Raw genomic sequence first — 72089 nt, forward strand, 5'->3', positions numbered from 1 at the left:
GGGTCTTTGGCTGCAGCATGTGGGATCTTGGGTTGCAAAATGCAGGATCTAATTCCCTGACCAGGGATTGAACCTGGGCCCCCTGCATTGGGAGCATGGAGTCTTAACTGCTGGACCAGCAGAGAAGTCCCTAAACAAAATTTTTAATGGAGATAAAATGGATTCATAAAAACATTCAATTAATTCCAAAGGAGGAAGAAAAAGAGAAAAAAAGAACAAAAGAAATGCAAATCAAAACTACAATGGGGTATCACCTCAGAGTGGTCAGAATGGCCATGATAAAAAGTCTACAAAGAATAAATGCTGGAGAGGATGTGGAGAAAAAGGAACCTTCCTACACTGTTGGTAGGAATGTAAATTGGTAGAGTCACTATGGAGAATAGTATGGAGGTTCCTTTAAAGACTAAATATAGAGCTACCATATGATCCTGCAATCCCACTCCTGGGAATATATCCAGAGAAAACCATAATTTGAAAAGATACATTCACCCCAATGTTCATTGCAGCACTATTTACAATAGCCAGAACATGGAAGCAACCTAAATGTTTATCAACAGATGAATGAATAAACAAGATGTGGTATATTTATACAGTGGAATATTACTCAGCCCTAAAAAAGAATGATATAATGCCATTTGCAGCAACATGGATGGACCTAGAGATTATCATAGTAAGTGAAGTAAGCCAGACAGAAAGACAAATATCATATGATATTGCTTATATGTGGAATCTAAAAAAAAATAAAAATAAAAATGAACTTATATACAAAACAGAAATAGACCCACAGACATAGAAAACAAACTTATGGTTACCAAAGGGGAAAGTGGGGAGGAATAAATTAGGAGTTTGGGATTAACATATACGCACTACTATATATAAAATAGATAACGAACAAGGACCTACTGTATAACTCAGGGAACTGTACTCAATATTTTGTAATAAGCTGTAAGGAAAATGAATCCGAAAAAAATATATATGTATGTATAACTGAATCACTTTGCTGTACACTTGAAACTAACACAATGTTGTAAGTCAACTATACTTCAATTTTTAAAAAAAGAAACCTTAAAAAAAGATAAGAAATAAAAAAATTTAATTTGTACTGCTAAAAAAACAAAAAGAAGAAACAAAGAACAGAGGGGACAAATAAAAAACAAGTAGCAAGATTATATATTTAAACCCAATAATCACATTAAATATAAGTAGTCCAAATAAATGAATTAAAAGATTGTCAGACTGTATAAAGAGCAATTATTATCTATAAAAAGCTCACTTCAAATAGAAAAGATAGACAATTAAAAGAAAAAGAATGGAAAAAGATATATAGGCATACCTCATTTTATTACACTTCACAGATACTGCATTTTTTCCAAATTGAAAGTTTGTGGTAAACCCCACATCAAGCAAATCTATTGGCATCCTTTTTCCAACAGCATTTGCTCACTTCATGTCTCTGTCACATTTCGGTAATTCTCTCAGTATTTTAAGCTTTTTCATTATTATTGTTATATTTGTTATGGTGATCTGTGATCTTTTTTGTTTGTTTGTTTAACGCGGGCCTCACTGTTGTGGCCTCTCCCGTTGCGGAGCACAGGTTCCGGATGCACAGGCTCAGCGGCCATGGCTCACGGGCCCAGCCGCTCCGCGGCATGTGGGATCCTCCCGGACCGGGGCACGAACCCGCGTCCCCTGCATTGGCAGGCAGACTCTCAACCACTGCGCCACCAGGGAAGCCCGATCAGTGATCTTTGAAGTTGCTATTGTAATTGTTTTGGAGTGCCACAAAACATGCCCATGTGAGATGGCGAAATTAATTAATAAATGTTGTGTGTGTTCTGACTGCTCCACCCACCAGCCATTCCCCCATCTCTCTCCCTCTCCTTGGGCTCCCCTGTTCCCTGAGACACAGCAATATTGAAATTGTTAGGCTGATTAATAATCCTACAATGACCTCTAAGTGTTCAAGTGAATAAAAGAGTTGCACATCTCTCACTTTAAATCAAAAGCTAGAAATGATTAAGCCTAGTGAGGAAGGCATGTCGAAAGCTAGGCCTCTTGCACCAAACGGCCAAATAGCCAAGTTGTGGATGCAAAGTAAAAGTTCTTGAAGGAAATTGAAAGTGCTACTCCAGTGAACACACAAATGATAAGAAAGAGAAACAGCCTTATTGCTGATAGGGAGAAAGTTCTAGTGATCTGGATAGAAGATCAAACCAGCCACAACAGTCACTTCGGCCAAACTTAATTCAGAGCAAGGGCCTAATTCTTTTCAATTCTATGAAGGCTGAGAGAGGTGAGGAAGCTGCAGACGAAAAGCTTGAAGCTAGCAGAGTTTGGTTCATGAGGTTTAAGGAAAGAAGCTGTCTCTACAACATAAACATGCAAGGTGAGAGAGCAAGTGCTGATGCAGAAGCTGCTGCAAGTTATCCAGAAGATGGAGCTAAGATAATGAACGAAGGTGGCAACACTAAACAGATTCAATGTAGATGAAATAGCCTTCTGCTGGAAGAAGATGCCAGCTAGGACTTTCATAACTAGAGAGGAGAAGTCAATGCCTGGCTTCAAAGCTTCAAAAGACAGGCTGATTCTCTTGTTTAGGGCTAATGCAGCTGGTGAAGACATGAAGCCAATGCTCATTTACTATTCCAAAATCCCTAGGGCTTTTAAGAATTATGCTAAATCTATCGTGCCTGTGCTCTACAAATGAAGCAAAGGCTGGATGACAGCGTGTCCTTTTACAACATGATTTACTAAATATTTTAAGCCTACTGTTTGAGAGGTTTGAGAGAATTGACTTCAATTTTGGGCCTCTCACTGCTGAGGCCTCTCACGTTGCAGAGCACAGGCTCCGGACGTGCAGGCTCAGCGGCCATGGCTCACGGGCCCAGCCGCTCTGCGGCATGTGGGATCCTCCTGGACCGGGGCACGAACCCATGTCGCTTGCATCGGCAGGCGGACTCAACCACTGCGCCACCAGGGAAGCCCTTGAGTTCAATTTTGAAAGAAGTACTTCTGTGGGTAAAATGCTATCAAACAGCATTGCATGCTACAGAGAACTAGTTCCTGAAAGAGTCAATAGATGTGGCAAACTTCACTGTTGTCTTATTTTAAGAAATTGCGACAGCCACCCCAGCCTTCAGCAAAGACCACCCTGAACAGTCAGCATCCACCAACATTCAGGTGATACCCTCCACCGGCAAAAAGATTATGACTCTCTGAAGGCCCAGATAATGATTAGCATTTTTTGGCAATAAAGTATTTAAAAATTAAGATTGTACATTATTATTATTATTATATTTATTTATTTTTTGGCTGCATTGGGTCTTTGTTGCTGCACGCGGGCTATCTCTAGTTGCAGCGAGCGGGGGCCACTCTTCACTGCGGTGCGGGGCCTTCTCATTTGCAGTGGCTTCTTTTGTTGCGAAGCATGAGCTATAGGCGCGCGGGCTTCAGTAGTTGCAGAATGCAGGCTCTAGGGCATGTGGGCTTCAGTAGTTGTGGCACACGGGCTTAGCTGCTCCACGGCATGTGGGATCTTCCTGGATCAGGGATCAAACCCATGTCCCCTGCACTGGCAGGCAGATTCTTAACCACTGCGCCACCAGGGAAATCCCTATTATTTTAGACATATGCTATTACACACTTAACCGATTACAGTCTATAGTGTAAACATAACTTTTATATGCACTGGGAAACCAAAATATTTGTGTGACTTGCTTTATTATGTTCACTTTGTTGTGGCGGTCTGGAACTGATTCCACAGGCTTTCCAAGGTATGCCTGTATCATGCAAACACTAAGAAAGAGAAAGCTGGAGTTGTAAATCAACTATACCTCAATTTTAAAATTAATTAATTTTTTAAAAAGGAAATTAAAAATAAAGAGAAATCTGGTGTATCTACATTAATATAACAGTTAACATTAGAATAAGGAATGTCACAAAGGATAAAAAGGGACACTACTGATAAAGGGGTCGATTCATCAAGAACTATAACAATTCTAAGGATGTATGTACGTCACAACACAGGTGCTAGAAATGGAAAGAACTGAAAGGAGAAATTTAAAAATTCACAGTTGTAGTTAGAGACTTCAATTTTTTTTTTTTTTTTGCCACACCGCACGGCTTGTGGGATCTTAGTTCCCCAACCAGGGATCAAACGCGGGCCCTCGGCAATGGAAGTATGGAGTCTTAACCAGCGGATTGCCAAGGAATTCTCAAGACTTCAACATTTTAATTAATAGAACAACTACACAGAAAAATCAGTAAGGTTACAGAAGACCTGACCACCTTATCAATCAACTTGGTCTGACATTTACAGAAAAATCCATCCAATGATAAAATATATTCTTTTCGTTTAATATTTTACTTAGACTTTACTTATCAAAGTCTAATATTAATTAGAACCTTTACTACCTCCCAGATAATCAAAGAATCTTTGTATCCTTTAGCTCTTCTTAACCTTCTTCCATCTTTTCTTTGTTTTTAATATTTTTTTATTTTGGCTGCTCTGGGTCTTAGTTGAGGCACACACGATCTTCGTTGTGGCATACAGATTTCTTAGTTGTGGTATGCAGGCTTCTTAGTTGAGGCATGTGAACTCTTAGTTGCAGCATGCATACGGGATATAGTTCCCCAACCAGGGATCAAACCCCAGCCCCCTGCATTGGGAGCATGGAGTCTTACCCACTGGACCACCAGGGAAGTCCCATCCTTCTTCCATTTTATGTGCTATCCTTGAGGGTTTTAACTCCATATATATTTTAGACCTTATAGAACATTGTTATTGTTTTATAGTGATTATTTACCTTTCTGATGCATTTATATTTTCCATTGTTCTTTATTCTTTCCTGCATCTCTGAGATGCCATTTGGTATCATTTTCTTTTCGCTTAAAGAACACTCTTTAGTGTTTCCTTTTAGTGCCAGTTTGGTGATGACAAAAATCAATTTTCATTTCTTAGACACATAAGATGCTTTTAATGAACCATCATTCCTGAAAAATATTTTCATTAGGTATAGAGTTCTGTGATAGCAATCAGTTATTTTGTTTCAGCAGTTTAATTCTCTCTATTGTTTTTAGTTTCTTATTTCATTTAATCTTTTAGCAGTTTGCCTATGGTGTACCTAGGTGTGATTTTGCATTTATCTTGCTCAGGAATTATAGGGCTTCAGTCCCATTCGTTTCCCTTATGAGGCACTAATTATATGGATGTTAGATCTCTTCACCACATCCTGTTTCTTTCATATTTCTCATCCTTTTGTCTTGCTGTGCTTCAGTGTAACAATTTTCTTCTAACCTATCATCCACTTTTTGAAACTCCTTTTAACTGTCTATCCAGCATCTAAACCCATCCCCTGTATTCATAATTTATTGTATTTTTCAGTTCTAGAATTTCCATCTGATTCTTTTTTTTTTAATTTTAAGAGATCCTGTTTGGGAATTCCACATTTTGTTTGGGAATTACATAAAATTAAACATTTAAAGAATTTTGGTAATTCCCTGGTGGTCCAGTGGTTAAGGCTCGGTGCTTTCACTGCCATGGCCTGGGCTCAATCCCTGGTCGGGGAACTAAGATCCTGCAAGCTGCATGGTGTGGCCAAAAATAAATAAATAAAAGATCTTGTTTGGCAACTCAATTAGCTGTAATTTCTGTAATTTGTTTCTGTTGTCTTTTCTGTGGGTTTTTGGTCTGTCTCTTGGTATACTAGGTTATTTTTTAAAATTAATTAATTAATTTATGGCTGCATTGGGTCTTCGTTGCTGCGCACGCTTTCTCTAGTTGCAGTGAGTGGAAGCTACTCTTCGTCGCAGTGCGTGGGCTTCTCATTGTGGTGGCTTCTCTTGTTGCAGAGCACGGGCTCTAGGTGCTTGGGCTTCAGTAGTTGTGGCACATGGGCTTAGCTGCTCCACAGCATGTGGAATATTCCCGGAGCGGGGATCGAACGCGTGTCCCCTGCATTGGCAGAATTCTTAACCACTGTGCCACCAGGGAAGTCCCTAAAATAAATCATTTTAAAGTACATAATTCCGTGGCACTTTGTATATTCATAACGTTGTACAACCACCACATCTATCTAGTTCCAACTCATTTCCAACATCCCAAAAGAGAACTTGATATTCATTAAGCAGTCATTTCCTTTCCCTCAACTCAAAACAGCCTTGGCAACCACCAATCTGTTTCTATGAATTTACCTATTCTGGATATTTCATAGAAATGTAAACATACAATATATGAATTTCTACATCTGACTTTTTTCACACAGCATTATATTTTCAAGATTTATCCACACAGTAGCATGTATCAGTGCTTCATTCTTTTCTATGGCTGAGTAATAATCCATTATATGTATATAACGTATTTATCCATTCATATGTTGATGGACACTTGGATTGTTTATACCATTTAGCTCACAGTGCTAACATGAACATTTGTGTGGATAATTTTTTTCTTTTCTCTTGGGTAGATACCTAGGAGTAGAGTTGCTGGGTGAAATGGTGATTCTACATTTAACTTGTTTATGAACCACCAAACTTTTTAACCAGTGGCTGAACCACTTTACATTCCCACAGGCAATATATGAGGGTTCCCATTGAACAGCTTCACCGCGACTTGTCATTTTCTGTTTTTACTATAGCTATCCTTGTGGATGTAAAGTGATATCTCATTGTGGTTTTGATTTGCATTTTCCTGAAGACTACACTTGCTGCTTTCAAGATTCTGTCTTCAGTTTTAACAGTTTGTCTTGTGATCTCTTTGAGTTTATCCTGTTTGGATTTATTGAGCATCTTGGATGTGTAGATTTGAGTGTTTTAACAAATCTGAGAAGTTTTCAGCCATTATTTTGTCAAGTACTGTCTGCCTCTTTCTCTCTCTCCTATTCTTTTGGTACTCTTTTTGTAAATATTGGTGTGCTTCATTGTGCTCCACGTGTCTCTTAAGTTCTACTTTTTCCTTCATTCTTTTCCCTTTTTGCTTCTTCAATTGGACAATTTCAATTGACCTAGCTTCAAGTTCACTGGCTTTCTACTGCCTGATCATATCTATATTGGAAGCCTCTAGTTATTTTTTTCATTTATCTTACTTTTCAGCTCCAACTTTGTATGGTTCCTTTTTATGGTTTCTTCACGGATATCCTCTATTTGTTGAGACATTTTCCTACTGGATTCCTTTAGCTCTTTCAGCATATATGAGACAGTTGATTTAAAGTCCAAAGTTTGTGCTCCCTCGGGGATGGTTTATGTTCATTTCTTCTGTGAATGAGCCATACTTTCTTCGCATAATTCCTAGTTTTTGTTGAAAATGAACATTTGAATATTGTAATAGGGTAACTTTGGAAATCAGATTCTTCATGCTTCGGGGTTTGTTTTTGTTCCTTGCTGTGGGCTGTAGCAATTTATTTAGTGACTTTTCTAAACTATTCTTTTGTAAAGTCTCAATTCTTTGACTTACGTAGTCTCTAAAGACTTTTTTGCTTGTGTTCAGCTAGTGTGTTGACAGATTTTCTTGAATGCTAGTAGCCAAAAAATAAATATATAAAACAAGAATTAAAAGAAAAAAAAAAAATCCTCCCAGTCTTTGTAGGTTGGTTGTGTTGGAGCACTCCTTTAAGTGCTTAGCTAGGTCATTTTAAATCAGCTTAGCCTTCACTTCCTGCTTGTCCTGAGCCTAGAGTTCAGCCAGCAGTGAACACTTAGGTCTTCTCAGGTCTTTTCTAACCATGCAGCTTGGCCTAACTGATGGCTTTCTCAGCTCCCTAGTAAACACTGTTGTTTTTGAGTAGCCTAACTTCCCTAGGAAATTCTCTCCCAGTTTTTCCTCTCAGGCTTTAGGCACTCCTTTATTTACCTCAACTGTAATCCTTTGCCAAAGGTGGCAGCAGGTTGTTCATTTGCCTTACAATATTTCTGAGAAATACCTGCCATTTTTCCACCCTGAGTTCTGAGTTACATGAAACAAAGGAAAGTGCCTTGCTTCAGTCCTTCAGGTTGGCTTAGACAGGTTTCAACAAACAACTTTCTGAGATTAAGATCTCCTCTGCTCCTTCATGACCAGGGAACAGGGTCTCACTCTTTGAGAACGATGGGCTTCTGCATGTCTTCAAGACCACCACAGAGCTGGGAAGGGGAATGTAACAAGGGCAAGTAAAACACCAAAAAGCTTTCCTAGTTTTTAAGTTACTTTGTTCTTGATTCAACATTTGCTTCCAAGTTCTGACAAAATTGTTTCTGAATGTTTCTGCCTCTGAGGAGGAATGGGTCCTTGAAGCTACCTACTCTGTTTTTGCTGAGGGTTATTTTTTGAGTCCTTGACATTGTATATTAAAATTTACAGGGCTTCCCTGGTGGCGTGGTGGTTGGGAGTCCACCTGCCAATGCAAGGGGCGTGGGTCCATGCCCCGGACCGGAAGGATCCCATGTGCCACGGAGCGGCTGGGCCCGTGAGCCATGGCCGCTGGGCCTGCACGTCCAGAGGCTGTGCTCAGCAACGGGGGAGGCCACGACAGTGAGAGGCCCGCGTACAACAACAACAACAAAAATTTACAGAGCTAATTTAAGGCTCTGGATGTTAAAATTCTCCAGATTTATTTTTGCTTCTGTCAGGCCGTTCAACCAGTTGCATTAGCATTCCTAGATAACTTTAAAACTTAGGGAATGAGATGACTTAAAGCTGGACTTCAGGCCCTGTGAGGCCCAATCTGTTTTTCATTAATCTTACACTAAATCATAGCCCCTTCAAGTGCAACTGAAAGCCGGGATGTTTACCAAGGCCCTTCTTCCTTGCTGGTACTTCGGTAGAAGTTTATTTTAGGAATTTTAATACAACTGGCTTAACTCTGTAAACATACCCATTGTCAAATAAGAAATAATGAGACAAATAAGTTAATGTAGAAACCAAATTTATTAATCATGGATTTAATGAGGGTAGCTTATATTTTTAGATATTATCCATAGCTTATGTTGACATCTGATTTTGCAGAGAAATTATATGATCATTTTCATTAAGATAATTAGTACTCTGCAAGGCAAACTTAGTTCCCTGAAGTAGCAGATTTTCCAACTCTCCAACAGGGTTTGGTTTTACTTAGCTATCAGAATCAAATCTGAATTTATACACTTAAACTTGATGTGTGTAAAAAATTTATTCTTCACATATATTCCTTCTAAGTGCTCTGGTTCTTCATGCTGAAACATCCCAACTTCCAGAAATTTGGCTGCCAGATCAAAATTGTCAGGGCCCTTCTAATAAGGGTTAAGATTTCAAGAGCGAAAAATATATACACACATATTTTATTATATACAAAGAATAACAAAAAGTTTTACCAGGTAAACAAAAGAATATAAATGATAGTCATAATTAATAGCTTCAAAAAGCACTTAAACACTTTGACCTTTTGCACAAGATACAGGCTTCAAAATAGGGTCACATAGCCATTAATCAGAACTCCAGGTAGTTCTCTCATAATAGCAATCTATATTCTGGAGAAGATGGCTTTTTATGAACTCTGTGGGGACTAATGTGTTAGGCCTCATAAAGGAATGAAATGCTTTCATATCTAGGGGGAAACAAATTAAAATATTGAAGGAAGGGATACTTCTAGGGTTGTGTTTATTGTTGACAGCAGTTTTAGAGATAACCACAGCAAAGTGTAAAAGATTTCTAGGTAAAATTCTGGCTATCCCATAATAATAATGGATACCATTTTGTAGCTCTACAAATGGTTTGGTGACAAAAAAAGGGAGAAAGTTTGCTGAGAAGGCAGAATGAAACAGTCTAGGGAAGGAGGTAAGCAAATATAAACATAATTAAATCATACAAAGAAAAGAAAGGATATGGTCCTTCCTAAAACCATGCGCTGGTGATATTTACCTATATAAGTTCAAGCCTAAAAGAACACTGCAGCTTCTATATATCTGCTATTTAGTAATATACTAGAAAAATATTTTTCATTTGTTATGAAAGAGCTATTTTATATCAAAAGCTAGAAATACATATTTACTCAATGCAAATCCCAAATGAAACCCAACTTAATATACAGTAAACTACAGCAATGACAGAAAACATGGGTAGATAATAAATTCAACTAAATTTACAGTACTGCCTTGATATTTTCTACTCATTTTTAATCTATACACAAGGCTCAAGTTCTGGGGTTACACGTTTTATTTTTCATTTTTCTTAGAAAGTAAAATTACCAGTCCTCAAGTTAACTAAAAATTGTTCTGGGCTCGTAGAGGTAATCTGCTCTTCGTAACAGATTGCTCTATAGTTTCTTCTACTTTAGACCTCTCCAGCGGATTAATGCCTCTGTTTTCTTTATCTTTTCCATGTGATTTTTTATGCTGTGGATTTAAGGGGGAAAATTAAGTCAATATAAAGTAACATCTGATACATGTTAATCATATTCTATTTTCAAAGTTCTCTGGTTTATAGGCAAGAAATTAGGTGTGGAAAACTTCAGAAAACACTCAGCACAAATTTGAGCCAACAATTTGGCAAGTAGAAATGAATGCTTTCTTCATTTTATCACCAAGAGGGGGATGAAAGAAATATTAATTTTCTGTATGATTTTCCAAGGAATAATTACACATTTTACTGTAGGGCAATGGTTCTCAGTAGGGAGATTTTGCACCCCAGGGGACATTTGGTACTGTCTGGAGACATTTTTGGTTGTTACAACTAGGTGGTTGCTACTGGCTTCTAGTGGACAAAAGCCAGGGAAGCTGCTAAACGTAATACATAGGACAGGTCACCACAACAAAGAATTATCCAGCTCAAAATGTCAATAGTGTGGCTGCTAGAAATCTTGCTCTCGGGAAACAAAGATTTGTTATTGTACAAAAATGGTAATTCTGGGAATTCTCTGGTGGTCCAGTGGTGAGGAGTCCGTGCTGTCACTGTTGAGGGCCTGGGTTCAATCCCTGGTCAGGGAACTAAGATCCTACAAGAGGTGCAGTGTGGGTGAAAAAAAAAAAAAAAAAGGCAATTCTATTTTAAGCACAGAATCTGATATACAGGGTACCTCAAGGCACTTTTTATTTAAGTTGTATCTTATCTTTTAAAAAACTTATTTCATATTTCTCATTTGGAAATATTTCATTGGAATCCTTGTACTTGCCCTTAGAGAGGCTTTAAGTAAACTGACGACTTTCATTGTAGACCCACTCATCAATTCTTAGACAAATCATAAACCAACTTTAAAGTTTTTAACCCAGAAAATTTCCCCATATCAGACTGCTATCAGAGTAAAAATAATTTCTGGACTTCAGCTAAAGGTCTAAAATCCAATCCCAAGTCTTTTCTGGTACTATAGGAACTTCTTTGCCATAGCCGAACCACTAAGCCTGGCCTTCAAAACATCATAAACTTTAATAACGAAAGGATTTCCAAACAGGGATTAAGTAGTCACTGAGGTTCCCTTCTCTTAACTTTCCCCCTTTTCTTAACTTTATAAGATAGAAGAGAGGGTCAATAAATAGAAAGAAATATATCTAGAGTTTTCTAATAGTAAAGAATGAAGCAAAAGGTAGGAAGACTTTGGAGATAAAACTGCCTTGATGCAGACAGAGAGGAATTTAATAAAATCTGAACTAGAAGTTTTAACAGCTTAAATCAGGGATGGAGAATCTTTAGATCTTGGTGGAAAGACCTGCAGGTCTATTAAAGACAGGTACAAGCATATACATATCAGAAGCAGTGCTTCAACTATAAAATGTAGACATCAATGTCCTATGTAAGTAAGGAAATCCTTACCTCACAGACTGTCTAGGCTCATGACTTCAAATTAGTGGGAAAGATGTAGATAGTTTACAGTGCCATACTCCCAACAGTGATGAAAAGGTGATAGGAGAGGGCATGGGATTTAAACACACAAGATCAAGGCAGGAGGCTACGTGGGGGAATAGTGAATAGGAGAAAAGCCTCAAGTTGGAGAATCAGTCATTTAACAGAGAGGCATTCAGTCTCTCAATCTTTTAAACTTCTTAGCCTTCAAAGTCTGATCATAGACAGAGACAGGCTCCAGGACTTCCATGTCAAAGGTGGAGGGAAGAGAAAAATGACTGTTTTTAGTATCATTCTGAGTATGTAGGAAGCAGAAAAGGGATAAATATAACAGCAGAATATTACCAGCTAAGGATGGCATTAAGTCATATTTTGCCTTTATTTATCCTACCAAAAACCCCTAATCGATTATCATACTTGTGTAAATAATTTAAATCAGAAAAGTTAACAAGCCATCCCAAAGGAATGACTGAAATATTTTTTCTATTCCACCCACCAAGAGTAATGCCTTTATACTGAATAGCAAATGACTGACTTACATCAGATGTGGAAAGGTTATCTGATAGGATATAATCAGGTACCTGGAAAAACGGAACCCCACAACTTGATGAACAATCCAAACTAGTGTCTACAGATGGCTCTTGACTTAGAGGTTCTTCAACAGTGTGCACCAGAACTGCCTTTTCTTCATCCAAGTCCTAAAATAAGAAGCTGATGAGTGATTAAGTCCCAGGGCTTAAAAACCTTCACACAAGTAAAGGCAGTTTTCTTCTTTGAAAATAACACAATGTCCATTACATAAAAGTTAAACCTCAACAAAATCAGTAGGAAGTCTACAAAGTAATGAAAATAATTCCTATTATGTTTTCATATAGAGAAGTACCTATAATAAAATGTTAAATATGGTAATCTCAGAATAAAGAGATTACAGTTTATTTTTTACCTTCTTTGTTACTCTCCAATTTCCCAACTTTTCTATAATCACTATAGTTAAGGGCACAAATTGTGGAGGTAGGTTCTAATTCCAGCTCCATCCTTGTGACTTAGGACAAGGTAATTCTTAGTTTCCTCACCTTTTAAAATGGGGATAGTACTAGCATTCACCTTATAGAGTTATTGAGACAATTGAGTAAATATATATGTAAAGTGTTTAGAACAGTGTCGGGCACATAATCAGCATAACATAAACATTGTCTATTATAATTATCTCTAAGTCTAATCATAAAAAATGGCCCAATTAAAAGAAACAGGCTTAGCAGTCAACTATCCTTAATGAGACAGGGTAGGACTGAAGGGCAAAGAATAAAATTCTTCTCGTGAAGATGATGACATCAAGAGTTTATGGGAGGGACTTCCCTGGTGGTGCAGTGATAAGACTCCACACTCCCAATGCAGGGGGCCCGGGTTCGACCCCTCGTCAGGGAACTAGATCCCACACGCATGCCGCATCTAGGGAGCCCACGAGCCGCAACTAAGGAGGCTGCCTGCCGCAGCTAAGACCTGGCACAACCTAAATAAATAAATTAATTTTTTTTTTTTTTAAAGAGTTCATGGGAGAGTTCTAAAATTATGATGCCTAAAATAAATTTTACCTGACTGGTCTCTTCTTTGTTGTTTTCTGAACAGTTTAGCATCATTAACAGCTCAGGCTGTTTCCTTTTCAACTGATCAAGGAGCTGTTCACGTGGCTGGGTTCTCACCAGTGCTGATGGGTATAAATAATTTTTCCTCTGTGGTGTCATACCTTTAGTAGACATAATATAAGTGGTAAAAATTGAAGTGTGGGATATGAGTAAGGTATTTTCTTTAATGCTAGAACTTATACCTCCCAATAAGTCTTTGTCTTCCAAAAACAGAACCATTGCCACATATGAGAATCAGTCTTGCTATCTGTCAGGCATATGTTGCTTAAAATATTTCCTAACTTGACAACTGATCTTAAATAGACTCAACCATTTTCAAGATTCCACCTACACCAAAACATGAAATTTTCCATCTCTGAGCACGTATAGATGTATTGTGGGCTCTAAAACGATTCAGAGTGCTCTGAGGAATGGCAGCATGATCAGTTTGACAGGGATAATCATTTCACTAAATTTGGTGGTAGCTAAATATTAACCAGTTACATTTCTTTATAGTAACTCATGCTCTCATAATTTACACAGGCACTTGCCTTTTCACTTAATATTTATATTCCTAATTTCATTGAAAAGTGGACAATAAATATCAAGAGTCTTGGGGAAAAAAAACTGACATCCTTTAGTGCCATCCTCTTTTATAATTGCTAAAAAAAAAAAAAAAGCTTTGAAGTGTAATTTACACACCACAAAATTCACTCAGTGATTTTTACTAAACTTACAGGGTGTGCAACCCCTACCACAATCTAATGAATAACTCAATTATTCATCCTGTGTGAAACAGTTTGTTACACCTTCTTTCATGAAGGCATCCCTGAATCATTATAGCCTACACTGATCCTTGCCATCTCTGACCTCCCAAAACGGTAATTCCTAAATGCCAATCTAACAGTCATGACAAAATGAGAAGTACACATAAGAAAATGCGCAATGTGGTAAGCTCTGCATTAAACTAGATTTATTTAATTACATTCCTCCACTATTTTTGGTATTAAAATGTCCTTTTATAAACAGTGCTAGATAGATGGTTGTTTTTCTTTTTATTTGCTTTTAAAATGTGCTCTCTTAACCAAAGCCAGTTCCTGAATGTTTGTAAACTTTTACTGAATTATGATGCCCAAGTGTTTGGGCGTATATGTCATATGCATCATTTAATGCTTGATCAAAGCTATTTTGGGGTTCTAATTTTTCCATATTTGAGTTGATCAGAGTGAGATGGCAAATTCCTATCAGGCAATGGCAGGACCTTGTTTTTCTGAACATCTAGCACTGTATACAGTTGAATTCAACTTCAAAAAATTTAACAATTCCATTTCCCTTTTAAAGTACCTGTTGGGATATCCAGTTTCAGATCCTGCTGCAGAAAGCAATTAAGCTTAGTCAAACCAATTTTTACGGTTTTATTAAGTTCTTGACTTTGTGTCATTAATTCTTCTTCATCAATAGTTATCTGACCAAGAAGAATGTTATGCTGGTTCTCATTAGCTGCTTTATGTCCAATTAATTTTTCAGTAATCTCTGAACTTGAAGCCTCACAATCTTGTTGTACAACCTGTAAATGATGCAAATGAGACTTCATTATTAAAATCAAAGTTGTCAGTGCTTTATGCAATATTTAACTTCTCCTTACCTTGAAATTTTCCATAATAAAAGTTTTAGAAACTGCAAAAGTAGAAATAATAATAATAACCCCTTTATATTCACTCCCCAGCCTCAACATTTATTACTACATGGGATATAGATCAAACAAGATTGGCCACTTACTCCTGCTCTGCACCAGGATTATTTTGAAGCAAACCTTATATCATTTCATCCATTTACTTCAGCATACTTCTCTAAGAGTTAAGAGCTTCTTAAGACCACTCTCACTTCTAAAAAATTTAACATTGATTTCTTTATATCAAATGTCTAGTCAGTGTTCAAATTTCACCAATTGTCTGTTTTTCAGACTTGTTTTGTTTGAATCAGAATTCATCATTATATTTGGCTGATATGTCTTAATTGACTATATAATTTATCATCCAAACTGAGATATTCTCAGAGTAAAAAGGGCCATTAATAGTAATAACCCCAGTGCAATAGATATAAACAAGGACTATCCCAGGAAAACCGGGGCTTAAGGCCCTCTAGTCTTAACTCCTTCTTGATATAAGTTATCCTTCCTCATACTTTTCTCCTTGAAAAAAATTTTCATTGAAGAAACCAGGTCTTTGTGCTCTACTGAATATCTCAATTTCTGGATTTTGTCAATTGCATCTCTAAGCTGTTATTTTCACATGTTCATCTGTCCTCTGTATTTTCTACAAATTAGTTAGATCTAAAGGCTAAATAAGGTTTTAACTTTTGGGCAAGAATATTTCATAGGTGGTACTGAAAGCACATAATGCCTGGTCGTGTCTCTCACATTAGGATTAATCAGTGTGGGGAACCCCCTGGTGGTCCAGTGGTTATAGGACTCCACGCTTTCACTACCGAGGCCCTGGGTTCAATCCCTGGTCGGGGAAATAAAATCCCAAAAAAGAAGACTAATCTGTGTGTTAGAGTGCGGTCACCCTCTTAATTATAAACATCTCCTTCAGCTTTTGATCAAATGGTGTAAGCAGTCATTAATGTCCACAGGGATTATTTCACTAAGGGTTGCAAAATTGTGATAACCTAATTCTGTCATTTCTTCTGCATTTTATTAGCTGGGATTCTTCTTTGAAACAGTTTTCTTCATCCATTACCCTGTTGAACCAAGACAGAGTTCTTTCAGGAAAGACAGATGGATGCTCAATTGTTTCCCTTTATTTACCACTTCTCAGAATCATTTCTTGCTTCCCTAGCGTGATCCAAAGGAGATTAATGAAATTTTTATGAATTCATCAATTTTAACATATTTGACACATCTTAATCTATTGTAGCAATTACTCTTTTTGATGCTCAAATTGTACCACCTTTAAACAGGGGAGTGTCATCAAGTTGGCTCCTAAGTCTTTCTGACACAGCCCCACTAATCTTTAACAGCTTCCTCACTTTCTGGTATGACAAGATCTGTAGGCTCATCTGGTACACTTCCTGCTCCAAACCTGAAATTACCTATTTCTCCACTAGTCATGGTTCCTTTTAGTGAAAATAGCTTATATAGCTTAAAATACTTAAATTCTTTTACCTAATTCCTGAGAATATTAGTGTAATCATTTTATTGCACAGAAGAAAAACCAAGCCACAAAGGGCTCATGCAAGTGTTAAGTTCAAGCAAACCCACAAATCTATCAGATATCTTCTGAGTAACCAGAACAATATCCAAAATAATTAAAGCAATAACAGGTTTGAATGTACCTGGAAAAAAGTAAAAAGCATACATAGGTGAAAAGTATTATATATCAAAAGATGGGGTGCTCTTAACTGAAGGAACTAACAAGTCAAAAACCACAGATAGATATAGGACAGATCAGATAAATGTTAAATAATTTGAAGATCTAGGAAACATATGTGAAACAAGATCATATATAAGCATACCAACTGTTACACTTAAAATTTTAAGTCATTAATTATATTTTAGGGGCTTCCCTGGTGGCGCAGTGGTTAAGAATCCGCCTGCCAGTGCAGGGGACACGGGTTTGAGCCCTGGGCCGGGAAGATCCCACATGTCGTGGAGCAACTAAGCCCTTGCGCCACAACTACTGAGCCTGCACTCTAGAGTCCGTGAGCCACAACTAGTGAAGCTCGCGCTCCACAACAAGAGACACCACCACAATGAGAAGCCTGCGCACCGCAACGAAGAGTAGCCCCCGCTCGCTGCAACTAGAGAAAGCCTGCGTGCAGCATCGAAGACCCAATGCAGCAAAACAAAAACAAAAACATTATACTTTAATATATCATGTGTTTTGAAACCAATTCTTAGCCAAGAATATTTAATTTTCTGATAATCACTATTCTCCCCAAAGGAGGTTCCAGTTATAAAGTTATTACCTTCAATAAATTCTGAAGTTCCTCTTCCCTTTTATTTAAGCAAGATACCCACTGTTCAGAAAAATAAAGTGTGCTTGTGTTCAGAGCCTCACATCTCTGTTCAGTCTCTTGAGATATTATTTCAAGGTTGCTACTGAGTTTATCACAGTGTTTCTCAGACTCTTCAACCAGTTTTGTACCTTCCTGGTTAAAATGTCTGAGTTCCGCTGACAAGTCATCAAAATCAGCACCAAATTTTTCACTGTGAGAAATTGTTTTGCTGATTATATCTTTAGATTTCCTATAGGAAAAGAGAATAACACTGTTAACTTGAAAAACTAAGACTCAAAGGATACATAACTTGCCCAAGATCACACAGCTCAAAAATGGCACATTCAAACCTAAGCAGTCTAATTCCAGAGCCCAAGCCCTTAATTGTCTTTTCACAGCAGACTGACATCACATCTACAACTAAATGACCTTTGAAAATATCTCTTTTCTTATAAAACTTTTTCCAGATATGACACTTTACTTTGTACCTCTTAGAATATTAACTATATGGCTATTAAAATGAACTCTGCCCATGTGTTTTACTCCTCCTACTAGATTATGGTACTTAAGGACACCTCCTACAGCCTCTAGCCTCTAGTTTAGTCCCTAAACTGTCCACAATCAGTTAGTTATTCTGTTCTTACGCAGTTTTGCCTTGCCTATGATACAAAATAAATCATAAAAATTATAAATATTATAAAACAAAGTCAACTATAAAGGTACCTAATAATTAAAAGAAAATTATATTGGGGTGAGACAAACTATACATATAGCACACATAGTACAATGTAACATAACCCTAATATAAAACTAACATCAAAATATACATTTAAAATTCATTGATGGGGCTTCCCTGGTGGCACAGTGGTTGAGAGTCTGCCTGCCGATGCAGGGAACATGGGTCCATGCCCTGGTCCAGGAAGATCCCACATGCCACGGAGCGGCTGGGCCCGTGAGCCATGGCCGCTGAGCCTGCGCATCCAGAGCCTGTGCTCCGCAATGGGAGAGGCCACAACAGAGAGAGGCACACGTACCGCAAAAAAAAAAATTCATTGATGGCTTCCTTCTCTCAGTAAAGTTCCCTGTAATAGCATTCAAAGTCATCTCACAGGAGCAGAGTTAAACTTTGGGGAATGAAGGTTACCTTCTACTACCACTAGATGGTACACCATGTGAGCAAATCACATGAGGAAGCAAATGTGCTGAAAGCTGAAGTTCAACTACAAATTAAGTGAAAATAATTGAAAAAGGAAAAGAAAATTAAGTGATAAGCTTGGAGGCTATCAACACAAATCTATCCCCTCAAGGAATCAAAACCCACTAGGAATAAAAGAAACACTTTCTAGATTAAGAATCTAGAAAGAAGAATTCAGAGTGGAAACATGATATAATGAATAGGACCAACAACAGGATTGAAAAACAGATGATAGGAGTTAGGTAGTAGGATAGGTGATAGCCAGAATTCTAGAGCAGAATCATTCAGTAGAAATATAATGTAAGCCACATATGTAATTTAAAAATTTCTAGAAGCCATACTGAAAAAGAAAATAATCAGAGTAACAATGTATTGGGTAAATATAGCATATGTAGAAGTAAAATACATGAAAACAATGCATAAGAGACAGGAAGGAGGAATTGGGAATATACTGTTAAGGTCCTTCCATTACACATGAAACAGCAAATTATTTGAAGGTGGATTAAAATTATTTTAAAATATATATTATTAATCCTAGAAAAAACAGTTTAAAAAAGTAATTCTAAAAGTATAAATGATAAGTCAATGGGAGAGATAAAATGAAAACATAAAAATGCTCAACTTAAATTAGGAAAGGAAAAAAGGAAACAAAGCACAAACGATGCAACAAATAGAAAACAAAATGGTACACTTTAAGCCAACTATATCAATACTTTAAATGAGAATGGTCTAAACACACAGATAAAAGCCATACATCGTGAAATTCGATAAAAGATCAAGACCCAATTATACGTTGTCTATAAGAAATCCACTTTAAATATAAAGACTTACGCCAAGGGACTTCTCTGGTGGCACAGTGGTTAAGAATCCGCCTGCCAATGCAGGAGACATGGGTTTGAGCCCTGGTCTGGGAGGATCCCACATGCCAGAAAGCAACTAAGCCCATGCACCACAACTACTGAGCCTGTGCTCTAGAGCCCGCGAGCCAAAACTACTGAAGCCCTTGCACCTAGAGCCCCTGCTCCGCAACAAGAGAAGCCACCGCAGTGAGAAGCCCCTGCTCACTGCAACTGGAGAAAACCTGTGTGCAGCAACAAAGACACAACACAGCCAAAAATTAAAAAATAATAATAAAAAAAGACTTACGCCAAAATTAAAGGAATGGAGAAAGCTATATTATGCAAGTAGCAATCAAGGGAAAACTGAAATTTTTGTATTAATTTCAGACAAAGTAGATTTCAGAATAAGGAAAATTATCAAGGATAAAAAGGGACATTACATAATGATAAAAGGGTCAATTATCAGAGATGTATCAACCCTAATGTGTATAGATCTAACAACAAAGCATCACTTATATGACGCAAAAACTGACAGAATTGAAATGAGAAATAGAGAAATCTACAATTATAGTGGGAGATCTCAACACCCCTCTATTAGTAATTGATAGAATAAGTAAACAGAAACTCAGTAAGGATACAGGTGACCTGAACAGCACTACCAATTAACTTGACCTAACTGATGTGTTTAGAACACTTCATCCATCAAAAGCAGAATACATATTTTTCACATATGCGTAGCATAGGAACGAAGCATGCCAGAATAAAACTGCTAATGTTCTGAAAATTAAATTGTTATTGGAACCACAGCCCAAAAAAGTGGCCCAGGACCTGCTTATTTAAAAAAGACTTAAATAGGATTCTGAACCTCCTAACATAATAGTCAAAATGTTCATACAATTAAAAACCATTCCAGAAAATCACAACTTGAATGAATAAAGATAACAGGTACCAACACTGAGAAATTGCAGGGGAAGGAACATGCCCAAACTTATTCTATGAGGCCACCATCACCCTGATACCAAAACCAGACAAAGATACTACAAAAAAAAGAAAATTACAGACCAATATCACTGATGAATATAGATGCAAAAATCCTCAACAAAATACTAGCAAACAGAATCCAACAACACATTAAAAGGATCATACACCATGATCAAGTGGGATTTATCCCAAGGATGCAAGGATTCTTCAATATACGCAAACCAATCAATGTGATACACCATATTAACAAACTGAAGAATAAAAACCATATGATCATCTCAATAGATGCAGAAAAAGCTTTTGACAAAATTCAACACCCATTTATGATAAAAACTCTCCAGAGAGTGGGCATAGAGGGAACTTACCTCAACATAATAAAGGCCATATATGACAATACCACAGCAAACACCATTCTCAATGGTGAAAAACTGAAAGCATTTCCTCTAAGATGTGGAACAAGACAAGAAGTCCACTCTCACCACTATTATTCAACATAGTTTTGGAAGTCCTAGCCTCGGAAATCAGAGAAGAGAAGGAATACAAATTGTAAAAGAAGAAGTAACACTGTCACTGTTTGCAGATGACATGATACTATACATAGAGAATCCTAAAAACGCCACCAGAAAACTACTAGAGTTAATCAATGAATTTGGTAAAGGTGCAGGATACAAAATTAATGCACAGAAATCTCTTGCATTCCTATACACTAATGATGAAAAATATGAAAGAGAAATTTAGGAAACACTCCCATTTACCACTGCAGCAAAAAGAATAAAATACCTAGGAATAAAACTACCTAGGGAGACAAAAGACCTGTATGCATAAAACTATAAGACACTGATGAAAGAAATTAAAGATGATACAAACAGATGGAGAGATATATCATGTTTTTGAACTGGAAGAATCAATATTGTTAAAATGACTCTACTACCCAAAGCAATCTACAGATTCAATGCAATCCCTATCAAATTACCAATGGCACTTTTTACAGAACTAGAACAAAAAATCTTAAAATTTGTACGGAGACACAAAAGACCCTGAATAGCCAAAGCAGTCCTGAGGGGAAAAAAATGGAGCAGGAGGAATCAGACTCCCTGACTTCAGACTATACAACAAAGCTACAGTAATCAAGACAATACAGTACTGGCACAAAACAGAAACAGAGCTCAATGGAACAAGATAGAAAGCCCAGAGATAAACCCACGCACCTTTGGTCAACTAATCTATGACAAAGGAGGCAAGGATATACAATGGAGAAAAGACAGTCTCTTCAATAAGTGGTGCTGGGAAAACTGGACAGCTACATGTAAAAGAATGAAATTAGAACACTCCCTAACACCATACACAAAAATAAACTCAAAATGGACTCAAGACCTAAATGTAAGACCGGACACTATAAAACTCTTAGAGGAAAACATAGGAAGAACACTCTCTGACATAAATCACAGCAAGATCTTTTTTGATCCACCTCCTAGAGTAATGGAAATAAGAACAAAAATAAAGAAATGGGACCTAATGAAACGTCAATGCTTTTGCACAGCCAAGGAAACCATAAACAAGACGAAAAGACAACCCTCAGAATGGGAGAAAATATTTGCAAATGAATCAATGGACAAAGGATTAATCTGCAATATATATAAACAGGTCATGCAGCTCAATATTAAAAAACAACCCAATCCAAAATTGGTCAGAAGACCTAAATAGACATTTCTCAAAGAAGACTTACAGATGGCCAAGAAGCACATGAAAAGCTACTCAACATCATTAATTACTAGAGAAATGCAAATCAAAACTACAATGAGGTATCACCTCACACCAGTTAGAATGGGCATCATCAGAAAACTTACAAACAACAAATGCTGGAGAGGGTGTGGACAAAAGGGAACCCTCTTGCACTGTTGGTGGGAATATAAATTGATACAGCCACTATGGAGAACAGTATGGAGGTTCCTTAAAAAACTAAAAATAGAATTACCATATGATCCAGCAATCCCACTACTGGGCATATACCCAGAGAAAACCATAATTCAAAAAGACTTATGCACCCCAATATTCATTGCAGCACTATTTACAATAGCCAGGTCATGGAAGCAACCTAAATGCCCATCGACAGACAAATGGATAAAGAAGTTGTGGTACACGTATACAATGGAATATTACTCAGCCATAGAAAGGAATGAAATTGGGTCATTTGTTAAGACGTGGATGGATCTAGAGACTGTCATACAGAGTGTAGTAAGTCAGAAAGAGAAAAACAAATATCGTATATTAATGCATGTATGTAGAACCTAGAAAAATGGTACAGATGAACTGGTTTGCTGGGCAGAAGTTGAGACACAGATGTAGAGAACAAATGTATGGACACCAAGGGGGGAAAGCCATGGGGGGTTGGGGATGGTGGTGTGATGAATTGGGCGATTTGCATTGAAATGTATACACTGAGATGTGTATAAAATTGATGACTAATAAGAACCTGCTGTATGAAAAATTAAATAAAATAAAAATTAAAAAAAAAAAAAAACGCACATCGAAAGGAAATTCCCTTGCGGTCCAGTGGTTAAGATTCCATGCTCTCACTGCCAAGGGCCTGGGTTCAATCCATGGTTGGGAAACTAAGATCCCACAGCCTGCGAGGTACAGCCAAAAAAAAAAAGAAAACACATCTAAAAATAAATAAGAAAGAATCTTAACAAAGAAATAGAAGAGATTTAAGAAAAAAGAAGCAAATGAAAATTATAAACTGAAAAAACCAGTAACTGAAATAAAACACCTCACTGAATGGGTTCAATATTAGGTTAGAGATGACAAAGGAAGGGTCAGTGGACATAAAGACAAAGATAGATTACAGGATTTACTCAATCAATCAACGAAGAGAAAATAGACTAGTATCTATAGCCTCAGAGACCTATGGGACCATAATAAAAGATCTAACATTTGTGTCATCATAGTTCTAGAAGCAGAGGAGAAAAATATAGGGCTGAAAAAATGTTCAAAGAAATAATGAAGGGAGTTCCCTGGTGGTCCAGTGGTTAGGACTCAGCGCTTTCACTGCTGTGGCCCGGGTTAAATCCCTGGTTAGGGAACTAAGATCCCACAAGCCAAGCAGTGCCACCAAAAAACAAACAGGAAAACAATTCTTGGTTTAAAAAAAAAAAAGAAAAGAAAGAATGGATGAAAATTTACAAGTTTGGTGAAAGGCATAAGTCTACATATTCAAGAAGCTGAGCAAACCCATATTGGATTAACACAAAGAAATACATAAGAAGACACAATACAGGGGCTTCCCTGGTGGCGCAGTGGTTGAGAGTCTGCCTGCCGAGGCAGGGGACATGGGTTCCTGCCCCAGTCTGGGAAGATTCCACATGCCGTGGAGTGGCTGGGCCCATGAGCCATGGCTGCTGAGCCTGCGTGTCTGGAGCCTGTGCTCCGCAACAGGAGAGGCCACAACAGTGAGAGGCCTGTGTACCGCAAAAAAAAAAAAAAAGACACAATATAATCAAACTTCTAAAAACTAAGGACAAAGAAAAAATGTTGAAAGCAGCTACAGAGAAACTGCCTATAGGTGAACAATCATTTGAATGACATGGATCCAAATGACTGGATTTCTCATCTCATGGAGAACAAAAGGAAATGAAACAACATATTCCACGTGCTGAAAGAAAAGACCTGTCAACCCGGAATTCTTTAGCCAGTGAAAATATTTTTCAGGAATAAAAGGAAAGTCAAGATATTCTCAGACAGAGGAAAATGGCATTTGTGGCCAGCAGACCTGTTTGGAACTTCAGAAAGGAACAATTTAATGGGCAAAAATAGGGGTAAATATCAGAATACCCTTATCCTCATTAGTTTAGAATATCTATAGGCAAAAAACTGAATCTTGACAAACCCCATACCTTATACAAAAAATTAAAAATAGATCATGTCTTTAAATCTTACATAAAACTATAAAATTTCTAAAAGAAAACATAAGGCTGATTGGAATATATGATAAGGATGTGAGACAGGCAAGCAATGAGGCTATAAAGCAACACTAAACACTAGTGCAGGAATCAGTTTTCCTTAAAAACTTTTTCTTAGAAATCCAGATAGCAAATATTTTAGGTTTACAGGTATATAGTCTTTGACGTAACCTTTGCAGTGCAAAGGCAGTCAAAGATAGCTAAAGGCAACACATAAACAAATAGATTGAGTAAACCAACATGACTGTGTCCAATAAAATTACTTGAAGTAGCAGACATCCGACTCAGCAGCCATAGTTTGCCAAATGCTACTCTAATTAGTCAGTATATATTTCATCATGGATATGGGTTAGAAATTGTGAAATTACTTAATGTGTATGCTAAAATTGAGCAAATAGGTAGATATATTGTGGATGAGAGCCAGGTTTCTGTCTGAAAAGGGAGCACAAATACAGAAAAGAAAGATATTTAAGTGCACATATATATACACATTCACACATGTATTTCTAGCTATGTCCACCTTGGGAGCCTTAGAAGAAATGACACCACAGTAGCAATAAGAACACCTAGTGCCCAGATCTTGGTTTATATTAATATGATTTCAGAGCTGGGGCTGAGAAAGTACAAGATACCTGGAATATCTTGCTATATCAGAAAGTAAGAAAATGCTCAAAAAGGACAGATCATATCAAAAGGACACAGGAGACAAGTTGAAGAGGCTCTCACTAGTCAAAACTGGGATAATTTGAACATCAGAATAAATAATAGTGGACTATACCCAGAGGATAAAAGAATGCATGAGCACATGCTAACATAAATAATGAATAAGAATAAATGGCAGGAGGCTTCCCTGGTGGTGCAGTGGTTGAGAATCCACCTGCCAATGCAGGGGACACAGGTTCAAGCCCTGGTCTGGGAAGATCCCACATGCCATGGAGCAACTAAGCCCGTGCACTACAGCTACTGAGCCTGCGCTCTAGAGCCCGCAAGCTGTAGCTACTGAGCCCATGTGCCACAACTACTGAAGCGAGCGCCTAGAGCCTGTGCTCCGCAACAAGAGAAGCCACTGCAATGAGAAGCCCACGCATTGCAAGGAAGAGTAGCCCCCGCTCGCTGCAACTAGAGAAAGCCTGCATGCAGCAACAAAGACCCAACACAGTCAAAAATAAATAAATTTATTTTAAAAAAAAAGAATAAATGGCAGGAAAAAGGGAAAATTCTTCCTCTCAGTAGAATGCCAACTAACAAATGTTGAAGGAATGATGGGATTAGAAAAAAAGATCATTTGATAACCACTATCATAACTGTTTCAGAAATACATATCAATAGATTCTAAGAGGAACAGGATACTTATATAGTTTCAAAGTATCTCCCCTTATGTTCTTTATTAATTGCAAAGGAAATCTAGAGGACAACATTACAACCAAATTACCAAAGTTAAACCTCTTGATATCTGAGATGCACTAAGAACATACCACCTTTGTGGTTTTCTTGACAACTGCAACTAATCATGAAAGCCAACCCCAACTGAGGGACATTGTACTAAATAAATATTCTATGCTCTTTGAAAAAGAAAAGGCTATAAAAGACAAAAACTAAGGAACTAAAAAAAAAAAAAAAGAAAAAAAAAACTAAGGAACTGCTCCAGATTAAAGGAGACTCAAGAGACATGACAATTAAATGCAATGTGTGATCCTGAATTAAATCCTGGACCAGGAGGAAAATCTTTTTCGTTTCTTATAAAGAACATTAGTGAGAGAACTGGCAAAATTTGAATTAGGTCTGTATATTAGATAACAGTAGTTCTCAATATTAATTTTCTAATTTAAAATAACTGTTATAATAGATAACTAATAAGGACCTACTATATAGTACAGGGAACTCTACTCAATATTCTGTAATAACCTGCATGGGAAAAGAATCTAAAAAAGAATAGATACACGCATATGTATAAATGATTCACTTTGCTGTACACCTGAAGCTAACACAACATTGTAAATCAACAATACTCCAAAAAAATTTTAAAATAAAAAAATTTTTTTTAAATAAAATAATTATTATATAAGATAGTAGCTTATGTTTTTAGGATACACACTGAAGTATTTGGGGGAAAGTGGAGATTATAAAGACTGCAACTTATTCAGAAAAGATATATTAAAAAAAATTTAAAACATCTTACTGCTCTGTATTTTCTTGAACACTGCTAAGTGGTTTCCACATGTTTTCACACTTTTCTTCCAAAGCACAGAATCTCTCCTTCCAAAGATTGATTAACTGGCAAAGTTCCTGTAAGAAAGGTGTGGGGAAGGAAAAGACTGAAATTATAACAGTTAAACTTTTTTTCTATACTGATATAGAGTATTTTCCCATAGGTGAGAATCATAAAAATTCCTGACAAGAGATCTTTAACTCCATCTCTCTCACATACAGGAGATTTGTGGAAGTGATATTAAAAGGATAGTAATATTACAGGTATTTTTTTAAAAAGTAAATAATTAGCAAACTGTCATATTTTAACTATAAGTAACAAGTTACTTTCCAAATACCTAAAAACTAACCAAATACACCAAAACGTCACATTGTGTTTGAGAACCACTTTGACAGATATACATAGTTGCTTCTGAACTGATAACACTACTAGAAGACAAAGTAATGCTGAAAATCTAATGGGTCAAGAAGTCCAAAAATATTATCAGTTAATAGAGCTGAAACATTTTACAGAACTTAGTTGGATCATATTAATAAAATGTAAATAGAGGGAATTCCCTGACAAGTTCAGTGTTGGGACTCTGTGCTTTCACTGCCAAGGGTGCGGGTTCAATCCCTGGTTGGGGAACTAAGACCCCGCAAGCCTCGAGGTGTGGCCAAATAAATAAATAAATAGAGCTTCACCTTTTCTCATACTTGGGATCTTTAAACACATTTCTGAATAACACATCAGCTGACAATATACATCTAACACTTTGATTATGAATAGAGTGTCAGTATTTTTACTAATCTCAAAGTAGAGGGAAATGCAGGTATTTTCAGATTTATCTACAAGTAACCAGGTGTTCAGAGTTTACATCATTGGTTTGTGAGCACTAACCTCAAGTTCTAGAATATCTCAGAAATAGCTCAGTTAGTAAACTTGCTTCCTTTAAGCCAGGGAAGTCAAACCACTCATGCTAAAATACTTTTCACGGCATAGGTGGGTTTTTTTCTAATTTTTTTTTAAATATTAGGATGTTTTTAAGAGCACTTTTTTTTTTTTTTGGTTGTGTCGGGTCTTAGTTGCGGCATGTAGAATCTTCGTTGAGGTATGCAGGATCTTTCATTGCGGCGTGTGGACTCTTCCTTGCAGCATGCAGGCTTCTCTCTAGTTGTGGTGCAACAGCTCCAGAGCATGTGGGCTCTGTAGCTTGTGGCATGCAGGCTCCCTAGTTAAGGTGCATGAGCTCAGTAGTTGCAGTGCACGGGCTTAGTTGCCCCGCAGCATGCAGGATCCCAGGTCCCTGACCAGGGATTGAACCCGCATCCCCCGCATTGTAAGGTGGATTCTTTACCACTGCACCACCAGGGAAGTCCCGTTTTGTTTGTTTTTAAACAGTTGCTTGCCAATTTTAAACATTTCAAAACAGCTAATTAATAAAAAGCTGATCTACATACCTAAAAAGATCTAGGCAGGTTTAAGGTAAACTTGTTGCAATTTCAAACAGCAAGAATACGTTCTAGAAACATATAGAAGAGCCCCTCAAAAATAGATGCCTTTCAGGCAGTATCATCACCACTATGGCTATAAGGGGATCTAACTATTGTAAGATGCTCTTGCGGCCTCAGTTCCCTCATTAGAAAACTAGGCTAGTAATAGAACCTGTATCTATATTGGTGGGAGGAATAAACACATAGTGAGTTGCTCAATAAATGTTAACTATCATTTTTACTAATTTCCAATATTAACCTTTTGTCTGAAAAGGTTCATGCTTATCAATTAGGGAAACAAATAATCTTATTTTAAAGTTGCTATCTTTTTTTTTTCATTCCATTCAAGAGGGTTTTGTTTCATTGTTTCTTCGGCCGTGCTGTGCAGCCTGCGGGATCTTAGTTTCCCCACCAGGGAATGAACCGGGCCATGGCAGTGAAAGCACCGAGTCCTAACCACTGGAATGCCAGAGAATTCCCTCAAGAGGGTATTAAATCATTTATTGATTACACATGATAATGGATGATACACAAGCTTCATTCCCATCTAGAACTTTATCCGGTACCATAATTCAATTTAGATATATTGCATAGGATGTGCCAACAATCATATAACCAAAAAACTCCTTTGCTTGGGTGACCCTTTTTTTTTTTTTTTTTTTTTTGCGGTACGCGGGCCTCTCACTGTTGTGGCCTCTCCCATTGCAGAGCACAGGCTCCCGACGCGCAGGCTCAGCGGCCATGGCTCACGGGCCCAGCCGCTCCACGGCAGGTGGGATCTTCCCAGACCAGGGCACGAACCCGTGTCCCGTGCATCAGCAGGCGGACTCTCAACCACTGTGCCACCAGGGAAGCCCTGGGTGACCCTTTAAACTGTGAACTCCAGGTCACAACACAGTAACTGTCTGTTCAACTACACCAAGGTTTCTGAAGACAATGTCTTCTCCACACAAGCAGGTTGTAAATAAATTTGGAACCTGGCATCACCATGAAGAAATTCTAACTTCACACTGTTGGTGTAGTTTATCAAGATGGCTTCAGAGTAGACTAACTTCATACAGCACATTTTAAAAGACATGTTTAGGGCTTCCCTGGTGGCGCAGTGGTTGGGAATCTGCCTGCCGATGCAGAGGACGCGGGTTCGTGCCCCGGTCCGGGAGGATCGCACATGCCGCGGAGCGGCTGGGCCCGTGAGCCATGGCTGCTGACCCTGCGCGTCCGGATCCTGTGCTCCGCGATGGAAGAGGCCACAACAGTGAGAGGCCCGCGTACCACTAAAAAAAAAAAAAAAAAGACATGTTTATTCAGTGTCATGATCAGACTATTACATTTAGCAACCAACAGCATGGGTGCAAAAAAAAATCTACATTAAAACGCTCTGTTGGAATGCTTTACACTTTCCACAGAACAGAAACTAAAACAGCCTGTTATACAATTAGTCACAAATGCACAGTCCTTGAGCTTTTTTTGCCCATATACGAGTATTGTCTAAAACATGTCTTCTTTGTAGCAGCTAGGCCCTGCCACCACTGTGCTTCACTGAATTCACAAATCTGTTGACCCCGTAGCTTCCCTGTCACTTCCCTGGCTCTCCTCTCCTGCTAAGCTTTGTTTCCTGGCAGTAATTACAACCTCCTGCCACTGCCATAGCTCCTGCTGCTGCTGGAACAGCCATAGCCACCTTGGTTTCATGGTTTGGCGAAGTACTGACTTCCATCACCATAGGGGCCAGCACTTCTGCCTCCAAAGTTTCCTCCTTTTATGGGTTCAAAATTTGAAGATTGTTGTAACTGCCAAAATCGTTGTAGCCTCCGCCACCTCCAAAAGTGCTCCCATCATTACCAAATCCTTTATAGCCATCCCCACTGCCACCATAGCCACCACCATCGCGGCTGCCACCAAAGCCAGCTCAACCACTGAAGTTTCCTCCATGACCAAAGCTGTCATTCCCACAAAAACCCCCTCCACGACCACCACCAAAGCTTCCAGAACCACTTCGACCTCTTTGGCTAGATGAGGCACTAGCCATCTCTAGCTGAGATAGGGCTTTCCTTACTTCACAGTTGTGGCCATTCAGTATGGTATTTCTGAATGACAATCCTGTCTACGGAGTCATGGTCATCAAAGGTTACGAAAGCAAAGCCTCTCTTTTTGCCACTGCCTTGGTCAATCATGATTTCAATCACTTTCGTACTGTTCAAAATAATCTCTTAGGTGATGTTCTTCAGTGTCTTCTTTAATGCCACCAACAAAAATCTTTTTCACAGTTAAGTGGGCACCAGGTCTTTGAGAATCTTCTCTTGAGACGGCCCTCTTTGGTTCCCCAACTCTTCCATCCACCTTGTGTGGCCTTGCCTTCATGGCCACACCCACCTCTTCCACAGTGGCATACATGACAACCCGAAAGCCTCTGGAGTGCCTGGTGCTTGGATCCCTCATTACCACACAGTCTGTGCACACTCCCGACTGCTCACAATGGCTCCTCAGGCACTCATCGGTTGTTTCAAAGTCAAGCCTCCGATGAAGAGCTTCCGCAGCTGTTCGGGCTCTTCGGGTGACTCTGACTTAGACATGAGGGCCCTGGAGAGGGGAGACTTTAACAATGCTTGTTCGGCGGTGTCCAGGGACAGAAAGCTAAAGTTGCTTTAATTCTTATCTAAAAACCTTAGGTGTATTTCCCTTCTCATTTCAGGTGACATGGATATGAATTCCCTTTCCCTCACTTTCCAAAACAAAGAATTCTTTACTGGTCACTAAACCATGTCAACAGTTTCACTGACCAAAGAGTTCTGTCATGTAGTAATAGCCTCATTTAACAGAACTTCAGAATTTATAACTAAGGGCTTAAGAATACCAGAAATTATTTTCCATATATCTGATATTTATAGATTATGACTTGCCTGGCTTGAAGGTTTGGTTTTGATTTAAAGCATCATATACTGAGGAATAGTTTACATGGAGCAAGTCATAAATTACATTTATCAATAAAAATTAAGAATCGTATCAGGGCTTTCCTGGTGGCGCAGTGGTTGAGAGTCCGCCTGCCGATGCAGGGGACACGGGTTCGTGCCCTGATCCGGGAAGATCCCACATGCCGCGGAGCGGCTGGGCCCGTGAGCCATGGCCACTGAGCCTGCGTGTCCGGAGCCTGTGCTCCGCAACGGGAGAGGCCGCGACAGTGAGAGGCCTGCGTACCGCCAAAAAAAAAAAAAACAAAAAAGAATTGTATCAATTTACTACAATTTAAATGCCTGATACTGATGAGACAAAAATAGTAGAAGAAAGCAGGGAATAGTTTGCGAAAGAGAGTAACTATCCATGTTACAGTAAAAACAACAACAACAAAAATTATCAAGTTAAAATGTAGATACATGTTCATTTTAAATGCTATGACCATTTTCTTCTAACTGTACCCCTGATGGTATATTTCTGCAGTTCATCTTTCTTCTTGATGTGAGGAAAGGACTATTATGTTTTATTGTGCTTTAGCATAGGGCTCTACATGTAGCAAATCATCAAATATTAACTGATCAAGAGAAATACTCTCAATTATTTCACATTAATTACTGTTGTAAGCAAAAGTGGCTATGGTATTTTCAGGATTCTAATTTAGTTATATAGCTTTGAGTCTGTAACAGGGATTATCAAGTTAAAGATCATAATACTTTCTTTTTACACTCCTTAAATCACCTAAATAAGATACCTGTGAATGGATTTTCTTTATTGTCTTCAGGTCTTCAGTTAAGTTTTCACAAAGCTTCTGTGTTTCAGCCAAGGAAGAAACTGTATCTTCTTTTAGTTCATGTAGATTGCTACACAGTGTACTGAGAAGGCCATCCATTTCCTTCTTCTGATCTTCTATCTTTGAAGAAAAAAAAAAATTAATTTCGTGGAGACCTTCCAGATGGCGGAGGAGTAAGATGTGGAGATCACCTTCCTCCCCACAAATACATCAGAAATACATCTACATGTGGAACAACTCCTACAGAACACCTAATGAACGCTGGCACAAGACCTCAGACTTCCCAAAAGTTGTGCGGCTGACAGGGTCTTGGTGCTCCGGCTGGGTGTCAGGCCTGTGCCTCTAAGGTGGGAGAGCCAACTTCAGGACATTGGTCCACCAGAGACCTCCCGGCTCCATGTAATACCAAATGGTGAAAGCTCTCCCAGAGATCTCCATCTCAACGCTAAGAAAGACCCAGGTCCACTCAACGACCAGCAAGCTACAGTGCTGGACTCTCTATGTCAAACAACTAGCAAGACAGGAACACAACCCCACTCATTAGCAGAGAGGCTGCCTAAAATCATAATAAGGTCACAAACACCCCAAAACACACCACCAAACGTGGTCCTACCCACCAGAAAGACAAGATCCAGCCTCATCCACCAGAACACAGGCACCAGTCCCCTCCACCAGGAAGCCTACACAACCCACTGAACCAATCTTAGCCACTGGGGGCAGACACCAAAACCAATGGGAAATACAAACTTGCAGCCTGCAAAAAGCAGACCCCAAACACAGTAAGTTAAGCAAAATGAGAAGACAGAGAAACACACAGCAGATGGAGGAGCAAGGTAAAAACCCACCAGACCAAACAAATGAAGAGGAAGTAGCCAGTATACCTGAAAAAGAATTCAGAATAATGATAGTAAAGAAGATCCAAAATCTTGGAAATAGAATGGAGACAATACAAGAAACGTTTAACAAGGACCCAGAAGAACTAAAAAGCAAACAAATAATGATGAACAACACAATAAATGAAATTTCACAATAAATGAAATTAAAAATTCTCTACAAGGAATCAGTAGCAGAATAACTGAGGCAGAAGAACAGATAAGTGACCTGGAAGATAAAATAGTGGGAATAACTACCGCAGAGCAGAAAAAAGAATGAAAAGAACTGAGAACAGTCTCAGAGACCTCTGGGACAACACTAAACACACCAACATTTGAATCATAGGGGTCCCAGAAGAAGAAGAGAAAAAGAAAGGGGCTGAGAAAATATCTGTAGAGATTACAGCTGAAAACTTCCCTAATACAGGAAGGAAATAGTCAGTCAAGTCCAGGAAGCACAGAAAGTCCCATACAGAATAAATCCAAGGAGAAACATGCCAAGCCACATATTAATCAAATGATCAAAAATTAAATACAAAGAAAAAATATTAAAAGCAGCAAGGGAAAAACAACAAATAACATACAAGGGAATCTCCATAAGGTTAACAGCCGATCTTTCAGCAGAAACTCTGCAAGCCCAAAGGGAGTTGCAGGACATATTTAAAGTGATGAAAGGGAAAAACCTACAACTAAGAATACTCTACCCAGCAAGGATCTCATTCAGATTCAACAGAGAAATTAAAACCTTTTCAGACACGCAAAAGCTAAGAGAATTCAGCACCACCAAACCAGCTTTACAACAAATGCTAAAGGAACTTCCCAAGGCAGGAAAAACAAGAGAAGGAAAAGACCTACAATAACAAACCCAGGACAATTAAGAAAATGATAATAGGAACATACATATCCATAACTACCTTAAATGTAAATGGATTAAATGCTCCAACCAAAAGGCACAGACTGGCTGAATGGATACAAAAACAAGACCTGCATATATGCTGTCTACAAGAGACCCACTTCAGACCTAGGGACACATACAGACTGAAAGTGAGGGGATGGAAAAAAGATATTCCATGCAAATGGAAATTAAATGAAAGCTGGATAGCAATTCTCATATCAGACAAAATAGACTTTAAAATAAAGACTATTTACAAGAGACAAAGAAGGACACTACATAATGATCAAGGGATGAATCCAAGAAGATAAAACAATTGTAAATATTTATGCACCCAACATAGAGCACCTCAATACATAAGGCAAATGCTAACAGCCATAAAAGGGGAAATCGACAGTAACACAACCATAGTAGGGGACTTTAACACCACTTTCACCAATGGACAGATCATCCAAGATGAAAATAAATAAGGAAACACAAGTTTTAAATGATACATTAAACAAGATGGACTTAATTGATATTTATAGGACATTCCATCCAAAACAACAGAATACACTTTCTTCTCAAGTGCTCATGGAACATTCTCCAGGATAGATCATATCTTGGGTCACCTCACACCAGTCAGAATGGCCATCATCAAAAATCTACAGACAACAAATGCTGGAGAGGGTGTGGAGAAAAGGGAACCCTCTGGCACTGTTGGTGGGAATGTAAATTGATACAGCCACTATGGAGAACAGTATGGAGGTTCCTTAAAAAACTAAAAATAGAACTACCATATGACCCAGCAATCCCACTACTGGGCATATAACCTGAGAAAACCATAATTCAAAAAGAGTCATGTACCACAATGTTCACTGCAGCTCTATTTACAATAGCCAGGACATGGAAGCAACCTAAGTGTCCATCGACAGATGAATGGATAAAGATGTGGCACATATATACAATGGAATATTACTCAGTCATAAAAAGAAACGAAATTGAGTTATTTGTAGTGAGGTGGATGGACCTGGAGTCTATCATACAGAGTGAAGTAAGTCAGAAAGAGAAAAACAAATACCATATGCTAACACATATATATGGAATCTAAAAAAAAAGAAAAAAAATGGTTCTGAAGGACCTAGGGGCAGGACAGGAATAAAGACGCAGACATAGAGAACGGACTTGAGGACATGGGGAGTGGGAAGGGTAAGCTGGGACGAAGTGAGAGAGTGGCATGGACATATATACACTACCAAATGTAAAGAGATAGCTAGCGGGAAGCAACCACATAGCACAGGGAGATCAGCTTGGTGCTTTGTGTCCACCTAGAGGGGTGGGATAGGGAGGGTGGGAGGGAGACGCAAGAGGGAGGAGATATGGGGATATATGTATACATGTAGCTGATTCACTTTGTTATATAGCAGAGACTAACACACCATTGTAAAGCAATTATACTCCAATAAAGATGTTAAAAAAATTAATTTCTTTTCTTAAGTTAAAAATGTTTTAAATTCATTTATTTATTTTTATTTTTTTGAATACATACAAAATAGAAAAGGTAGAAAACAGTATGCAGAGAATAGTCCCTTTCCCCTTTAGTCCCTAGAACCCCACCCAGTCCCACTCCCACCTCTGAGAGATGATTGTTACCGTTTCTAAACACTTTCAGAGGTTTTTTATTATCCATGTTGAGGCATTTATGCATACATATATGGGCATACATTCATATGTATATCTTCCTTACCCACCATATGATAGACCGCTATATATGTTACTATGTGAAGTTAGATATTTATCTTGAAGATCATTCCCTCTCATTTTTCTTCGCCATGATTCTGCTGACCGCATCAATGGCAGAGAGCATCCTATCTCCTCCCTCTTCCAGATTCCTTCTCACAACCCATGGGTTTTGCATGTAGACATCTCTCTAGATGTGGCCACAGACAGAGTTTCTTTCTTAAACAACAATTTGAGATAATAAGAATATTTGTTACCTTATTAGCCAGTATCAATGAAGTCTTGAAAATATGCTTTAGTTGACTATTGATTTCCAGTATAGATACCACAGTGGGTGATAAAACTGTTTCCAGTGAACTGAGGAGGTCACTCTTAAGTACATTCTGGTTTTGAAAATAAACAAACAACTCTTTAAAAAGAATATTTTCACTTCCATAAATCTGGCTGGTTAAATCATAATATCTTAAATACTGTGTTAACTAAACATATGCATATTAAAATCCTAAGTATCCATTCTCAATTCTGTATACCCTACAGAGCCTATTTATTACTAGAGTTTATATTCATCATAAATCACTTAATCCTGCATACAGTAATTACAAAAATTGTCGCTTGATGTACAATAGATTTTTAACAGTCTACTGCAACAGAAGTCAAGAATTCAGATGAGGGGAAAGTGACAGTCATTTGGTAAGATTTCAGCATTGCAAACAAGGGAAGCAAAAAAAAACACCTACAACTATATTTTAACGAAATAAATTTCAAACAAGTTTAGATTACTAAGTCAAAAATGCTGAAACCAAATAGTCTTCAAAAGTAGGCTTTGGGCTGGAGGTATTTAAATTTGAAGACCTGACGAGTTGTATCCTATTGTATCAGAAGAACTTGTCAAGGTTCTTGTTCTTGTCAAGTTACATAGAAAAGTTGAGAAAGTACTGTAGATTGGGAATTTTTATAAAAAGAAGAAAAAAATTCAGAACAAAGCTCCTTTTACTAGGGCAAGCATGAGGAACTATAACAGAAATAATTAGTAAATACTTAAAAGGGTACTGGTTTTCTTTTGAAAGAAGAGCGAGCATACTAATTTCAACTCATTCTGTGGGAGCAGCAATCATCTCTTCAGACTCAAGCTTGCTTATAGCTTGATAGGAAGTCATCAATAAATACAGACTACCATTTAGCAAATGAATCAATTTCCAAAAAGTTAGTACCAACAGAGTATCTTTTAACTTTGTTAAATTTGGGTGACTGAAGAAATCTACCAAATGTCATAAGCACTGAATTTAGGCAGTGTCAGTGAACATTTGAACTTGGAAAATGTTCAACAAATGTTAAACTCAAAAAGGGAGGCAGCGAGCCTGTACAAAGAAAAAAGAGTGAGATGACTAAGAACTTCCTATGATACAATTACAAAATAAAGGGTATATACAAATCAAGTATGGAAAAGGTAAACAACATTGTGCAATTAGATGGCTGGCTTCTATAGAATTATGAAAAACAGCCTCACAGTTAAAGGCCAGAAGGGCTTGATCACACATATCTGACCCCACAAATTATTATATACGTTCTCCAAATTCTGTAAGTCATTTTTCTTGCACATTTTTCTGAATTTCTGTAGTTTTAAAATTAACTACCTAATATCTCCTGGTTGGGTCAGAGTAACATTAGCATGACTATTCCAGGACCCTTGAGGAAAAGATGAATGACCAATTTCTGAGCCAGCTGACAAGTCATGGGTCCCTTGAATTCACGTGAAGCTAAACCTACTCTTTCTAGTTATTAAAAGGCTTACTAACTCCTACTCTTTATGTTACAGGATGTAAGTGAAAGAAGTTTCAAAAGTTGTGTTGTATATATACGTTTGGAAATTAATCTTTCTGGGAGAAAAAACAGTGAAGAGATTTGCCTTTAGAAATATAAACCTACTCTCTTAAAGTGATATGTTTACCATTGTGTCTAGTAAAGCTTAAGATGAAAGAATAGCAGTTAACATTGGTTTTGAAGACTTATCAAATGTAACCCTTCAAAAATAAGAGATTTACTAACAATCAATTTCTGAAGTACAGTTTTACTTTCTGCTCCTAATGATTGTTCTTTTAATATCATATTAGAAATCTGAGAAACAAGTGTAGACACATTTTCTGGAATAGATGTGAGAGATCCAAGTGCTGTTGTAGTAATCGTGTCTAATGCAGAGACACTGGAAGACAGCAGGTTACCTATACCAAAAAGAAAAAGAAGATTTAAACTCGGCAATAAATATATTTAAATACAAATACAACCTTCAAAGAGGTTGGAAAAATTATATCCTTGTTGTGGAAATTTGTAATAACAAATAAGCTTAAAATAACTGGCTCACTACATAAGCATGGAATTATTGTAAATATAAATTAAATACGTTCCTGCAGTACTCAGTAAGCACTTGGCACATCTGTAGATGTATCAGACCCAAAACTGTAACGCAGTGTAAATCAAGAGTTAGAATATTCTAAAAACTAATCTCTAATTGAAGGTAATACACAGTATTACTGCAGATAAAAGAGGTTAAAGAAGAGAAATAGAAATCAATAAACAAAATTTTTAGTGGTTAGCTTAGAGTGACTAGATCTAGGTGATTTTTACAATTTTTTACATTTCTGCACCTTCCAACTTTTCTATAGTGAAGACAATACTTTAATAATAAACAAATAGGGGACTTCCCTAGTGGCGCAGTGGTTAAGAATCCGCCTGCCAATGCAGGGAACACAGGTTCGAGCCCTGGTCTGGGAAGATCCCACATGCCAGGGAGCAACTCAGCCTGTGCACCACAACTACTGAGCCTGCACTCTAGAGCCCGCGAGCCAGAACTACTGAGCCTGCGAGCCACAACTACTGAGCCCGTGTGCCACAACTACTGAAGCCCAGGAGCCTAGAGCCCATGCTCCGCAATAAGAAAAGCCATCGCAATGAGAAGCCCACACACAGCAATGAAGAGTAGCCCCGGCTCGCCGCAACTAGAGAAAGCCCGTGCGCAGCAATGAAGACCCAACATAGCCATACATACATACATACATACATACATACATACATAAATTTAAAATAATTAATAATAAACGAATGGATACTTACTTTCCTAAATGAAGATAACAACAATGGTTATGGTTAAAAATAATACCCATATATTCTGACAACATAGCAAACATTCAAAATACACATTCTCAAAAGAAAAAAAAAGTTGGAGAATGTTTATGCACAGAAAATTTCAATAAGGAAACCCAAGATATGTAACAAGGTATGTAATGAGTTTTATAGAAAAAACTCAACTAACATTTGTTTTAATTCAAAGGCATTAATCCCGTCTGAATAAATAGTGTGCATTGGAGGGGACTACTGACACTGTCACCTGAGTTTTTATGATATTTAATTATCAGTTTTGAAATTAGTCTCACACTAAACACACAAAGATTAGAATTAGAAATGCCTGAACTTACCAAACAAGGTTTTATGAACTTCTAGCATGGCCTTTTGTTTTGTGCTGCCATCCTTAATTAATTCTTCCATACTATCAAACAGACTATTCAGGTTTTTGCCAAAAATATTCTGAGCTTCTGCATTGTGCTGATCAACTGCCTTCTTACGATCCAGTTTAGAATGGAGACCAGATACATCTTTTGTAGTTTCTTCAACTGTGTTAAGCAACTATATATGATTTTTAAAAATAAGTGTTGATAAGATGGATATGACAAAAGCAGTCTAATGAAAATATCTGTGCTTCATAAGGATTTTTCCTGATAAGAACTAGTAAATTTTATATATTGTATCAGAAGAAATTTTAAACTTACGCTAATTTATCTAGGAATGTTTATTTCCCCTCCCCTAGCCATCTAGACAAGGAAAACTGATTTTGCCAATCTATTTTAGTAATTATGCTCCCTCACAAATTTTTTCCCCCATTATATGTTACTAATTCCTAGGAAACGTACACCTAATAAAAAATTGAATACTCATTAGAAGATACTAAATTCTTGAAGACTGATTAATCTCAACCATGACCACAGGTAAAGCATTACAACACCATTATTCTAAACATCCACGAAGTACATTAAAGTCATGTTCTATTTTCAAAACTTTAGGAATAGTTTTTTCTTAAATTAGCATCTCTAGTGAAGAAAATTTAGACGAAATAGTAACATAATGTTTCTTAAATGGATGGAAGTATCATTTGGGGTGAATAAATAGAATTTCACAATTAACGCTTAAGCTAAGAGTTACTTCTACCCATTCTTTAATTTCTTTAATGCAAGTACAAATTAAAACAAAGGACAAACCCTGCTGGCAGTATCATGAAGTTTCTCCTCAGTACTTTCTAAAGCTGACGTGAAATATTCTTCTTCAACAAGCTGTAATTTAGTTTCTTGTAAATGTCTTTGAGTGGTTTCAAGTTCCTGTGTCTTATTTTGCAGGTCAGATTTACACTGGTCAAGTTCATTTTTATTATCCATAAACAATTCTGTAACCTATAACACATTAAACATTTTTTTTTTAAGAATTAAAAAATGCAGAACTGGTTGTTGAGATACCTGGCTAGTTCGTAATATAATATTAGAAGAACCAAACAAATTATTTCCATGTAAAAGTCGTAACAAGTTACTAGGTAGGTTAGAACATTTTATATGGCATCTGGTTTCTTCCTATAAATTCATTAAAAACAAGTAACAGGGTAGTTCCCTGGCAGTCCAGTGGTTAGGACTCTGCGCTTCCAGTGCAGGGGGCACAGGTTTGATCCCTGGTTAGGGAACTAAGATCCCACAAGCCATGCAACAAACAAACAAACAAAAAACAAGTAATAGGTCTAATGGAGTGGTGTTAATTCTTCAGATTCCTTCCAACACTGCCAGTGTGAGGGTGGCACTGAAGGGTCAGGTCTTTCTACCTTAGTTATTTAACATCTGGTTTCTCCCAACATCTGCATTTCTTCAGCTGATAAACATGTTGATGAAAATGTCTCAGCATTCACTATTTAGCTTTAACATTAAATTGTACAATTCAGTTAATTTCTTAAAATGTTGCATTAATGTAAGTGTCAAAATAGTCAGTTTCTTCATTATCATTGATGATAGTAAAAATATTGTGATACAACTTACTTTTAGTTTAAAGGTCAGCAAGAAAAAAAATCTTAAAGAAAAAATATCAGGTCCCTCACCTTCTGAAATTGTCCTTTAATATTTGCTTTTTGCATGACATTCAATACAGTTTTGAATGCTTACCCTACTTAGCTCTTCCTCAACAGCAGCAATTTTTTCAAGCAATTCTACAATTTGTTCTTCTTGAACAGTTAGTTTTCCACTCATGGCTCTAAAATAAAATTTAAAAGGAGTTTGACAGTTAATATTTTTTCCTAATTCTTATAAAATTTATTCTAACACAATTGAGGCAGTTACATATAATCTCTACCATTTATCACTATCATGACAACGATGCCTAAGTGTCAAGAGATAGATACTAAGTGCAGAAAACAAATGTATTCTTTGTCCTTGGTTTATAAATAGACTTTTTCTTGTTTTCTCCATTTTGAAACTGAGAATTCCTACCTATGAGGGGGAAAAAACATGTGTGTATATATAATTTGAGAAGCTACAAAGATGACAGAAGATTATAACCCACATAAAAAAAAGTAGAGGTGGGACATACAGCTAGGTGTCTATCAGGAATCAGGAATATGAAGTATAAACAAGACACACAGAATCCAGGAGAGGCTTGTGATGTGAAGGCATCAAGTGTCACAGGAGGAAGGGGTGAGATAAGGGGCGAAAACCTGGGAAACTAAAGTATGTATATAGAGCAATTACACTCCCCTGTTCCCAGCACCCATACCCCAATACACACCCCACTGTCACATACCACTGTCACACCACCACAAAAGTCCTCATGAGATAAACGATTATTCTCTAAAGCACAGTTCCTCAGCCTTAGCACTACTGACATTTTGGACCAGACAATTCTGGTCTGCTTTAACGGGGCTCTCTGATTTTTTGAGCATTAGCAAGTTTCAGAAGTCAGTGCTATCTTTTGCCTTCTTCTAGTTCCCTCATAACTACCAATCATTTTCTATTCCGAACTGTGCTTAAATGGCAAAGAATTTTAAGAATGTAGATTTCCTCAAATTATTAGCTAGAGATATTGTTAATTAAAGGAAAAGACAGAACTGAAGTATAAGAGGAGAGTTAATTCTAACAGTCTTTTGATAACTATATTAGTTCTTTATTGGAAATAGCTCTTTAAAGTAGAATGGGATATTTGAAATGCTTTTCCTATACTGAATATACAAGAGGGATGCAACATTGTTATTTAATGAATTATATAGTTTTGATAAATAATTTTTAATTGAAGTATTATTGACTTACAATATTATATTAGTTTCAGGTGTACAACATAGTGATTTGATATTTTTATACATCACAAAATGGTCACCACAATAAGTCTAGTTACCATCTGTCATCATATAAATTACAATATTATTGACTATATTCCCTATGCTTTACATTACATCCCTGTGACTGACTTATATAACTGGAATTTTGTACCCCTTAATCCCCTTCACCTCTTTTGCCCACTCCCTCACCACCCTCCTCACTAGGAACCACCAATTTGTCCTTTGTATCTATGAGTCTGTTTCTGTTTTATTACGTTTGTTCATTTGTTTGGTTTTTTAGGTTCAACATATAAGTGAAATCATAAATTTGTTTGTCTCTGACTCATTTCACTTAGCATAATACCCTCTAGATCTATCCATGCTGACATTAATGGCAAGATTTCATTCTTTTTCATGGCTGTGTAGTATTTCATTATTTATGTATCACACCTTCTTTATTCATCTGTCAATGGACACTTAGGTTGGTTCCACATCTTAACTATTATAAATGGTGCTGCAATGAACATATGGGAACATATATCTTTTCAAATTAGTATACTACCTCTCCCAGGCTTAAAGGCATGGATGGCCTTGTATAGACACATCCCCTGCGCAGACAGCATGTGCTGGCTGGCTATGGCAGGCCAGCTGGAGTGGGCAGAGGCTGGAGGGAATGATATAGTTTTGATATAGTTTTAAAAGGTCTATTAAACTTGGGATAAATCTTTAAATGTTGGCTGCAGCTTTTGTGATCTTTCTCTGACTTATGGTATAATAATTCTAAGAGTTTTTTCAGAATTAACTTTATTTCAGACCATGCCTCATGCCTATTACGAGTAAACACTGTCCTTAAAATAATGGGATGGACAAACTAAAGTTATTTCTTAATCTAAACTACATCAAAGAGATGAACAGAAGATAAGAAAATTAAGTCTGCGGTGTCCAATGTTTGACTACTAACGGCAAAAGATACCATATTAGCAAATCAAGAGACAAAACCACTTGTAGATATCCACTGGTTGCCTACTAAGCACCTATTTCCAGCATCCAGATTTCCTCTGGGGAATTACTCTCCCCTGACTGCACAGCAGCCAACCTGTATGGGGGGTGGGTGGGGGGCCTAATCCATCCCTAAATCCAGGGAATAAGCCTGACTGGCTCAAGACAATCAGGGAAATTCAACTCCTTTGCCTTTGTATTGGTTCATACAAGGACATAACTGAGGACTAAACTAATCAACAAGTGATGTTCCCCTGGCCAGTTTTGATGGTTAAAGGACAGGCAGCTTCTCATCCACATGAGAATGAATGAGAGAAGGTAGCTGTTCTGCTGCTGACCATCTCCCCTGATGAACAGAGCCAGCCCTAGAAGAAAGTTACCACTCAGGACAGGAAACAGGATCCTTGAGTTACTGGACTAAATGTCCTTGCTGTTTTAAGTCAGTTTAAGTTGGGTTTTCTAGCATTCTGATACCAAACTTAAAATATAAAATGTTTTTATTGAATAAGATATAACATATAAAAAATATTAAAATGATAGAAATAGAGACACCTGTAAAGTGAACACTTGAAAAAAAATAATGCAGCACTAGTGTGTATGGTAGAGGAGTATATCTGAAAACCAGAGAAACAGAAAAAAGACAACATTTTAAAATATCAAGTTTAAGAATTAAGTGCAAATTTACAAAAGATTTTTGTAAAAATGTTTTTGCCAACTGGGTATGGGCCATGAAAGGAACAAACAAAACTAAAGTCACATAGGAAGAATGAAAGGAGAATTATTGTTTAATACCCTACAACACACAATATAAATTTGAGCATTTGTAAAACTAACATATGAACAACAATCAGGAGGATATAGCACATTATGGTAATTGAAAATAAATGGAAAAAATGAGTTTATTAAATGATTTATATACCATTAGAATGATCATGTAATATAACATCTATAAAAGAGTAAAAGGTTATATTAAAATGCTTTTGGTTATTATCAAAAATGCCCTGTGAAAGTCACCCTCCTTAGTATCAAGGATAAACGTATTCAGGAATTTTCAAGTTATAATCCTTAGCATCCCACTCGCCTTCTGCCTCTGTTATTATTGTTGTTTCTACATAAAGCTTCAGTAGAAACTTTCCTTGAAACAAACTACTCCAGGGTTAAAAAGTGAACAGAGGGACTTCCCTGGTGGTCCAGTGGTTAAGAATCCGCCTTTCAATGCAGGGGATGCGGGTTCAAGCCCTGGTCAGGGAACTAAGATTCCACATGCTGAGGGGCAACTAAGCCCGCATGCCACAACTACTGAGCCTGTGTGCCACAACTAGGAGAAGCCCATGTGCCACAACTAAGATCCTGCATGCCGCAACAAAGACCCGACGCAGCCAAATAAATAAATAAGTATTTTAAAAAAAAAGTGAACAGATTAGTGGTTGCCAGGGGTTAGGGATCATTGGGGAAGAAGGGTTAATGAATATGACTACAGAGGGGTAGCAAGAGCAAGATGTTTGTAATGATAGGATAAATCTGCATCTTAACTGTAGAACTATAGCAAATCTACAAATGCGATAAAATGAGGTAGAATTATACACACACATTGTACTAGTGTCAGTTTCCCAGTTTTGATACTGTACAAACAGTTACTTAAGATGTGGGAAACTGGGTGAAAAATACATAGGACCTCTGTACTCTTCTTACAACTTCATATGAATCTGTCATTATCTAAAAATAAAGTTACATAAAAAGAGTTTTAAACTGTTTCATAACTACTTGTTAATGTCAAAATGAAAAGAAGCATCTATAGGAGGCACTTCAAACAGCCTATTACCAGAAAATGCTTACTTTTAGAAATTAATTCCCATAGCCAAGGGCTTACCTGAAATTTTCTTCAGAAATGTACACTCCATTTTTTTCACGGGCTGCAGCAAGATCTCGTTTCAGACGTTCTATCTCTTCTGTATACTCCTATGCAAGAAGAATGTCATGTCAGTGTAACACTTCAGTTTGGGGAAGATATGCAATAAATAAAACAAAGTTAGCCCTCCTATGTCTTTTAAAGCATAAAAATGTATGATAAAAAGTCACAACCATACTTTTCATTCAGTATTAATCTGTTTAGAATAAAGTGTTTCAACAGCTTCCAAAACTCCTTTAAATGCACTCATTATAAAAATACAGGCTTCTGAAGAAAAAACACAACCTCCAGTACCCAGGTTGGTCTCTAAATAGTATCTCACATTAAAAGGAATCAGGATTTCTTAGAGAATTGTCTGACTCTAGGACTGGGGCAAGAAACATTCAGGATGAACCTACAACATCTTGTCAAACAAAATAGGAAGAAAGCCAAAGAAGCCTAGGCTAGTGAAAAGGACTCAAGAACCCACTTAAGAGGTACCCACTGACCAAAGGCGGGACAGTTTGAACATCAGTGAGGATATTATAACTACAATTGTAGTTAATATAACTACAATTGGTAAGCACAAATATTTTAAGTCCATGAGTTTATAATGATATTAAGAAAGCTGGGAAACCAACTCATTACTCTCAAAACTGTCAAAGGAAATGAATCAAGCATTTGTCCTGCCTTTCCTATAAGAATTATACCCTTGGGTAGCTGAGGGAAAGTTCCTCTTTATAGAGGTAGTCCAGCAATCAACTAAGAAAGAATAATTGAATTAGAAAATTATCATTTTGCGATCGTTAAAGAACTAATGGATCAAGTCACTTGAATATAATCAATTCCCCTCAAAAAGAGAAAGAACCACGTTCTGTGCTTCCTAGTGGGAGAACATACCACCACCTATGAACTAGTTTGGCCAAAAATATATAAATAAATAAAACCTGAATCTATCAAGCCTCAAAATCCAACTACCAATTTATAGAAAATATGAAGAATAGAACATGTCAAGATAGTACAGGAAACTTCTACAGGACAATACAGATACTTCCACAAATACATTATATGAGGGAAAGTAGATGGAAGAAGAACCAATGTATTGAAACCTAAAGATAGATCAAAAAGTTGCAAAGGGTAAACCTTAATTAGATCCTAAAACAAACTATTAAAAATATACACTGAAACAATTGAAAATTTTAAAATGACCGAATATTTTATCATCTTAAAGAATTACTGTTAAATATTTTAGATTTAATAATAACATTAGGGTTCAAAATTTCAAGTGTCTAAATAAAATTAATGCCTGGCATTTTTATAACAATGAATATAAAATCACTGTAGTTTTCCTCAGGTCCTGACAATTTTGAGGCTCTTTATGAAAAAAGAGGTTTTCTCAAATAAACTTCCTTTAAACTGATTCCAAGAGGTATTACACTGCTGTACACCTGAAATTAACACAACATTGTAAAATCAACTATACTCCAATAAAAATTTTTTTTAAAAAGCTACAGTAATTAAAACTGTATATTAGTGGAGGGACAGACATAAATCAATGGAACAGAATAGAAAGCCCAGACATGTGCCCACACAAATATAGCCAACTGATTTTTCACAATGGTGCAAAATCAGTTTAATGGAGAAAACATAGCTTTTTCAACAAAGAATGCTAAAGCCATCCAGACACCCCACAGGTGAAAAAAAATGTACCTTGATCTAAGTCTTACGCCTTATACAAAAATCAACTCAAAATGGATCATGAAATTAAATGTGAGATGTAGAAATACAAAACCTTCATTTAAAAAAAAAAAAAAAGGAAAAAATCTTCAGGATCTAGAGGTAGGCAAAGAGTTCTTGCAATTGACACCAAAAACACAATGCATAAAAGAAAAAAATTGACAAATTAGACCACATCGAAATTATAAACACTTGCTCTGCAAAAGCCCATAAGAAGAGGATGAGAAGACAAGTACAGCCTGGGGGATAATAATTGCAAACCACGTTTGTGACAAAGGACTAGTATGTAGAATATATTAAAAACTTTCAAACCACCACAACAACAAATAGTCCAATTAGAAAATGGGCCTAAAAACATGAACAGACATTTTACCAAAGAGGGTAACAAACAGCAAATAAGGACATGAAAAGACGTTCAACATCATTAGCCAGTACAGAAATGTAAGTTAAAACCACAGTGAGATATTATTTATTACCTATCATACGCATCAGAATGATTAAAATAAAAAATAGTTACAACACCAAATGCTGGTAAGGATGTGGAGAAACTAGATGACTCATACATTGCTAGTGGGAATGTAAAATGGTATAGCCGCTCTGGAAAACAGCTTGGCAGTTCCTTAAAAACTTATCATTCAATTACCATACAACACAACAATTATACTCTTGGGCAATCATCCCAGAAAAATGAAAATTTATGTGTACACAAATTACTGTAAACAAATGATCAAAGCAGTTTTATTTATAATTGTGAAAAATTGAAATCAGCCCATATGTCTTTCAACAGGTGAATCTGACAACTGTATGTATGGTATACACATACCATGGAATATTCCTCAGCACTAAAAAGAAAAATCTATTGATATGCACAAGTCAGGTGAACCTCCAGGGAATTATGTTGAGTGAAAAAAAGGCAATCCCAAAAGTTTGCATACTATACGATTCCATTCAATAACACTTTTGAAATGGCAAAGGTTTAGAAATAGAGTACAGATAGTGGATAGCAGAGATTAGGGACGGGAGGTGAAAGTGGGAAGGAAAAGATTATAAAAGGGCAATGAGGAATCCTTATTATGACGGAACTGTTCAGTATCTTGACTGTGGTGGTGGCTCCATGAACCTACACATGTGACAAAATTGTATAGCATTAACTAAACACACACACGTGAATACAAGGAAAATTGGGGAATAAGATCAGTGAGTTGTTATTAATGTCAATATCCCTATGGTGATTTTTTACTATATTGTTTGATAAAATGTACAAAGGATCTCTCTGTATTATTTCTTCCAACTGCATGTGAATCTACAGTTACCTCAATAAATCTTCAATTAAATAAAAAAAAAAAAACTATTACCAAGAAAAGGAAAAGACAAGCCAGACTGGGAGGAAATATTTACAAATCTCATAAAGGGTTTGTATCAAGAAGATATGAACAACTCTTTACAACTTAATAAAAAGACAACCCAATTAAAAATTGGGCAAAGGATTTAGTAGACATTTCACATAAAAGATATACAAATGCATAATAAACATGTGAAGATGCTCAATATCATTATTCATTAGGGAACTGCTAATTAAAACTTCCTTGAAGCACCATTATATACTTAAATTTTGCTGACTTGATAGAGCTGGTAAAGTCAACATATTAGCATTAGAAAAAACATTTTAACACATAGGGTATTTAGTTCAAATCATTAGATGAAAAGCCTTACCATAGGCAATTTAATAAATTTTTTTAACAATTATCTACTTCAGCTCCTCATTTTCACATTTGTCAAACAAGATTACATTACTCCACAAAAATTCACAAATACCTTAATCAGAGCTTTTTTGGTGAGTTTCTGGTTAACTTCAGGCTTATTGAGTATGTTCTTTGCTCTGTGAGCATATTCCAATGTACTCAGAGTTTCCTGTGATGAAAAGAAAAGGCCAATTACTGAAAATACTAATTTTCAACAAGAGAAGCCACCGCAATGAGAAGCCCACGCACCGCAACAAAGAGGACTCCGGGCTCACCACAACTAGAGAAAGCCCGCATGCAGCAAAGAAGACCCAACGCAGCCAAAACTAAATAAATAAAATTAATTTAAAAAATGTTTAGACTTAGATTTTGGTGATAGTTGCACAGCTCTGTGAATACAGTACAATCACTGAATTATATACTTTTAATGGGTGAATTTTATGGTATGTGAATTATATCCCAATAAAGATATTTTTTTAAATGAAAGGGGAGTTAGAGACCTTATAAAAGCTTTTCCTGATTCCATTTAAAGCACATAACCCAATACAAGATTTTACAAGATTTTACCATCTTGGTTTTCCTACCTGTTCCCACACATCCAACCCCATCTTCAGTGCTCTCTAAGCAGCCTCTAAAACAGCAGCGTTCACTTAACCCACTTCTAAGTCCTGAATTAGACCATCCACTGCTAATGACCACAGCAATTTTCTTTGAAGACTGTGTGGAAAAATGCAATTAAGTAACTAGTGTGGTTTTTTTTTTAAATTGGGGTATAATTGCTTTATAAAGTTGTGTTAGTTTCTGCTGTACAGCAAAGTGAATCAGCTATATGTATACATATATCCCCTCTTTTTTGGATTTCCTTCCCATTTAGGTCACCAGAGAGCACTGAGTGGAGTTCCCTGTGCCTTACAGTAGTTCTCATTAGTTATCTATTTTATACACAGTAGTGTATATATGTCAATCCCAATTCATCCCACCCACCCCCCTTAAGTAACTATTTATTTTATTTTATTTTTTTTAATTTTTGGCTGCATTGGGTCTTCGTTGCTGTGCGTGGGCTTTCTCTAGTTGCGGCAAGCGGGGGTTATTGTTCGTTGCAGTGTGTGAGCTTCTCATTGCGGTGCCTTCCCTTGTTGCGGGGCACGGGCTCTAGGGTGCGCAGGCTTCATTAGTTGTGGCACGCAGGCTCAGTAGTTGTGGCTCACAGGCTGTAGAGCACAGGGTCAGTAGTTGTGGCACACAGGCTTAGTTGGTCCGCGACATATGGGATCTTCCCAGACCAGGGCTCGAACCCATGTCCCCTGCATTGGCAGGCGGATTCTTAACCAGCATGCCCAGGAAGTCCCAGTAAGCAGTTTTTTAAGATTAAAAATTGCCAGAAAGGAGAAAGACAATTTTTCCAGTGGTGTCCTCCTCTACATGTCCACATGCAATGCTCAGATTCTTTTTACTGTAGTATAGAATGAATGAAGCCAATTGATGAACTTTAAAAATATGTGATATTAAATAAGAATTATAGCTACTACACTTCCGGATACCTTTCAAAGAGCTTACCTCAAGATTGAGAGATGCAGGAGAAACTGTTGCAATTATAGATGTTCTTGTACGTCCCCCAAGAGAGTCCTGGAGGATTCTAGTTAGTTTAGATTCTCGATAAGGAACATGAGGTGTTCTTTCTACAAGAGCAGTAATAACCCTTCCCAAAGTCAACAGGGATTGATTGATATTTCCAGCTTCCCGAGCTCTCTTGTCAACTGCTCCAGAACGTCCAATATTTTCACTTCCTGCAAGATCAACCTTAAATTTAAAAAATAAAAGTAAGTTCTCAGTCTATTGGATTTGGAATAGAAGACTTTCATTCTCATATTGTACACAAATATATTAAATAGCCAGTAATTTTTCTATAATTAACAATCCACTACAAACCTAAAAACCCAGTGACTAAAAAAATATTGTCTATAAATACAAACCTTCAAGCTGCTTTATGAGGTGATAAAGAATGAAACATTGGACTAGAACTACCATCTGACCTAGCAATCCCACTTCTGGGTATGTATCCAAAGGAAATGAAATCACGATCTCAAAGAAATATCAGCACTCCCACGTTCATTGCATTATTCACAATAACCAAGGTATGAAACAGCCTTAGTAACCATTGATGAATGAACAGATAAAGAAGATGTGATGTGATACACACATACACACTTGAATATTATTCAGCCATGAGAAAGGATATCCTGCCACGCTGTACATTTTAAATACTTAATTTTATTTGGCAATTATGCCTCAATAAAACTAGAAAAAAAAACCCAGAAAGAATGAAACAGTGGTTATTAAGGTTGATGCTTACCAAGTTCAACTTTCCAATTTTAACAAGCTCCTCTCCATCAGTTGTAGTTTCTTTCATATGTATGGTAACAGAGAAAACTGAGTGGGAACGACTAGAAAACAAGACCAAGTTGCCCAGTCATTATACAGAACATTATTTGCTTTCTATAAAATATTGAAAACAGCAAAGAAAGATCTAAATCCACCAGGGTAGAAAAAGATAGTATCAGAGAAGATACCAATAAGATTTTGGAAGACAGTGGATGAATAGAATGCTAGGTTTTTGTTTTCTTCTACCTGCCCCCCGCAGGGGAGATCCCAAAAGGGAAGGATTGCAATCGATCTTTCTATTTATAAGAACCACTTGAGGGGCTTCCGTGGTGGCGCAGTGGTTAAGAATCCGCCTGCCAATGCAGGGGACACGGGTTTGAGCCCTGGTCTAGGAAAATTCCACATGCTGCAGAGCAACTAAGCCCGTGCACCACAACTACTGAGCCTGCGCTCTAGAGCCCGAGAGCCACAACTACTGAGCCCGCGCGCCTAGAGCCTGTGCTCCGCAATAAGAGAAGCCGCTGCAATGAGAAGCCCGCACACCGCAACGAAGAGTAGCCCCCGCCGCAACTAGAGAAAAGCCCACGCACAGCAATGAAGACCCAACGCAGCCAAAAATAAAAAATTTTTTTTAAAAAAGAACCACTTGAAATATGTCATTACCATAAATTCAAACAGCACCAGGCAAGCCATCTGATTACTCCCCTTCAAAGCCAATTGTTCTAAAAGTACATTGCTCTGCTTTGAGAATGTCATCAAAGATAGGTAGCTCCTTCCACTGAACAGCAGAAATTAGTAAACAGTATTTACCAAAACACTACAAGATAATCACTGCTAGACTATAAAGTTTTCCAAAGTCTGTCTTATGCTGTATATTGACATTCAACTTTTATCTGAGAGATATCAAAATCATATAGACAACCAAAGACGTCATTCCTTTCTGCATCAATGACATTTGGCATATGGTAATTTTTAATTTCCTCATTTGTACTTTTCACGTTACTTGGAAAATTTTACAATAAGAATCATTTTTACAAAATTATTTGAATTATTTTATATAACAGAAAAGAGGAAGGGCACATGGAAAAATATAAACTATAGATTTGAATTATAATATGCATCTCATGTTCTCCTACCATAATTTACCCATTCCTAATTGAAGATTATGGAATTAATGCAATTAAACACAAAAGTCAACTCTGATTTTGGAAAAGTGAATTATGTTTTCCTTCTCTTTATCACATACATTCATAAGAAGAGATCTTTATTCCAGTCTATGTACGAAAAAGGGAATCCTTAATTATTCGAATTTACAGAATAGGAATTTTATATTTCAGAGAAAAGTATTTAGAGAAAAGAAATTTTGTTAAGTTCATTCCTCCAAATTCTAAATAAAGTTATAAACCAATCATTTAATGAAAATGGAAATTTCATTCTATGATTGGTTTATAACTTAAGTTTTTAAATGGAAAGCTATTATAGGAAAATTTAATTAAAATTGTAATAGCACACATAATTCCATGATCTTAATTACTTTCATCTTATGCTATTTTTCTTCTTTCTTTAAATGCATACATATTTTTACAGAGTTGCAATTATAATCGTTATAGCATATTGTAGAAATGTCCAACTATAAGAGAGCAAAGAAACGAGAGCCCTAAAAGTCATTTTGTAGCTCAGGGAAAATGATATTCAGATAAGTTTAACTACCTGAAGAAACATAGTTAACTGCAGAACTGGAACTAAACACAAATATCTAACTCCTAATCCATAGCTCTTTCAATTACATTCTGATGTTTCCTTCAAAGACTAGCAGAAAAAAAAATCACCTCTGACTTAGTGAACTGCATTTGGAGAGTTTGGGATGCATCCTATAAGGGGTACTATCAAATATGCCCCTTTCTCCTCTTAAAAGCCAGTGTTAGTGACCATTTGTCTTCCTACATTAAAATGAAGCCATTTGAAAAAAAAAAAAAAATCACGTTGCACAACCTAAATATATAAAAAATTTGTCATTTATACCTCAATAAAGCTGGAAAAAAATAAAATAAAGTCATTTGATTTTCCTCTAATCCTTACTCAAATCAGGGGTTTTCAAACTGTGTTCTCAGTATACTGAGAAGCTCCAGAAAAGTGCTCAGGGCAAACCTTCCTAAGGCTGAGGAGGTCAGCCTCTGAGCATCCTACTGCCAAATCAACTACAGCAGCCACATTTTAATCTGGGCTCCCATGCATAATTTCATTTGGGAAAAGAAATCTTCTCCTTTAAAAGACTTAATACTTCTGCTCAAGTTCAACTTGTCTTTGTTCTCCTTTCAACATTCTCCCAACATTGGTGCTCTCCCTATAAATCTCAAGCCAATTACTAAGGCATGCAATCTAGCATACAATCTAGACGTGTGACTCACATACCTTAACTCACCCCACTGTGATTCCCCAAGTTCATAATTCTTCTTAAAAAGGAAATGGAGCGGTGGGGGAAACAATGGCTTTCTCACCTAGAGTAGGCATTCATCAAAGTTGCTGCAGTTGTCCTTTTTGCTGCCCCCTTCTCCAAAATTTGATAGACTTCATCCTTGTTGTGTACTGTAATTTCTTCTAAACCTTTGATTATCACTCCCCTCTGACAAAATATCAAAAAAGCATCCATTAGATTGGTTTTAAAAAAAAAATATATATATATATATAGACTTCCCAAAGTATCACACATTAACATTTGGAGTCATTTCATTCTCAAAAACTGAAGTTACCTTGTTACGGGGATCATCAAACATCTGTAGTCTCTCAGAAACGTCAGAAGATGGATTAAGGAGATCAAAAAGCTCTTCATTATAGATTTCCAACAGTGACACTTTGACTGAAAATTCAGTACCATTATCAGTAAGTTTCTCAAAAATCTGATGAAGAGTACGTGGAATTATACCAGCCAAAGGATCCTGAAATTGTAACATTAATAAAGACTTTAAAGAATGCCAGTTACTGCAATAGTTAAAACACATATAACAAGGGCCTCCTTTATAGTATATTTAAACATAAGTATGTCAAAACAGGTTTAAAAACAAAACTAACCTGTTGGAGAAGCCAAGCCATTTACAACAGTCTGTTTAATAGTAATTATTCTTCCTTACACCTTCCACAAATCTGTCATTCCTGTCAGCCACTTTATGCCTGAGCATTACACAGAAACCAATTGAACCAAGCTACTTATAAAGCCAATTTCAATAATCCTTTCCAAATTTTCTCATGAGAACATAACACCATCATTTTAATCAGAAGTGGTTCATCTAACAGTATATTCTCTAATTCTGACTAACTTTATGATACTAACTCCCGCACTGCAAGGTTTTCCCCTTCAAGCCCTACTCACATTCCACTTTCCCACAATAGTCTGCTCCAACTATTCTCTCCGAAACAGACCGTTCTCTTAACACTTAACTGTGCCATATGTATTGCTCCTCTCTCTCCCAATAAGAATGTATGTTTCTTAAACAAAAGCCATACCATATACTTTAATTTTACTGTAGTAGTAGTTTATCCTAAATTCATGTTTGACATGGGTACTCTGATCTTTTCCATTTCAAGACAGGCCTTCAACCAAGTTTTATTTGGATATACTTCAGCCACTTTAGAGACAGAAGTCTGTTATAAACAATAAATACCTCCTCCCAAGTATATTCTTCATTAGGTGACCTTTCACCTTCCATTGTAAAGGTTTTTCCAGTGCCAGTTTGGCCATATCTGTGAAAATTAACAAAAGTGTTAAACAAAAGAATGAATACATGCATCTAAACCTTTTCATCAATTTGAAAAATAGTGTTTCACTCACGCAAAAATAGTGCAGTTATAGCCCATAATAACTTCATCCAGAATTGGACAAACGACACTTCGATAAACGTCAATTTGTTTAGTAGATGCTCCAAAAACCTATCCAAAAAAAAAAGGCATTTCTTAAAAAAAAAAACACTTCAGAATTACTTTAATAATTTTGTTTTTAATATATTAACTTATTCAGCCCACTAGAAACCATTTGACAACTTAAAGGATAAACTGAAATTTGTAACTATACACTAGAACCTACAGAAAATATGTGTACTAGGATAACTTTACATTAGTGAATAATAAAGAAGTAGAAGCATTTTAGGAAGTAAGTACCATATCAAAAGTATATGTTTTCCTTGAACTTTTGTCGGCCAATCCTCCAGTTCGTACACTAACTTCTTTCCGTATGTGATCACATTCTACTACAGAATGGGCATTAACTTTCCGCTCTGCCAAATTAAATGGTCTGTAAAAAGAAACACAGAAGGTTATTCAAGAACTCTTAGTTATCTGGTTATTGATGACATTTTTGTTAATACCTCAGACAAGAACAATGTGAAGCTTTAACTACACTGTTGGTGACAGAGATTAAATGAGGAGTAAATGACACTGCTAAGGCAGACAGCAGAATTTTAAGGGTTTCAATTCCCAGAAATAAAATTAGTTTTTTAAAAAGTTTTGAAAGACATGTACAATTTTGACAGTTTCTTGGAGTAGATACTAACAATTAACTTGTAAAAAATGCCAAACTTATTTTTTAGAATTCTATTTCCACTGTTCTTAGAATCCAGTTAAGTTAGGTTATGATGTAGTAGAAACAGCATACCAGATACGCGTTCAAAATATTAACCTGCCAGTGGATAAATGGCACAAAATAAAAAACAGATTGAAATAATGACTAATACGTTAAGTGCTTACTAGGTGCCAGGTACTCACTGTTCCAAGTGCTTCACATGTATTAACTGTTTGTCCTCACAGCACTGTGAGGTCTAGTGGGGAACAGTGACATAAAACAAGTGATTATAAGAGAGGTGATGTTTAGAAAGGGTACGTAAAAGGTAGGAACATACAGCAAAAGTTTAATGTGGCCTTAATTGGGACAGGGTGGGATAGGGGAGAGGCATGGGTGATGGGAAAGACTCCCTGTGAAGTAATCTAAGATAATAAATGCCTCCTGAGGCATTTCAGTAGAGTGAGGACTCTCCATCCAGTCTGCTTGGGCAATGTAGCCCTTTGTGCCTGTCTTCTCATTTGAAAATTAAGGTTGGTAATAGTAGCAACCTCACAGTGTAGGGAAAGAAATCCTGTTTAATTTATTGTTTCCCCAGTGTCTACGACTATGCTTAGCACACGGTAGGCATGCAAACATCTGTTATACTACACTGCTTAATAAATGTCATCCTAAGGGGAATGATGGGAAAGCTAAAAAGAACCATAGTCCACAGAATAGCATCCATAAGATATGGATATACTTAACGCACATCTGGGCCAAAGGGAAAGGTGTACTCTTGACCTGAGTTCATTTTTCCCATTCATTATCACATACTGTGACAGGAAACACCAGATAGGAAATTATCTTTCCCCTCATTACTAGACGAACCAAGTTGCTATTTATTTTAAGAAGGATACCTCAATGTCCTCTGGCATGCCCCACCCCCTAGCATGTTTGACCGGTCAGAAGACCAAATTTGTGATCCTGGGAAATTTAACTCAGTAACTTCCAAGTAATATCTGGTCATGCTGTCATTTGTCAAATGTTCTGAAACCTACACAATGCACGTAAGTCACAGTATGCAGTATTATTAAAAGTTCAACAAAATTAGGTCAAAACCAACTTGTACTGAGGTAGGACAAAAGTATCAAGTGGAATGAATTCCTCTCATATGGTTAAAGCTTTTCCAATTGGTCTAATCTCTTGCCTGGATGTGTGATTAAGTTACAAATGAATACCATTCAAGCTGTCAGGGCAGAGTAGTAGAAATTCACACAAATCACACATTCCTAAGAGTTATCAAAGCTCCCAGAGAAGCTTAAGGGACTGTTTGCACTGCAATAAAGAGTGCTGCTAAGCAACTATTTTCCTATCCAGACTTCTTTAATTAGATATTGCAAGGTTTCTGCTGATGACACTAGCAAACCCATCAATTTTAGTTGGCCTCAATACAGTATATTAAAATTCAAACAACCAAAATGGTAAACAAAGACTGAGGATTTAAAAAAAAAAAGTCGTGTCCAGCAGACTTTTTGAATGAATTGCTAAATCCATTCATTCATTCCATAAATATTCATAGAGTTGTTGTACAAGTAAAGAACATCATAAAGATTGTATTCATTGTAACCAAGTAATGCAGTCATCTCTCTTCAAATTTTGCTGATCTCTTAGGCTACAATAAACTGTGCCAATTAAAAGTTTAAAACTGGGGGAAAAAGGCTTCCCTGGTGGCACAGTGGTTAAGAATCTGCCTCCCAATGCAAGAGACACAGGTTCGAACCCTGGTCCAGGAAGATCCCACATGACACGGAGCAACTAAGCCCGTGCACCACAACTACTGAGCCTGCACTCTGGAGCCCGTGAGCCACAACTACTGAAGCCTGCATGCCTACAGTCCGTGCTCCACAAGAGAAGCCACCGCAATGAGAAGCCCGCACACCGCAATGAAGTGTAGCCCCCGCTCACTGCAACTAGGGAAAGCCTGTGGGCGCAGCAGCAAAGACCCAACGCAGCCAAAAATAAATAAATTTAATAAATTAAAATAAAAAAAAAAAACGGGGGAAAAAATCAGAGAAGAGTATGTGACAGAAACCACATGTGGCCTGCAAAGCCTAAAATATTTACTATCTGGGCCCTTTACAGAAAAGATTTGACAACCTCCGAGGGCCTCATAAGTTGTTTATTTAGTAAAGTTTAAGGACATGTTTCCATTAAGAAGGCTATTTGAAAAAGAAAAAGAAAAGGCTAACTTGAAAAGAAAAACATCTCTTTATACTGAAGTTATTGTAAACATTAGACACAACCTAAGCACTTTTCATTAGTGATAAAGTAAAAGAAATCTCTTTTAAGTTAAGCCTTGAAATGTATGGAGATAATAAACATGAAGTTCAGGATAATGTTTATCTCTTGGGGTAGAGAAAAGGGATGCGGAGGGATACGCTGGGACTGTAGATGTAATCATTGTTCTGTTCCTAATCTGGGTGATGGATACGCAGATGTCTGTTTCATTGTTCTCTATAACTTTTTATAGGTCTGACATATTCTGTAACTAACAAAAAAAATGAAATTAAAGAAAATGAAGCCACACAGAAAAGGTAATACCACTTGACTTTACTAAACGATCAAAATCATCTAAAACTTTGCATTTGAATATAGGCTGTTTTTCTAATCTTCAAAACAAGTAACTATTAGCAGAAGCCCTAGAGTGCAGCTAGAATGTAATTGGCTAGACTTAAGGTTACCACCAAATGTCTTCTACTTTAGAAAGTTAGCTATTACCTTTGATATCTACAACTCAAGTCACCAAAGCTGTGTAGGCAATAACCTAAGAAAGTTTGTTAATACACTTTTTAAATAACCTTTTAATTTTAGAATACGTTTGGATTTACAGAAAAGTTTCTGATAGTTGGTAGTTTTTAAAACAACAGCAGCAAAAACAGACATACAAAACACACAAATACCAGTAAACTATGGAGGGCCGCAAGTATCTTCAGGTATGTCCTTCCTCTCCTAGCTCATTTTAAAATTGGGAAGTGATATGGAAACCACTGGGAAATGTAGCAGAACTTAAGTTTTCTCCTTGATCTTAAAAACATAAACTCACTCTACAACTTAATTTTTAAATTTTAAATACAGTGATGTTTACTTGCTTAGTAGGGATTAAGGAAATACTGCATCTAGAATAAAGAGAAGAGGGGACCGATTACGTTTTTAGAGGTGATGGAGAGGATGATAATCCCAACATAAGTGCTAAAACATCTGTAAAGTAGGTGTGCAGTCATCTCCAAACGGACCAACTGCAAGGAGGGACACCTAAATCTTTGTCGACAGTAGTTTTTTTAGAAAAGAACACATTTCACTAAAGAAGGGCGACCAAATTCTCCTTCTCAATAGCAGTTTAAACTATAAACTCAGATATAAATTCCTTTCTTCTGAAAAATAAAGAAAAAATACTAATTTACTCCTCACAGCAACCTGGTGTCATTTTATCAAACAGAACGCAGATAACTATGAAACAGGAAGGTCTGGTCCCTTCAGAAATTGCAAACAAAAGCCCTCTCTCGGACCGCGCAGGAAGGAGCCCTGCAGCAAAGCCCGGGGCTCGGAATCCTGCCAAGCTCGGCCTACCTGCATCTCACCACCACTTGGATGTTCTTCCCCTTCTCATCTTTCTTCTTCGCAGATGAATTCGGCTGAGACGCCATGACGGTCCCCGCCGAAAAATCAAGGCCTGGTCGCGGACTCGGGCGCCGTAGGGCGCGGAGCGGCTCGGCGGCCGGCGCGGACCCGGGTGCCCTCCTCCCCTGTCGGGTGCTGGCGTGGCCGGGGAAATCGCTCTCCACCAGGGACTGTGACTGGCCCCGGCGTCTGTCCTCCACCCGCCCGAGCCTTCGAATCACCAACCTAGTATCCGCCCGAAGCCCAGGAAACCAAGCAACGACTCGGCGCCTCAATTTGAAAAAGGAACCGAGTCTCCGGGCCAATTGCAGCGCAGGCGCGCAAGGCACCATGGGACGCGGTGTAGACACCAGATCCCGCTCCCGGGGCGTGGCCCGCTGGAAAGTAAATAGCAGATCCGACCGTGCCCTCCTGGAACTCGTAGTCCAGTGGGAGAGACGCCGGACTTGGTAGTGTCACATTTAAACTTGCTCAATTTGGTCAATTATATCGCGTCTCTAAACCAAAATTTTCTCGTCTTCAAAATGGGAATAATAGCAACCGTCTCAGAGAGCTGTGTGAGAATTAATGAGGTGGTGCGGGTAAATAGCTTAGACTAGAACATGGAAGCGCTCAGGAAGGCTGGCCGTGATTGTAATTGTTATTAGAGAATTGTAAGAGAATGCTGTGGAAGCACAGAAGAGAGAGGTCCAAAGGAAGCCCCTTTCTCGGAGGAAACGTCCAGACTAGTTTTGAAGAATAATTAGGAAGTGTTAAGGCTACCACGGGTACGAAATCGTGATGAAAAGGACACTGAATGTTACTTTAGGACTAGGAATTTATCTTTTAACTGATGAGAAATCGTCATCCCCAAATGATTCCAAGAAAGAAAACAAGATCAGTTTTGCAGTAACTGCTGCAGGCTCAGGGCGCGCTTCCCCCTGTCTACGTGGCGCAGCGTCGGGCAGGGTCTCGAGGATGTTGCGCAAACGCCCGACCCAGTCAGCCTACAAATCCCGGCAGCCCGCGCACCCTGGCCCGGCTCGCACGCAGTGACCGCTGGCTTCCGTAAGGGTACTCTGGGCGTTTCGGCAGTGCTTGGGGTGACTCGACCAGCTTAGGTGTGGGTTCTGGACCCAGGAAATAATGAATCATGGGCCTGTGCCATAGTCGGCTCTGGGAACTGCGCTTCTGGGCCACACTTAGGCCACGGGAACCTAGATATCGTAGTTTCTTTCTTTTTTTAAAAATTAATTTATTTTTGGCTGCGTTGGGTCTTCGTTGCTGCGTGCGGCTTTTCTCTAGTTGCGGCGAGCGGGGGGTACTATTCGTTGTGGTGCGCGGGCTTCTCATCGCAGTGGCTTCTCTTGTTGCGGATCACGGGGTCTAGGTGCGTGGGCTTCAGTAGTTGTGGTGTGCGGACTCAGTAGTTGTGGCTCACGGGCTTTAGAGCACAGGCTCAGTAGTTGTGGTGCATGGGCTTAGTTGCTCTGTGGCATGTGAGATCTTCCCAGACCAGGGCTGGAACCCGTGTCCCCTGCATTGGCAGGCGGATTCTTAACCACTGTGCCACCAGGTAAGTCCCAAGATACGTTGTAGTTTCTTAAGTGACAGCCAGGTGGGGTGGAAAGCTCTCAGGCCCCTTTAAGTGTTCCTCTGCTTATTAACCTCCTACATTCCCCCAAGGAAACATCTACATCTACAGCTTAGATGGATTGTCCTCTCCATCCTGCATAGCCAGGTGTCTACTGATATCTCCTCTTAGATGGCTCACCAGCATCTCACAATGGACCTGTCCAAAACAGGTCCCCCCTTTACCCCCCTTACCACCACCCTAATCTTTCTCATTTAGACACGTGGTGCTAACCAGACCTTTGATTCCTTTCTTCTCCCTGTCTAGTGCAGTCCTGTTGCTTTTATCACCTCTGCCCTCCACTCTATTCCAAGTCTCTTTTATGTCTTCCCTGAGTAACTGTCCTTAACAACCTACTTAACAGGTCTCGCTGCTTCTGCTCTTTTCCATTCCCACTGCATTCACTCAGCAAGGGAAGGCTATTTTTTAAAAACGAACAGATTATGCCTTTCATGTACTTTATAACCTTACATTAGCTTCTCATTGTATACCTAGGATAAAATCCAAACTCTTTACCATGTTCTGTAAGGCCCTTGTCAGGAAGGGAAAAATTTCTCCCTTTACCCATGCTGAATTCTTGTTGTTGGACTAATGAAATAGACACAAGATGGATTAACAGGCAGAAAAAACTAATTTTAATTGGAACACAAGGAGGTCTCATAGAAATGGGACCTAGGAAGTGGCCAAAGCAGGCAGCTTGTAATTTTTAGACAAAGAAACAATAAATTTATGAGAAATTGACAGGACAGAGAAACTTAGTTTGAGGTGCTCAATTAGCAAATAATCTAAACAGAGTTTAGGCTTGGGGTAGCAAATTAAAGAAGTCACAAAATCTGTTTATATAGGCTTCTTGCCTGAATTCCCTGTCTCTGGCGATAAGGGTGTCCTTTTACCTCTAGATGCAGGCTGTGCACCTTTCACATGAGAGGTTTATTTCCTGCTCACAGGGAGACAGAAGGGTCAAAGTGTCCCTGTGACAGTGACCCTTTCCTAAGTAACTTTATTTCCAAATCATCAATATGCCACTGAGGTACATTTTGGGGGCAGCCTATCATGGGCCCCAACACCCTCATGATCTGGCCTTGGCCCATACAAACAACTCCAGCCTCTATCCACACAGCTTACTACCATGCTCCAGAACTCCTAAGCTCTTTCCTGCAGCCAGACCTTTGTATTTGCTGTACCATCTCCCTACAACTCTCGTTTGGCTCCTTGCATGGCTTACCCATTCTCATCCTTCAGATCTCAACTCAACTTTCTCTTTAAAAATGCCCTTCTTGACCATTCTATCTAAAACATATTCCTCCTTTAATTTTCTGTCTCAAGATGCTGATTATTTCCTTCAGAACACTTACTATAATCTATAGTTACATTGTCACTGTATTGTCTATCTACCTTGCTAGAATGAAAGTTTCTTCAGGGACTGTGTTTTGTTCAATATTCCCCGACCAGGGATGGAACCTGTGCCCCCTGCAGTGGAATCACGGAGTCTTAACCGCCAGGGAAGTCCCTCCCAGTGTCTTGAATGGAGCCTTACACAAAGTAGTCACTAAAAAAATATATGAGTACATGTAGGAAATTACTTAACCTCTCTCAACCTTGGTTTCCTTGTCTGTAAAATGGAGATAATAATCATTACTATTATTGTAAGAATTAAAATAATAACATGTGTAAAGTACCTGGCACATAATAGGTCAAGAAATGTTAATTTCTTCTCCTTTTCTTTCTCATTAATAAATATCTAAACTATATTTAAGGAATTCCCTGGCAGTCTAGTGGTTAGGACTAAGCACTTTCACTGCTGGGGCCCAGGTTAGATCCCTGTCCAGGAACTAAGGTTCCACAAGACGCGTGGCACGGCCAAAAAAATAAAAAAAAAAAAACAATATTTACATTAGCTGACATTCGGGTTGATGCAAGAAATTCAAGAGTCTCCATTTGGTAATGGTTAGAGCTGCCATTTATCTAGGGCTACCATGTGTCAGACTTTATGAAAGACTTTGTGTGCACCATCTTATTTAATCTTCAGAACAACTCTTTGAAACAGAAACTAGTATTTCTCACTCTTTTATGAATAAACAGGCCAACTAAGTATATTGTCTGTAGTCTACAGCTAATAAATAACAGAGAAGGAACTCAGAATTCTTTCTGATCCCAAATCCCAGATTGTTAACTGCTATCTCCCTCACCTAATTCACCTAATTTTTTCATGTGGTCGGTGCACCTGCATCCCATTTTCATCATACCCTTATCGAGTTGCTTATTACAAGCCAGGCATTGTAGAAATAGGCTGAATTATAGTTCCTGCCCTCGAGACTAGTCTAAATCTAACGGAGATGGCCAGGGTCTTATGGAAATTTGTAAGAGTTTTGTTCCACTAGGCAGGTGGCTGTCATTGATAAGTTATTTTACACTCTCTGTGGAGCTCAAACTACTCAGGTGAGTCAACACTTCTCTCTTGAAAGTTTGCCCATGTTTAGAAATTATTTTTAATACTCTAGGAATAGTTAACCTAAATTCTACCAGTGCCATATCATTGGCCATGTGTTTGACCTGGCATTCTCTCTTTCAAGAGTATGTATATATCTTGTATAAATTATTTTAAATTGAATTTTATTTTTCTTAAATTAAAACGTGGACATCATTTTGAAAGTTAAATAGTTTCTAAAGGGCTTATGAAAACAACAACAAAAAAGCTATTTCCCTGCTTTATCTCACCCCAATCCCTCCAGACTGCCACTCCAGAAACAACTACTTTCAACTTAGCTACTTTTCTAGCATTTACACATTTTCATTTTTGTAAAGAATTTGTATGTACTGTTACCTTTTGATTAATTAATTTTAGACTTCATTTATTGACTTCCTCTTATGGAAGATGAGGATTTAGTTCTCAAACTTTACTATGCCCTCTGCTTTCCCTTCTGCATACCCCCAATATTACAATTTTTGTTAAATCAAAGACCTGTATTTAGGTTATATGCCTACTCATAGCTGAGCATTTCAATCTAGTGAGATTATGTTTCCTTTACTTTTTGTCTATTCTAAAGTTAATAACTGCCCAGTTTTGTTTGATTCGTTTTCCTTATTTTCCTAATTCTTCCTATAGCCCCTTAGTAAAACTTTCCACCAATTCAATCACAACAGAAATCTATCAGTTTCAAGTTGTTTGTAATTGAACTGCTTACTCTCTAGGCCTGTACCAGCTGCCATCCTAGGGTTTCCCTTGGCTTGTTTTTGGTTTTTTCCTATTTATTTATTTATTGGCCATGCTGTGTGGCATGCAGGATCTTGGAATTCCCTTTGCCAGTTTCCTGGGTTGGAGATCATGTTTTCTGGATCTCATCTGTGTACTCTTTCTTGCTTTACTCCCTTATTTAGTCATGTAGCTTCCTGAGAAACAGTGCAGAGGAAATAAATTTCTTGAGAACTTGCTTCTCTGAAAATGTTTTTATTCTACTCTGACTCTTAATTGCTAGGTAGGTTATACATAGAGTCCAGATTCTAAGTATTTTTACTTCAGATTTTTTTTTGAGAGGTGTATCAGTTTCCTATGACTGCTGTAACAAATCACAGCAAACTTGGCGGTTTAGAACAAAAGAAATTTATTCTTTCACAGTTCTGGAGGCTAGAAGTCTGAAATCGATTTTACTGGATCAAAATCAAGGTGTCAGGGACCTCCCTGGTGGTGCAGTGGTTAAGAATCCTCCTGCCAATGCAGGGGACACAGACTCGAGCCCTGGTCTGGGAAGATCCCACAGGACGTGGAGCAACTAAGCCTGTGTGCCACAACGACTGAGCCTGCCCTCTAGAGCCCGTGAGCCACAACTACTGAGCCCACATGCCACAAGTACTGAAGCCCCAGCGTGCCTAGAGCCCATGCTCCACAACAAGAGAAGCCACCGCAATGAGAAGCCTGTGCACCACAATGAAGAGTAGCCCCCTCTCGCCACAACCAGAGAAAGCCCGCGGGCAGCAACAAAGACCCAACACAGCCAAAAATAAATTAATTTTTTAAAAAAGAACATTCTTAAAAAAAAAAATCAAGGTGTCAGCAGGGCCAGGCTCCCTCTTGAGGCTCTTGGGGAGAATCGGTTCCATATGCCTTCCAGCCTTCTGGCGGCTGCTAGCATTCCTTTGCTTGTGGCACATCACTCCAATCTACCTCCATGCTTTCACTTCTGTGTCAAATCTCCTTCTGTCTCTCTCTTATAAGGATACATGTGATTACATTTAGGGCCTACCTGGGTCATCCGGAATACTCCCCTCCATCTAAAGATCCTTAATTTAATCACATCTGCAAAGTCCATTTTTGTTTCATAAGGTAACAGTCAAAAGGATTAGGATATAAATAACTTTGGGGGGACTGTTATTCAGCCTACCACAGGAAGGATATCATAAAAATACCTTATTTATTTTGATGCTGTTCTGTTAAATGCCTTAATGTTGATAAGGAACCTGAATTTATACTCTAACGGATTTTTTTTTAAGAGCTTTGGTTAGCTGATTAAACAAGCCAATACAAATATCCCAAATAAGATTAAATGTAGCAGACTTCCCTGGTGGCACAGTGGATAAGAATCCGCCTGCCAATGCAGGGGACACGGGTTTGAGCCCTGGTCTGGGAGGATCCCACATGCCGCGGAGCACCTAAGCCCGTGTGCCACAACTACTGAGCCTGCGCTCTAGAGCCCGCGAGCCACAACTACTGAGCCCGCGCGCCTAGAGCCGGTGCTCCGCAACAAGAAAAGCCACCACAATGAGAAGCCCACGCACTGCAACGAAGAGTAGCTCCCACTCTCCGCAACTAGAGAAGCCCGCGAGCAGCAACGAAGACCCAACACAGCCATAAATAAATAAATAAATAAATGTATTTTTTAAAAAAAGGATTAAATGTAGCTAGGGACTACCCTGGCAGTCCAGTGGTTAAGACTCTGCACTTCCACTTCCACCGGTTTGATCCCTGGTCAGGGAACTAAGATTCCGCATGCCGTGCCGTGCAGCCAAAAAACAAATTTTTTTTAATGTAGCTTTACTGTGTTCTCTATCAAAAGTAGATTTCTCTTTCTGTGAGCTGTTACACGGGACCCTCTAGCTGTCAGTGGTTTTATTGTATAGCCCGTTTATATCCATCACAAACAATCATACAATATTTGTATAATTGTCTGGGTTGTGTAACTTGATATAGATACTTGTGTGAAGTCATAAAACATGGCTGGAGTAGGAGATAGTGATTATTCATTAATTACACTCTCATTAATCACTTCAGAAATAACTGAACTTTGGGCTTTGAAAAACTCACTGATTGAGCTTCCCTGGTGGCGCAGTGGTTGAGAATACACCTGCCGATGCAGGGGACATGGGGTCGTGCCCCGGTCCAGGAAGATCCCACATGCCGCGGAGCGGCTGGGCCCGTGAGCCATGGCCACTGAGCCTGCGCGTCCGGAGCCTGTGCTCCGCAACGGGAGAGGCCACAACAGTGAGAGGCCCGTGTACCGCAAAAAAACTCACTGATTAAAATAATCAGTATTTGTTCTACAATCAGTATTTAGTCTACAATCGGTAATTGTTCCACAAATACTTTTAAAATCTCAGTGTGGAGATACCACCTCACATATGCTAGGATGGCTATATTTTTTTAGAAATGGATAATAACTAGTGTAAGGATGTGGAGAAATTGGAATCCACACACATTGCTGGTGGGAATGCAAAATGGTGCAGCCACTTTGCAAAACAGTATTGCAGTTCCTCAAAAGTTTAAACAGAGAGTTACCACATGACCCAGGAAACCCACTTCTAGGTATACACTCAGTAGAAATGGAAACAAATGTCCACATAAAAACTGTACACAAATATTCAATTGCAGCATTATTCATAATAGGAAAAAAAGTGGAAACAACCCACATGACCATCAACTGATTAATGGATGCTTTAAAAATGTGGTATATCTAAGAAATGGACTACTTACTATTCTACAGTAAAAAGGAAAAAAGTATTGATACATGCTACAACATGGATAAACCTTGAAAAGATTATGCTAAGTGAGAGAAGCCAGACACAAAAGATGACATATTGTATAATTCCATTTGTATAAAATGTTCAGAGGACTTCCCTGGTGGTCTAGTGGCTAAGACTCCACGTTCCCGGCGCAGGGGGCTTGGGTTCAATCCCTGGTCAGGGAATTAGACCCCGCATGCGGCAGCTAAGACCTGACATGGCCAAATAAATAAATAATTTTAATTAAAAAAAAAGTGTTCAAAATAAGAAAATTCGTAAAGACAGAAAGTAGATTAGTGGTTACCAGGGTCTGAGGGAGGGTGGCATTGGGGTGTTGGTGATTGCTGATTGTGTTTCTTTTAGGGGTGATTAAAATATTCTGAAATTAGTGGTGATGGTTGCACAACCTTGTTAATATACTAGAAACCACTAAATTGTACACTTTTAAATGGCAAATGTTATGGTAAGTGAATTATATCTCAGTAAAAAAATTCTTCAGTGTGATTTTTGATATTTGAAACAGAAGTACTTCTGCATCTTCTCTCTACAGTGATTAATTTTTAAACACAGAAAGTGTTTCTGGCAAAAAATATGACTCTAGACACAGACCTTACACCCTTCACAAAAATTAACTCATAGTGGATCACAGATGTAGATCGATTTTTGTTTGTTTTTGTTTCATTTTTTGTTTTTTTGGCCACACCATGCAGCTTGTGGAATCCTAGTTCACCAACCAGGGATCGAACCTGTGCCCGTGGCAGTGAAAGTGGGAGTCTTAACCACTGGACTGCCAGGGAATTCCCTGTAGATCGATTTTTATTTTTCTTTCTTTTTTTTTTTTTTTTTTTTTTTTTGCGGTATGCGGGCCTCTCACTGTTGTGGCCTCTCCCGTTGTGGAGCACAGGCTCCGGATGCGCAGGCTCAGCGGCCATGGCTCACGGGCCCAGCCGCTCCGCGGCATGTGGGGTCTTTCCTGGACCAGGGCAAGAACCCGTGTCCCCTGCATCAGCAGGCGGACTCTCAACCACTGCGCCACCAGGGAAGCCCCGATTTTTATTTTTAATCTTTTTAAAAAAAATTTTTTTTTAAATGTTTGGCTGCGTTGGGTCTTTGTTTCTGCACGCAGGTTTTTCTCTAGTCGCGGCGAGCAGGGGCTACTCTTCGTTGTGGTGCGCGGGCCTCTCATTGCGGTGGCCTCTCTTGTTGTGAAGCACGGGCTCTAGGTGCTCAGGCTTCAGTAGTTGTGGCTCACGGGCTCTAGAGTGCAGTCTCAGTAGTTGTGGCACACGGCTTAGTTGCTCGGCAGCACGTGGGATCTTCCCAGACCAGGGCTTGAACCCGTGTCCCCGTCATTGGCAGGCAGATTCTTATCCACTGTGCCACCAGGGAAGCCCTGTAGATCGATTTTTGATCCGTGGTTGGTTGAATCCAAGGATGTGGAACCTGCTAATATGGAGGACCACCTACACTATACCAAGTTATATAAGGGACTTGAGCATCTGCAGATTTTGGTATCCACGAGAGTCCTGGAACCAATGCCTGTGGGTACCGACGGACCACTGTATATACCCAAAGAGACTGAAAACTTATGTCCACACAAAAACCTGCCTGTGGACATTTATAGCAGCTTTATTCATAATTGCCAAAACTTAAAAGCTGCCAAGATACCCTTTTAGTAAGTGATATATCCAAAGAATTGAATATTGTTCAGCCATGAAAAGCAATGAGCTATCAAGCCATGAAAACACATGGAGGAAACTTAAATGTGTATTACTAAAAGAAAGAAGCCAATCTGAAAAAGCTTCATACTGAATAATTCCAACTATATGACATTCTGGAAAAGGCAAAACTATGGAGACAGTAAAAAGAGCAGTGGTTGCCAGGAGTTAGAGGGGAAGTAGGGATGAATAGGCAGAGCACAGGATTTTTAGGGCAGTGAAAATACTATGTATTATACTATAATGATGGATACATGTCATTATATATTTGTCCAAACCCGTAGAATATACAACATCAAGAGTGAACTCTAATGTAAACTATGCACTTTGGGTAGTAGTGATGTTTCAGTGTGGGTTCATCAATTGTAGGAAATGTACCTCTCTTGTGGAGGATGTTGATAGTAGGGCAGGCCATGCGAGTGCAGGGCCGGGGAGTGTATGGGCTATCTCGGAAATCTCTCGCTTTTCCTGTGAACATAAAACTGGTCTTAAAAAAAATAGTCTTTAAAACCTTGGGAAAAGAAAGTGCTTCTGTTCATTTCAGAGCTTTATTTTTACCTTCACAATAAAGAAAAGCATTTTAAATAGGCATCCTACTAACCTAGTGCAGAATTATTGAAATATACATCTGTGTTTTGTTCTCACTGTATTTCCTTCCAAGCAGGAAGCTAGGTCTTTTCGAAGAATAATTTAAGGATGGCAGGCGTTTGCTACTATCTTGGACCTTCTATGTGAAACCTGTTGGAAGTTATTAGTAATCTGGAGAACTTAGTGTTTTCTATAAACCACCAACTCACCAACATTTGATTTTCCATAGTAATTAGTTTATACCTATGATTATTACTATAATTTTTATGTCCTTAAATTTTACCCTAAAAACTATTATAGCAGATATGATTTTGCAACCACGATCTTGGGTGGTGTAAGAAATATCACATTACTTTATTTTATTTAAATGATATTAAAGGTGACCCTGAGTTCCTCTTCCACCTGGAAACTTCAACCTTGATTACTATTGCAGATCCCCGCCCCCACAACTCACACTCTGGGATGTGCAAAGGTCCAGGGGTTTCACACAGAGAAAAACACATGGGAAGAGCCCTCCAGACTTTGATTTATATGAGTTACTTCTGATGTACCTTTTGTGCAACCGCATATAGCCCCTGAAGAGTGGGAACTCTCCTGCTTTTGTGCCACCATTAGGACAAGGGCATTGCTGCCCCAGAACTTTGAAGACTGTTTTCTAGGTTCTGCTCCTGCTGAGAAGTCCATAGCCATTCTGACTCCCAGTCATTTGTTTGTGGCCTCTTTTTTTTTTTTTCTCTCTCTCTCTGGAACCTTAAATAATCTTCTCTTTCCCTTCAACGTGCTGAAACTCTGCAATAATCTGACTTGGTGCGCATCTATTTTCACCCACTGAGCTGACATTTGGTGAATCCTTTCACTCTGGCAACTCATTTCCTTCAGTTCTGGAAAATAATTTTGAAGTATCCATTGAATATTTCTACTGGTTTCCTTTTTTTTTTCTGTTCTTTCTTTCTTAAACTCATATATATATATATATGTATATATAATAGATTGCCACTACCTAGTGATTACTATTAATATTTTGATGTATTTCTTTCCAATGTCTATGTTTTTAATAATTGAAATCATAGTTAAATATGTAGTTTCACAACCTGAATTTTTATTTAACATAACTTAAACATTCTTCCAAGCACTAAAAAACTGTTCATGGGGCTTCCCTGGTGGCGCAGTGGTTGAGAGTCCGCCTGCCGATGCAGGGGACATGGGTTCGTGCCCCGGTCCGGGAAGATCCCACATGCCGCGGAGCGGCTGGGCCCGTGAGCCATGGCCGCTGAGCCTGCGCATCCGGAGCCTGTGCTCCGCAACGGGAGAGGCCACAACAGTGAGGGGCCCGCGTACCGCAAATAAAAAAAAAAAGTTGCTGTGAACAGCCACTAACATAACCCCCAAATTGATTATTTAATATCATCAAAATTCTAGTCAGTGTTCTTACTTTCCTAATTGTCTCATAAACATCTCTTTTCCACAATGGTTTGTTCAAATCAGGATTTAAACAAGAACCAAGCATTTCATTTGGTTAATGTCTCTTTTCTTGCTTTGCTTTTTTTTTTTTTTTTTTTTAATGGTATGCGGGCCTCTCACTGTTGTGGCCTCTCCAGTTGCGGGGCACAGGCTCCGGATGCGCAGGCTCAGCGGCCATGGTTCACGGGCCCAGGCGCTCCGCGGCATGTGGGATCTTCCTGGACCGGGGCACAAGCCCGTGTCCCCTGCATCGGCAGGCGGACTCTCAACCACTGCGCCACCAGGGAAGCCCTCTTGCTTTGCATTTTTGAAGACAATCTGTTTTTGAAGATTTTATTGAAGTATTGCAAAAAGAAAGGTATATAAATCATAAGCTCAATTTTCAAAAACTGAACACACCCATGTAAAACAAGCTCCCTGCATTCTCTTTCAGTCACTGCAGACCCCAGAGTACTCGCTAACCTGACTTCTAATACTATAGATTAGTTTGGTCTGGTTTCAATAGGGCTTGAAAGAGCATGGACGCATATAGTATATACTCTTTTGGGTCTGGCTTCTTTCATCACGTTTGTGAGATCCATTCATATTGTCCAGTGTAATTTTTGCATGCCCATTTTCATCACTGTATAGTATTCCATTGTGTGACTATTCCCCAGTTTACTTTTCCTGTGCATTTTACTCTTGATGGCATTTGAACTGTTTCCAGTTTGGGACTATTAATAATTATGCTGCTATGAACATTCTAGTGCATGTATTTTTGTGGATGTGTGTTCACATTTCTGAGTATACAGCTAAAGGTGGAATTGCTGGGTCATAACATATGCATGTGTGCAGCTTTAGTAGATACTACTAAATAGTTTTCCATGGCCTATTTGTCTGCCCTCATGCCATTAACATATTATCTCAATTACTATAGCTTAATAGTAACTTTTAATATTTGGTGGTGGGAATTTACTGGCAGTCTAGTGGTTAGGACTCTGTGCTCTCACTGACGAGGGCATGGGTTCAATCCCTGGTCAGGGAACTAAGATCCCACAAGCCTCGTGGTGTGGCAAAAAAGAAAGAAGAAAAAAGAAAAAAAATTTGGTAGCGTTAAGTGTTTCTGATTCTGCTTCAAGATTGGCTTGGGTCTTCCTGGCCCTTTGCATTTTCATTCAAATTTTATAACAGCTTGTCATAGCTTGACAATTCTGAGTCCCTTTTAATCCATAGGCTTCTCCTTCCTCTTTTTTATTTTGCAATTTATTTGTCAAAGTAATAGAGTCATTTGTTGGGTAATGTTCCAAACATTCTAAACTTTGCTGATTGTATCCTTATGGTGTAAGTTAACACATTTGTCCCCTGTATTTCCTATAAATGGTAGTTACATCTAGAGGCTTAATAAGATTCAGCAACCATGCACTTGACAAGCATTGCCTAAGCATTGTGCTTGCTGCCAGATGATATACAAAAATGATAAAGACATCATTCCTAATCTACTGCTTCTTACCCATATGGAAGGTTAAGAGTCAAATAAATGCCTTTAGAGAGTGGCGGCTCAGATCAGAGTGTTACTTCCAATGGGGTATGTGAGGAATGGAATTGAAGGAAAGTTTTGTAAAGGCAATGCCTTTTCAATAGGGCTTGAAAGAGCACTGACAAGTTAGTGTTGTTGTAAGCATCAATTAGCTGTGACAGCTGTGTGAATTGGAGTTGGTGGATGGCAGGTGTAGAGGCTAGAAGGGTGGGGTGAGTAACGGCCCCCCAAAAGATATGTCTACGTCCTAAACCCAGTAGCCTGTGTTACATTATTTGGAAAAAGTGTCTTTGCAGATGTAATTAAGTTAAGGATGAGATGAGATCATCCTGGATTACCTGATTGTGCCCTAAATCTAATGACAAATGTCCTAATAAGAGACAAAAGAAGAAGAAAGACACAGAAGAGAAGGCAATGTAAAGACAGAGGCAGACATTGGAGTGATATGGCCTCAAGCCACGGAAGCTGAAAGAGGCAAAGAACGGATTCTCTCCTAAGACCTTCTGCAGGGAGTGCAGCCCTGCCAACATCTTGATTTGGACTTCTGGCAGCCAGGATGTGAGAGAATA

General features: G+C 38.2%; 1 protein-coding gene and 1 pseudogene across 1 annotated transcript; both read right to left on the reverse strand.

Annotated features, from left to right (window-relative positions):
- Positions 1 to 9597: 9597 nt before the first annotated feature.
- KIF11 (kinesin family member 11) lies at positions 9598 to 58661 on the reverse strand. Its single transcript, XM_065894317.1, has 22 exons — positions 58581 to 58661; positions 54575 to 54707; positions 54249 to 54346; positions 54082 to 54160; positions 53173 to 53358; positions 52921 to 53045; positions 50394 to 50484; positions 49598 to 49840; positions 48114 to 48209; positions 44544 to 44632; positions 40530 to 40617; positions 39591 to 39779; positions 38754 to 38961; positions 37330 to 37502; positions 35541 to 35666; positions 31762 to 31920; positions 26557 to 26663; positions 17374 to 17653; positions 14749 to 14971; positions 13375 to 13526; positions 12364 to 12480; positions 9598 to 10341 (listed from the first exon to the last, which is right to left on the reverse strand). The coding sequence occupies exons 1-22, from the start codon at positions 58655 to 58657 to the stop codon at positions 10210 to 10212; spliced, it is 3171 nt and encodes a 1056-aa protein (XP_065750389.1). The 5' UTR covers positions 58658 to 58661; the 3' UTR covers positions 9598 to 10209.
- Positions 29684 to 30631, reverse strand: LOC136136529 (heterogeneous nuclear ribonucleoprotein A1-like; annotated as a pseudogene).
- Positions 58662 to 72089: the final 13428 nt, after the last annotated feature.

Source organism: Phocoena phocoena, chromosome 16, assembly GCF_963924675.1.
Source record: "Phocoena phocoena chromosome 16, mPhoPho1.1, whole genome shotgun sequence".
Taxonomy (NCBI): Eukaryota; Metazoa; Chordata; class Mammalia; order Artiodactyla; family Phocoenidae; genus Phocoena; species Phocoena phocoena.

What these genes read in the sequence shown, in the direction of transcription:
- KIF11 (XM_065894317.1), bottom strand. Translation starts at nt 58,657, where the DNA reads ATGGCGTCTCAGCCGAATTCATCTGCGAAGAAGAAAGATGAGAAGGGG. An exon ending in TTCATGATACTGCCAGCAGG is followed by an intron (nt 38,962 to 39,590) that starts GTTTGTCCTTTG and finishes AATCATATATAG; the next exon opens with TTGCTTAACACAGTTGAAGA. An exon ending in ACAAAGAAGAGACCAGTCAG is followed by an intron (nt 12,481 to 13,374) that starts GTAAAATTTATT and finishes TTCTTATTTTAG; the next exon opens with GACTTGGATGAAGAAAAGGC.